General features: G+C 34.5%; 5 protein-coding genes across 7 annotated transcripts in view; 1 reads left to right on the top strand and 4 right to left on the bottom strand.

Annotated features, from left to right (window-relative positions):
* The window catches only part of LOC132030188 (transcription factor bHLH71-like), a 2903-nt gene extending 1870 nt beyond the window's left edge, over positions 1 to 1033 (bottom strand). Inside the window, exon 1 of the mRNA XM_059419713.1 lies at positions 478 to 1033. Within this exon, the coding sequence (XP_059275696.1) occupies positions 478 to 909 (432 nt within the window). The 5' untranslated portion in view covers positions 910 to 1033. The remainder of the gene's footprint in view (positions 1 to 477) is intronic.
* A 7360-nt stretch (positions 1034 to 8393) lies between these two features.
* LOC132031767 (uncharacterized) lies at positions 8394 to 10094 on the top strand. Its single transcript, XM_059421679.1, has 5 exons — positions 8394 to 8648; positions 8741 to 9358; positions 9452 to 9520; positions 9782 to 9849; positions 10064 to 10094. Exons 2-5 carry the CDS (start codon positions 9092 to 9094, stop codon positions 10092 to 10094), a joined length of 435 nt encoding a protein of 144 aa, XP_059277662.1. The 5' UTR covers positions 8394 to 8648; positions 8741 to 9091.
* A 14378-nt stretch (positions 10095 to 24472) lies between these two features.
* On the bottom strand, positions 24473 to 39518 carry LOC132030187 (uncharacterized protein At4g17910). Of its 2 annotated transcripts, XR_009408000.1 has the most exons (17): positions 39430 to 39518; positions 39274 to 39337; positions 39142 to 39184; positions 38220 to 38359; positions 37885 to 37958; positions 37713 to 37788; positions 37528 to 37617; positions 36743 to 36816; positions 35220 to 35307; positions 34168 to 34294; positions 33978 to 34082; positions 32762 to 32891; positions 32600 to 32651; positions 32433 to 32477; positions 25394 to 25487; positions 24872 to 24970; positions 24741 to 24767 (listed from the first exon to the last, which is right to left on the bottom strand). XR_009408000.1 is itself a non-coding variant. In XM_059419712.1 (16 exons), exons 1-16 carry the CDS (start codon positions 39477 to 39479, stop codon positions 24615 to 24617), a joined length of 1410 nt encoding a protein of 469 aa, XP_059275695.1. In that variant the 5' UTR covers positions 39480 to 39518; the 3' UTR covers positions 24473 to 24614. The 2 variants fall into 2 exon arrangements, 1 of the variants encoding a protein (XP_059275695.1); XM_059419712.1 differs by lacking the exon at positions 25394 to 25487 and having other exon boundaries at positions 24473 to 24767.
* A 7435-nt stretch (positions 39519 to 46953) lies between these two features.
* LOC132069370 (RING-H2 finger protein ATL29-like) lies at positions 46954 to 48248 on the bottom strand. The gene has a single exon (XM_059462734.1). The coding sequence runs from the start codon at positions 48168 to 48170 to the stop codon at positions 47205 to 47207; it is 966 nt and encodes a 321-aa protein (XP_059318717.1). The 5' UTR covers positions 48171 to 48248; the 3' UTR covers positions 46954 to 47204.
* A 2156-nt stretch (positions 48249 to 50404) lies between these two features.
* On the bottom strand, positions 50405 to 53784 carry LOC132030184 (cinnamoyl-CoA reductase-like SNL6). 2 transcript variants are annotated; one of them, XM_059419710.1, is made up of 5 exons: positions 53567 to 53784; positions 53292 to 53458; positions 52764 to 52961; positions 51805 to 52136; positions 50405 to 50763 (listed from the first exon to the last, which is right to left on the bottom strand). In XM_059419710.1, the coding sequence occupies exons 1-5, from the start codon at positions 53670 to 53672 to the stop codon at positions 50643 to 50645; spliced, it is 924 nt and encodes a 307-aa protein (XP_059275693.1). In that variant the 5' UTR covers positions 53673 to 53784; the 3' UTR covers positions 50405 to 50642. The 2 variants fall into 2 exon arrangements, with proteins under 2 accessions (XP_059275693.1, XP_059275694.1); XM_059419711.1 differs by having other exon boundaries at positions 53292 to 53474; positions 53567 to 53748.
* Positions 53785 to 57588: the final 3804 nt, after the last annotated feature.

Raw genomic sequence — 57588 nt, 5'->3', positions numbered from 1 at the left:
TTTTCCTGTTTGTACCTAAAAGGAAAAAAGGAAAAATAATACTCTCCTACTTCAAAGAAAAAACATCAAACCCCACACCAACCCACAAATAAAATAGAAAAAACAAAAGAACTTTTGATGAACTGATTAGTAATAGAGGGACCAAGGCTGAAAGTTTCATATATGCATAGGGTTCATAATTCGAGAATGAATGAAGAATAGAGCTATGTTAGTGCAGTCACTTCAAACGAAGCAAAAAAAAAAAACTCTATACTGTTAATTTGCAGAATAGAAAACAGTGTTCGTTCAAACATATTCAAAAACCTTTTAACGTCATGCATAATAATAAAAATAAACTACAATTCCTTTGCTCCAATTTATTAGGCATTTTTCATTTTTCAAAAGTCAATTTTGACTGAAAAGTGCCAAGTCAATTTGACTAATAAAATTAGCATAATTCTTACGTATATTAATATTAAAAAAAATGTACATACGTACCCTTTGAACATAGGATTCAGGCATGAGTGAGCGTAAAACAGAAAGATGTTCATTCATTTGTTTCCTTCTATTTCTCTCAACAGCAATGTGTGTCATTCTTTGATTTTCAGCTTCTTCTTTATTCTTGCAAATTTTAGGTCTTCTCCTCCTCTTTTTTCGACCACAGCCGCCTTGTGCCGCCGCAGCCAAATTATTCTTCTCCTTACGTGTGGAAGTTTGTGGCGGCACGGTGGCGGTGGTGGTGGAATATTGTTGCTCATGAGTACCAAAATCTTGAGGTTTTAATAAATAGCCAATATTTTCATGTTGATGGTTTAAAAGTAAGGCATCATCAAGATTGTTGTTGTTGTTGTTGTTAAGAGGGGTGGAAGAGATTGTATCATAGATGATGAAGTTGAGGAGTTCATTGGTAGAAAGTGCTTCTAAAGCCATTTGGATTTTTCTATTTTGTTGTGATTTTCGCTATAGCCTAGCTGCAACTCTGAACTTTGCTTTTATAAGAGGGTGGTTTTTTTTTTCGGTTGAGAAGTCCAATGAACATTTGACTTGCTTCTTTGCCTGCTTACTCTCTATTTATATGGAGCATATAAGAACAATTATTTTTTATAGTGCTAGCCCAAGCTTTAACTTAAATAATCTACTATTATTTAAAAGAATTAACAAAATTAATATGATATTCTTAATATTTTCAGAAGCAGATTATAGCAGTAATGTTTTACATTAAAGCATTTTAACGGACAAACGTTGATAGCTGACGGAGGGGAGGATTTTCTCTTTTTAAAAATGGTGAAAAGATCACATTCTGAATTTTTTTGAAAGCAATGGGTGAATTATTTTGCTGAGCTATAGTTTTGTGTTTTAATTGTTGATTGCCAATTTTAAGGATTGAACCAATTGAGTGATTAATAGAGAAATTTAATTAACCAAAAAAAAAGTTTAAGAAGGACCGAAGTAAAAATCACATGTTTTTTTCTTTCTCTGTGAAATTGTTTTTTATTACAAATTCTATAGCATTTTTCCTTGGCAAAGTGTAATGGAAGGGGGTTATTCTCTCAAGTACCTTTTTTTTTCTTTCTTTTTTTTTTTTTTTTTTTTTTTTCTCTCCTACATTGACAAAACAGTTTTCATCTGGTTCTTTTCAATAATTCCACCACAGCCAGACAAGATGGGCAACTAAAATAAAGAGTACCAACAACTAGGGAAAGAGCATACAGAACAATTGAGTACCTTGCATACACTTAGGCCACAAAGAATCAAAAGCCACAACAAAAAAGTATCAACTAATTCACAACAGTTCATTTGGACCAGAGTGTCGTTAGCCAGAATAATGAAATACCGGTAAAACGTTACTCACAGTTATGTTTTATATCTGTTTACTTCATTTTCTATACGTTAAACTTTTGAATAAAGTATTACCGAAAACGTTATTCACACCTACGTTTATTCTATTTTTGAAACTTTTTAAAATTTTGTATTATTTTTGTTAACTGCTTTAATAATGCATTGTGTTTAGGTAAAAAATTCCCTGAGTTCCTTGAACTTGCATGTGTAACGGTGTAAGACAAAGGCAGATTATGGCTATTAAATGATGTGGTGGCCATGTTTGTAATTTCATTCCTTTTAGTTAGAAGTCTTGAGTTCAAGTTTGACAGTGAAAATTTTCGTAGTAAGAAGATTTTATTTTATGGTGGACCTAAGCCTAGCAACCGGTTCAACCGCAACCGGACCGGTAACCGGTTATTGACCGAAAACCGGCCACCGGTTCCGGTTTACCTGTTCCAAATATGGAAATCGGAACCGGCCGGTTTCCGGTCTAAGAAATGGAACCAGCCACCGGTTCGGTTTACCTGTTCCAAATATGGAAACCGGAACCGGCCGGTCCAAAACATTAAAAAATCCTTTTTTTTGTTTTTTGTATAGTGTATATATATATATATTTATATATATTATAGTATTTATTAGTATATTATAGGTATATTTATATATGTTATATAAGTTTATAAGTAAAGTTTATATATTTACTAACTAACAAAGATATATGTGTGTGTATGTATATATATATATATATATATATATATGTATATATGCTTAAGTTATACTACATATACCTAAAATATACTAAGAATATACTTAGGTTATATAACTTAAACATATATATTTAAGTTATATGTATACTATATATAGTTATAAGCTATATATATAGGTTTAAGTTTTTCTTTTGTTTTTTGTCTAGTATATGTATATATTATAGTATTTATTAGTATATTGTAGGTATATTTTATATATGTTATATAAGTTTATAAGTAAAGTTTATATATTTACTAACTAACAAAGACATATATATATATATATATATATATATATATATATATATATATATATATATATATATAACTTAAGCATATATATTAAGTTATATATATATATTAAGTTATATGCTTAAGTTATACTACATATACCTAAAATATACTAAGAATATACTTATAATATCAATATACTTAGGTTATATAACTTAAACATATATATTTAAGTTATATGTATACTATATATAGTTATAAGTTATATATATATATATATATATGTTTAAGTTATATGTATACTATATATACTTTTATATGTTTACCTTATATCATATATGTATTATAACTTAAGTATATTTATATTATAAGTATATTCTTAGTATATTTTAGTTATTTTTCAAGTATATAACTTTCTAGTTTTTAATTTAAGTAGATGTATATTATAAGTATGCTCTTAGTATATTTTAGGTATATTCCTAACTTAATATAAGTAAAAATATGAACACAAGTAAATACAAGAAAGCTCAATGAGCTATATATTTTATTCATTCATGGACAACATTTATTTGCAAGTTGTAGTTTTTTTAACTTGCAAATAATACATGAGTTGCAAAGAAATAGTAGAATAATAAAATCAAAAAGTGTCAATCATTTGGCTAATATCCGCCATATCATATTCGGTCATGGAGATATCTTCAAAGTCTTCCATTTGGTCCACTCTACTTGCTATCAAATCTTCAATCTCTTCCTCTTCGCCTTCCACCTCTTCTAAGTTTTAGTTGCGTCGCTCCGATCTAATCCAATCGCCAATGCACACTAGTACTTGCAAGCTAAATCCGGATAATGAGTGTCTATGGTCTCCAATTTGTTGTCTTCCTTGGCTAAATGCACTCTCCGCAGCCACGTTTGATATTTGAACCGTAAGGATATCTCGAGCTATTCTTGAAAGTACCGGATGGCTTGCCTTGTATCTCTTCCACCATGCTAAGACGTCCAAATCATCTAGTTCCTTGATATCCATATTTGGCTGCATCAAATAAAGGTGATATTCATCAATGTTTGCATTATGAGAAGGAGTTGGATGTGAATATAAAACTTTTAAATTCGACAAACCCGACAAGCCCTTTTTGCTACTTTGAGGAGTTGGATTTGAACCCGTTTGTTCTCCCCAAACATCCTTATGTTTACCTTTCATACGATTCGTTAGTATACCCGTTCCACCATCCTTACTAATTTGTTGCTTAAAAACAAATTCTTGTCTACATATATTGCATGTAGCTGTTTGTCTTTCCTTATTCTTAGTCATAAGTTTCCAAATTTTAGCGGTTGGCTTATGAGTTCTTGGCGGTTTGTCTTGTATATGTGATTGTGCAGACCTCGTATCTCCTATGGGATTTTCTTTGTGTTTCATCATCATCATCAATTTCATTAAAAGTGTCGGTATAATGTTGTTGCATTACCTCATGATCTAAAAGTGGATTATTTCCACCAACATCAATACCTAAATTAGGTGTTTCGTTCACAAATGTTTCCTCATTAAACCCACCCCTAACAATACCACTACTACCAAAGACCACGTAATCTCTTCGCCATTATTAAATAGAATTAATTTAAATCACAAGAAAATAAATTGCAACAAATTAAATTGCTAGAATTAAATTGCGTAAATTAAATAGCAGAAAATAAAGATAGAGTTGGAACGAAGGTACCAAATTGCCGGACTAATTTCCAACAAAGTGAAGGTGGCTAGAATTGCAAATCCACCAAAGCTTTGGAGTTACTTCGGATTGTTGCAAAATCACCAATTCCACCAACAATTTTTTTTTATAATTGCAAAATTAATAATTGAAACTAGAATAAAACTTTATAATATTTAATTGAGAGAAATTTAAAGTAGCTAATTGTTGCAAAGTAACTATAATTGAGAGAAATTGAGAGAAAGAGAAGAGTGAATTGGTGTGGATAAAAATGGAAATGGAGAGGGATTAATATAGGGGTGGGGGATAGGTTAAAGTGTTAAAAAAAAAAGTTTGGGGGGTTTGGGGGGCCAAAAGGGGAGTATGGAGCCGTTGCCAACGGCCATTTTTGCAAATGGACCGTTCGCCAATGGTCCAACCCATTTTTGCAACGGCTACTTTTCAAAAAAAAAAAATCATTTTTGACAGGTTTAATCGGTCCGGTTCCGGTTTGACCGGTTTAACCGGTTATCCGGTTCCTAAAATACAAACGCGGACTGGTAAAAAATAAACGGTTGATCAGAATTAGTAAATCGGTTCCACCAGTTCCGATTCCGGTTCCGGTTCCAGTTTAACCGGTCCGGTTACCGGTTTGAACCGGTAAAACCGGACCGATTGCCAGGCTTAGGTGGACCTATTCAAGGCGAATACCAGGTAAATTTTATAAATAGCCACTATGTAGGCCCCTATAATTAAATAATAGCTATTGCCAGTTTTAAGATTTCACAGGTAAAATCTCAAGTTATCATGGAGTTTTACCACTAAAATTTAAAAATTGGTGACTATTTTCCAAAAACAAGGCCGAAAAATGGTCAATTAACACTATAAATTTATGATCTCTTCATAGGCCTACTCAACGTGAATTTAAGGAGCCGTTTGGACATGGTTTGAAACCATGTTTGGACATGCAATTTAGATTTCTTAAGTTGTATTTTTTCTTATAGACATAAAAAACCCCCCACAAGTTGTGAAAACTATCAAAATATTCTCAATTTTTATACAATCTTACCAAATGAGCAAGTCATAGTTCGTACCACAATTAATACGCTATTAGAAGGCCTTTCTAAAAAATACAACATCAATTGATCAAACTTTAGTTCAATATAAAAGAAAATTTAACATGAATAGTAATTTAACTACTCTTTAATATAATCCTCCCACGTGGTAGACATAAATAAAGGTTGGTAAATGGTTGGTGAGAGTAATTATTAAAAATATCTACCAACTTATGAATTTTTTTTTTACAAAATATAAACTTATGGGTCAAGTTTTATATTTACAAATTTTGAAACCATGGTTTGAAACCCAAATCATACCTTGTTGGATGATTTGGGATTTCAAATCATGTTTTCAAACCATGAGATGAAATGCATGTCCAAACGTTGATTTCATCTCATGATTTCAAATCGCATGTCAAAACGCCTACTAAATTAATTGGTAAGTGAATTTTGGATACAAAATTATCAACCAAAAAAAAAAAAAAAAAAAAGATAGATTATTAACTGGCATCTATCTTTTCTTTCCTTTTCTTCATTTTCCCACGTACACATTTTCAAGTATAAAAGCTCATTTGGTATACTACCCTCACGTGCATTATATCCTTCATTTCGAGTCCGGAACCTAAAGGGCATAAAAATACACTGTAGAAACTAAAAGGAGACTGCCTTTCATTTATATACCCAAATGGGTATAACGTGGACTCCTCCATGCTATATCCCAATTTTTTTTTTTTTTTTTTTTTGCATTGTCAGAATCACAACAAAAAAAAAAAAAAAAAAAAAAAAAAAAAAAATTAACTGTATAACGTGGACTGATCCATGTTTTACACATATATGTTGTAAAACGTGGGACTGTCCACGACTCATAAAATTGTTGCCCTAATTTTTCTTCTTTCTCCTCCGCCTCTTCCTCCATCATTTTGAAGTTATAGAATTTCTTCTTCGTCTCCGTCGCCTTCTCCTTCTCCTTCTCCTCCATTTATTTTCTTTTTAAACCCTGCGTTACAGTCTAATTTTTGGAGCAACTTCTTCATCAAAAATCTTTTGTTGCTATCTAAATTAAGGTATTTTTTCTAACTCATATAATATTGTATATTTATAGTAGATGTAGGATATCTGTTTGTCTTATATATCTTGATTGTTATTTTTTATTTGTGTTATTTTAATACCTATAAGATATCTGTTTGTCTTATTTGTGTTATTTTAATTTGAACTTAAGATATGATTCTTAGAAGCATTATAATATAAAAGGTCCGATTTGTTTTGTAGCACTTTTGAAGAAATTTGTTGTTATGTTACTGTTATTTTTGTTCATTGTTATATAAAAGATCTGAATAACTAATTGTTTTTCACACCTTTAATGTGATATTTATATAGCCAGATAAGTGAAACTTAACTGATGCCTCACTAGCCCAAAAAAAAAGATACTTAAAATGTCATCATAATGCTTTATTATATGGGACCTAAGTCTTAAGTGGGTGGACAATTATTTTGTCTATACCTTATAGGTATTAATGTAGTCCACTATCAGGGGTTTCTAAATAAGGCGTATGAAAGTTGGCTTTATCTAGCCAAAGGCATATTTGTTCTGCTAAAATTGGAATAATATTTTTTTTTTTAATAGTTAGTTACTCCAAATAGCTTGATCTGGACTTCAATATTTTTTTTTCCTAAGGTATGGAGCTTCCACGGGTATGCCTACATCCGGGGCCAGAAGAGTACGATGCGTTAACACTCCAGGAGAAGCATCGATCACAGGCTGTGTGGGATGGTGCCTTCAGAGGACCGACCCGATGCCTGTTTCTACGCCGCGCGGATACCGAATTTTGGAAGCACGTAAAGCGTCATCCTTTTCATCCTCGCATCCTTGACTACTTTGGCCTATGTGGATTTAGGGGAGTAGTAGAGGTAGGGATGTGTATCATATGATTGGGCGATCACTGCACTTATAGAGAGATGGCGTCCTGAGATGCACACCTTTCATCTACGTACAGGTGAGGCGACCATCACATTACAAGATATTGAGCTCATGGTTGGCATGGTTGTTGATGGTAATCCCTTGAATGATGTTAATGCTAGAAATATAAGTATTGTTGGGTGGCAACAATTAATCCATGAGCTTACTGGTTGGGCACCAGGTCTGTATTGTTTTAATGGTGTTAGTAGGTTAGAAGTAAATAAATTAATTGAATATTTTAGAGGCTTAGATGACATTAAGATCAAACCCCAGAAATTGTTGTGCAACAGCGGGTTAGGTTATACTTGCTATGGCTTTGTGGCAGCACGATATTTCCGGATAAGTCCACTGACTTACTTAATTTAGACTATTTGCTTGACATGCGTGACCTTAGAGCAATGAGTAGACAAGCTTGGGGAGCGGCTGCATTGTCATACTTGTATACTTGTTTATGCCGCGCTTCGTTGAAGAAAGCCAAGGATATGTGTGGATTCATTTCCTTATTGCAGGTACGTGACCTTTAAAATTATATAATTTTATTTGGTTGTCCTATTTGATAGTTATAAGCTTTTTATGTATTTATTTTAAATTTTTAATATAGGTTTGGGCTTGAGGGCGAATTATACCGATGCAGCCACCACCTAGGGCCCTTCATCCATACACGGCTCTTGCACGAAAGTGGACTCATCGTAAAGCTCGCGAAAATGAAGCACGTGTTGTGCTACCCATATGTAGAGATATATTGGACAACCTAATAGATGGTCAGATATTTTATCATAATTATGGTTGTTAATGGCGTTTTGATATAATAGTTATGCTTATGTGTAATTTATTTATTTTATTATCATATAATTTTATGTTCTTTCTATCGTCGTTTGTGTGGCAGCCTTATTCGGAGGCCATCATTAATGGACCATGTGCTGAGATTGATCCTTTTCATTACAAACGTGACAAGCGGTATGCTATAATAGTGGAGAATCAACAAAATTTTATACAAACGGACTTTTTGTGGGAAAATCGTCGACAAAGGGTAATTCTGGCCGAGTATGAAACTCAAGACCCAGAGTCATTATCAGAGTATTTTTGTTGGTATCGACGTTACTCGCGCACTTTCATAGGAAATCCTACGCATAATGTGAATAAAGGATACCAACACATGACAGGCAGGCATGAGGCACTGGTACGTACATTACATTCTATTAGATGTTTGATGTCTTTATATGTGTCTTAGACCACTATCAAATTTTATAATTTAAATTTTTTTTTTTTTAGGCTTTAGGACATCAAGAATCCAACAGGTTGGCTCAGGGGACTATCCAAGATCCAACCAAGTGTAATGAAGTGAAGGAATTAGCAGAAATGTTTAGCCACATTAATACAGAGTCCATGGCTGCTGCCTCTCTGGGGACAATGTTGAGTTTCGCTCCCAATTATACACCACCGGCAGAGTATGTTGAGCCGCCTACTGTGGAAGTTCCTCGTCGTCAACGTCCTAATGTACCAAGACCTGCGGCGCGTGGTAGAGGATGCCAAGCAGGTAACAGACGGGGTCGAGGTCCCGTGGATCACTAGTTGGTTAATGAGGAAGAGGTTCATTTTGATAAAGATACGCCCAGCTCAACGATGCCTGCAACTGACGATGCATATTACTCAATAATAGATTTTGGTATGTCCAGCTCATCGACGTCTGCTCCCGAGTTCCAATCACCGGCTGTAATCAGACGTGAGGGGCCTTTTCAGGCATTCGCATCGTCTGAGCATATTAGCCTCGCAGTTATGGCCCAACAGTTTGGTGTTCAGACAGGCAACTCTTATGGGATGACTGAAGGTCCTTTACCTGCATTCATTGGACAGAGCTCTTCAATTGGGAGGAGACTGAGCTTTACTGACGTGAGTATTCTAACCACTCAAATAGCTTGTATCTTGTTTAATTTCATTAATGTAATGGCAATCTTATGTGTCTATATTATTTATTTTGCATAGTCTCCCATGGCATTTGATGTTGGATCCTCACACATTCCTGTGCCTGATGTACAAACTTTAGAGCCACAGGTTAGCTTTTTATTCAAAGTGTTTATCTATTAAATTAGATTAAGAAGTCTTTAAGGAGTGATATGGTGACTTGTGGTTGTTATGTGGTGTTTTGTCTTGGTTACTTTGGTTGTTTGTGTTGGTATATGGTATTGGAGGAAGTCCTTGTTACAGGGGAGATGCTGTCCAATTTTACGTAGACAATTAAATCAATTGCTAAGAAAATTTATCTAAGGAATCCAATCATACAAAAATAACTTCTATTTTTTATGGAATTTACAGGATGAGGGTGTGATACAGGCGGAGGTTCACCAACGTAGATCAAAACGAGAGCGCCAAAGAAACTACATGTGGCACGGAAGGAGGGCGGGGGGGGGGGTGCGGGGGACCAAGGGACACTATAAAAATTGAATTTTTATTAATTATTGAATTTATCTCAAATCTCAATTGTTATGTAACCTTTCAAGTATACATATTATGTTTTGAATAAAGGTCACATTTGAATGCTTGCCAACGTTTTACAACAAAAACAATTGCATCCTTGATTTTACGATTGCATGACAGATTTAACGACTGCATGGATTCTCAGCTATAATGTGTATAAAAAAAGTTTCATGCATCAATTACTGCAAAACTGCCAACGTTTTGCAACAATTCATTTTCTCAATTGGTAAACGTTGGCCGGCTAATGTAGCAATAATTGATTCTTGAAATTTTTTTTACGCCAGAGAATCCATGCAGTCGTCAAATCACGCATGCAGCTGTAAAAGCAAAATAGTAAAATAATTTGTAAATTTTTTTTTTGTTAAAGCTGAGAATGCATGCAGTCGTCAAATCTGCCATGCAATCGTCAAATCAAGCTTGCAGTCGTAAAATCAAACATTAAATAAATTTTTTCAACATCAGCATTATGATATTCAAAGGTCCGTGAAACATTTTTTTTTATATACCAGTTAAGATTTGTATTCTGCATATCTGTCTGAATTCTCCACTTCTCTCTTGTATTCTATATATCTCTCTTGTAGACTTCATTTTTCAAGAATTCTCCACTTCTCTCTTGCATTCTCCATTCATTTTTACATTTGTATTCTCTTGAAAATAATATGGCGGAAAATTATGTAAGAGTTAATTTATATTGGGGTGGTGAAGTTATGTGCGAAGAAGGTTCAGTGAGATATAACCGTGGTCCGGGAGCCATACAAAGGTTTCCAATTTCCCTCAAATACGATCGTCTACAACGTGTTTTCATAAGCAAAATGGCCATAACTGATCCTAGCCTTTCAGTGGTTATCACTGGACGATATCCAACATCAATTACGGCTAGGGGATTTCCCATTTACGAGGAAACTTTTATTTCGGATGATGACTCCTTATCGTTATTTCTTCGAAGTCCTGATATATTTAGCAATCATATCAGCATAGCGACACTTGACATGTATGCAACTGTTGAACGCTCCACTAATGTTGAAGCACCCACTGACGATGAGTTTGATATTCGGGGTACTACGTATCTTCTTGCTATGAATATTGAGAGAAGCACCCTTGCTGATTTGTTGATTGCGGATAAAAAGTTTTGGCCGCGCGTGTATTTGTTGAAAAGAAGTTTGATGAATACTAGAGAGGTCCCTAAAGATACATCTTGACATGCAAAAGAATACAATGCAAACAAAGGGTCTTTGAGATTCTGACATTTGCACACGAATGTAAAGGCGGAAATATCCATAAAGTCTCTGCCGAAGGGAAAAAGTGTTCGTGTGGGAAGTGGAGAAACTACCATATGCCATGTTCACATGCCATTAAATTTTGTGATATCCGCGGAATTCAACCAAAGACCTATGTTAGCAAGTACTACAGTTGCAGGTTTTACAACCAAACGTACAGTGGAAATTTTTCACCGTTGGGTGATGAGGCATATTGGCCACCTTCTCCCTTCAGTTTAATTGCAAACACTGAATACGTGCGAACTTCAGGAGCGCGGACTACAACTAGAAGGAGGAATGAAATGGATATAGCTCCTGCTCGCATGGCTAGAAAGTGTAGTACGTGCAAGCAAACAGGTCATAACAAGAATCGCTGCCCCAACAGGAATCAGTAGTTGTTATTGCTTGTTGGTTTTTGTGTTTTTTCTTAAGTTGTACAATCGTTGTTTCCTTATGTAATCTTCCAAGAATATATAATATGTCTTGTGCCGTTTAATAGTTAGTATGTAATTTAACATTTACTACTCACTTAATGTGTGACGTTTATTTAACTTATATTTTATTTTTTATTTATGTTAGCATATATAACACATATTTAATTATTGCATATGTTAAAATATTTGTTTAAGTTAATCACTGAAATTAACTGTATGCTTTAAAAATTAAAAAAAATCAATAAATTTTTTTAATTAAAAACACAGCCGAATATGATTTAAATAGAGCCATCGTCTTACAAACTATTTTTGTAAAACGTTGGGGAGGAAAAAATATATGTTGTAAAACGTGGACTGATCCACGTTATACCATTAAATTTTTTTTTTTTTTTTTTTTTTTTTGTGATTCTGACAATGCAAAAAAAAAATTGGGGTATAACGTGGAGGAGTCCACGTTATACCCGTTTTGGTATATAAATAAAAGGCAGCCCCCTTTTAGTTTATACCGTGTATTTTTATACTCTTTAGACTCCGAACGCCCTTCATTTCCTTCTAATGTTTGTTTAAGTACTCTTGAAAGGGAATGGGTGATGAGGGGCAATTGGACCATCTTTGAAAGTACGGAAAAGGCTCAAAAATGCCATTGAACTATCGGAAATGACTTATTTATGCCACTCGTCAATAGTTTGGCTCATTTATGCCATCGAACTATAGGAATGACTCATTTATGCCATTGAACTATAGGAATGACTCATTTATGCCATTGAACTATAGGAAATGACTCATTTATGCCACTTATCAATAGTTTGACTCATTTATGTCACTGTCTGTTACCAAAATGACTTATCCATGCCATATTTCATTAAACCTGATTTTACAATACCATATATGACACGTGGCCTCCAACTAGGTTATGGTTGTGGGTGGGCAGGGTGTATGGGTTGAATCTTTTGTTAATTTGGTATTTAAAATTGGGCTAGTTTAATTAAATGACGTAGATCTCTAATTGGAGGGCACGTGTCATATCTTGTATTATAAAATCGGCGTTAATGAAAAATAGCATGAATGAGTCATTTTGGTAACGAGCGATGACATACATAAGTCAAACTATTGATGAGTGGCATAAATGAGCCATTTCCTATAGTTCGATGGCATAAATGAGCCATTTCGTGTAGTTCGATGGCATAAATGAGCCAAACTATTGACGAGTGGCATAAATGAGTCATTTCCAATAGTTCGATGGCATATTTAAGCCTTTTCCGTTGAAAGTATAATTAATTGGAGATTTTATATAAATTCAAGATACAAGGCATACTACATGATTAAGCGAAGCACAAAGCAAACCTGCATTTTCAATTTAGATTAAAGTTATACAGAAGTTTCATTTTATAATATTGTTCCTTGTTAAAAGATTTTAAGGACCCGTTTGGCCAGGAGTATTATTCACTTTTTTACGGAATTTTTTTTCACTTTTTTTCCGAATCAGCGTTTGGCCATGAAAATTTGAAAAACACCAAAAAACTTGTTTTCACTTTTAATACATTCAAACAACCAAATATTTTTTGTAAAAACTATAACCAAACACAATTCCAATTCCAAAATGCCAAATAAAGTGAAAAATATTTGGTTTTCATGGCCAAACGCATACTAGGATTTTCATTTTCTCCTGAATCTCAGTGGTGTTTTTGTACTGTGGAGCACTGTTCAATTTATGACGAGCCTTTTTTTAGAAACGCATTACATAACGTTTTCAAAGGCACTTTCTAACTTTTTATTGAACTCGTACGTTTATGACAAATTAATAATTATGATATTTATGTCCAGCGAAATACATTAATAATAGGGAAAAGGGTCGAAAATATCCCTCTACTTTGGGAAAAGGGCTAAAAATATCCTCCAAACTTATTTTGGGTCAAAAATACCCTCCGTCATCCCAGTTTTCAAATATACCCACCTCGGCACGGAATTACCAAAATAACCCAAATTCATTATTTAAACCCGCTCCATCATTTAAACCCGACCCAACCAAATAATAACCCATAAGATCCCCTTATTCCCCCAATTCTCTCAAGCTTCATACCTACGTATTGGGGGAATAAGGGGATCTTATGGGTTATTATTTAGTTCGGTCGGGTTTAAATGATGGAGCGGGTTTAAAGAATGATTTCGGGTTATTTTGGCGGATAATTTCCGTCAAGACAGGGGTATATTTGAAAACTTTAAGGATGGGAGGGGTATTTTTGACCCAAAATAAGTTCGGAGGATATTTTTAGCCCTTTTTTCAAAATAGAGGGGTATTTTTGACCCTTAGCCGTTACCACGATATTGGAATTGGATACAAGATAAAAACAACATATTTAAATTGAAATTAGAAAAGAAAATTAAAGTTCATTAGAACAAGAAATTGCTAGTCGTGAAAACTATTTTTTCACTTAAATCCTCCTTAATTTTTTAAGATTTCAAACACTGGATCTCAACATTTACAAATGCTCCATGTGAAATTTTTGTCCAACATAGTTTCAGCTTTAAGCACATTTTTTCCACTTCAACTGCAAAGATTTTTTTTTCACAACAACCAGGTTTTGTCAAATGCCCCACCCCACGGCGTGTCGGGAATAAACAAGCAATAACCAAATTGCACGATGAGGTAACAGCGGAAGAAATACCCAAGTTGAAACTTCCCACACTATTTGAACCAAGAGAAGACAATAAACACTAGCACAAATGAAAATCTGGGCAGCAGCTATACCAACAATAAAATAGCAAAGCAAGCAAAAATAAATCGAATAGAAGTGACACCAAATTTACGTGGTAAAACCGTAAAACCCCTTCAAGGTGAAGAGGAAACATCCACGGGACCTCCAGCCCACAAAAGCTCCACTATAAACAAAAAGAGTTACAAAAATGTTCTCCAAATGGCTACAACAACAAAGCCAAGCACGGAAAGAACAATACATAAAAGATAGCACCAAAACTAGCCAAGAAAAGAGAGAAATCACCCCCAAAAATGAGCTACTGTTCGTACTCGAAAAATGGAGCTACAGACCACAAAATCCGATCTCCACCGTTGAAGTCGAAGAACCAGATGTTGAGAACCCCCAGTTCAAATTTCAGCATGATCCAACGGTTAACGAATCGAAAAATGCAATTTAAAGCAGACTGCTGTAGCAAAAAATTTCTGGACGAAAATCTGCTTTGTCTCTCACGTTTTTCTCTCTATATGGCTGCTATGAATTCACTCTTGTGTTCTCAAAATAAGATCTAAATTGATCCTATATATAGAGGAAATTTTGGGCAAAATTGGCCTGGTCCAAATTGGATTGGATTTTATTAATCCAATTCCACACAGGAAGGGAAAACCCAAAAAACTAATTGGATTGGGTTTTATTAATCCAATTCCACATAGGAAGGGAAAACCCAAAAACCTAACAATTCTCCCCCTCCCGACTATGTGGAGGAAACCGCCATCCCGGCGATCAAGCAACACTCTAAATCTAGACTCGCAGGCAAGACTAGGACAACCTAAATTAATGACATCTTCACAACTGGAGAAAAGATTTCATCAAAATCAACTCCCTTTTTCTGATTGAAGCTCTTGACAACCAATCTAGCCTTATACCGTGGAACTGGGTTACCATCTTCATGTTTCACCCTAAAACCCACCTGTTTTTCAAAGCTTTTCTGTCTCTGGAAAGCTTAACCAGATCAAATGTATGATTATCATGCAAGGATTTAATCTCATCTTGCATAGCATCAAACCACCTTTCCTTTTCTTCACTATCCATGGCCTCATCAAAACTTTCATTTCTTCCCCATCGACCAAGAGTACAAACTCATTGGGAGAATAACGAGATAAATGCACTTTCTCTCTAATAGATCTTCTGAGAGAACTCTCTGGAACATCAATAGCAGCTGCTTGCTGACCAACCACATCATCTTCCCCTGGAGCATCAACAACATCTTGCTGGGCATTTTGAACATGATCACTATCTTCATTATCAACTTGATCTTCATTATTTTGAAGATTTTCTTCGGTGTGCAATAGTCACAGAACTGGGTCAACATCAACTATGCTCTTATTGCTCTGAGAATCAATCTTCTCAGCTTTGTCAAAATCTTCAATTGTCTGGTCTTCAAAGAACACAACATCACGGCTTCTAACAAGTTTCTTCTCAATTGAATCATAGAAACGATAGCCAAATTCATCTTGACCATAACCAATGATTGACCATAACCAATGAAGATACACTGCCTAATTTTAACTTCCAGCTTTGACCTCTCATCCTTAGGAACATGCACAAAGGCCTTACACCCAAAGACTCTTAGATGAGCATAAGAGACATCCTTACCAAACCAAACCTGTCAGGGACATCACCATCCAAAGCAACAGTAGGAGATAAATTGATAACATAAGCGACGATATTAAATAGTCCGCCCAAAATGAATCGGTAACTTAGCATCCGAAAGCAAACATCTAACCCTTTCAACTAAAGTTCCGTTCATCCCTCTCGCTAAACCATTTAACCGAGGAGTCTTTGGAGGAGTTTTTGATGCGAATACCCCGCTGTCTACAATAATTATCAAAGGGACCAATGTATTCACTACCATTGTCTGAGCGGATGCATTTTAGTTTCTTCCCTGTCTGTCTCTCAACCAAGGCCTGAAAAGTCTTGAATACATTAAGTACTTGATCCTTGGACTTCAAAGGAAATATCCAAAGTTTGCAAGAGTGATCATCAATAAAAGTCACCAAGTAAAGTGCACCACCACGAGATCTTACTTTAAAAGGACCACACAAATCAGAATGTACCAACTCCAGCAAATCATGCTTTCTTGAAGGTGAATGACTTTGAAAAGAAACTCTTTTCTGTTTCCCGGCTAAGCAATGAACATATCTCTTTAACTTTGCTTGTTTCACTCCAGAAAGCAAATTTTTCTTAGCCAAATTATCAATTCCCTTCTCGCTCATATGACTCAACCTTCTATGCCATAACTCTGATGAAGTATCATTCTCCACCAAATTTATTGAGTCACTACAAATGGAGCCCTGAAATAAGTACAAGTCAGACATCTTGTAACCTCGAGCAACAACCATTGAACCTCTAATTAGCTTTCACTGGCCACCACCAACGGTTTGATCATAACCCTCGTCATCAAGTTTTTCTACAGAAATTAAATTCAGCCGAACATCTGGAGCATACTTGACATTGTTAAGAACCAATCTCGAACCATTATTACTTTTCAAGCAACCGTAATACCAAGTACCTCAACCTCACTATCATTGCCCATTCGTAAATTTTCAAAATTACCCGGAGTATAAGAAGAAAATAATTCCTTCTTTGGCGTGACATGAGAAGTGGCACCTGAATCCACAAACCAGGTAGACCCATCACAAATAAGATTGATATCATTTTTACCACAAGCAACAAGAAGATCATTTTCAGCAACAACAGCAACACAATTTTCATTATCGTCTTCTTTCTTTTGCCTTTTCTGGTTTCCATTAAACATGTAGCAATGTTTCTTGATGTGCCCTTTCAAGTGACAATAGTCACATGTAAGATTCTTCTACCTGGAGGATCTTGACTTGCTTCTACTTTTGCCTCTGTCATTCCGACCTCAAGTTACTTTTCCCCCGTCTTCAAGAACCAAAACATTGGAGTGTGAAGTTGAAGACACGAAGCTTGAGATCTTCTTCTCATCTCTTCATTCAAAACACCACTCTTAGCATATTCCATAGTTACACCATCACCTGGAAGTTAATTAGTCAAAGAAACTCGAAGAGTTTCCCAAGAGTCCGCAGTATTAAGAAGCCAAAGTCCCCGTATTTCTTCATCAAACTTGACACCCATTCAGACATACGATCAAGAACACCCGAAAATCATTGATATGATTAGAAATAGAAATTTCTCTTTGTATCTTATATTCATCAATTGTTTCGGAGAACAACTTATTATCGCTCTTTGAAGATAAAGCGTCTCGAGCTTTTCCCACAAGCTTTTAGCATTTGTCTCATTCACAATATGATTTCCAACATTATCTTCAACCCATTGCCTAATATAGCCACAAACCGATAAGTGCTCAAATTCTCAATCCTCATCTTTAATAGATTCGGGCTTCTTAGAAGCAAACACAGGTAAATGCAATTTCTTGACAAATAGAAGATCTTTCATCTTGCTTTTCCAAATATGGTAATTACTGCCATTTAAACAAACCATCTTGCTCATATTTGCCTCCATCATTTAAATAGACGATCAACACAACCAAATACAATCACAAGCTCTGATACTACTTTGTCGAGAAGAAACAAGCAATAACCAAATTGCACGACGAGATAACAGCGGAAGAAATACCCAAGTCGAAACTTCCCACACTATTTGAACCAAGAGAAGACAATAAATACTAAAGACAAATGGAAATCGGCAACTATACCAACAATAAAATAAAGAAAGCAAGCAAAAATAAATCGAACAAGAGACACCAAATTTACGTGGTAAAACCCTTCAAGGTGAAGAGAAATATCCACGGGACCTCCGGCCCACAAAAGCTCCACTATAAACAACAAGAGTTACAAAAATGTTCTCCAAATGGCTACAACAACAAAGCCAAGCACGGAGCAACATTACATAAAAGATAGCACCAAAACTAGTGAAGAAAAGAGAGAAATCACTCCAAAAAATGAGCTACTATTCGTACTCGAAAACTAGAGCTACAGACCACAAAATCCGATCTCCATCGTTGAAATCGAAGAACCAGATGTTAAGAACCCCCAGTTCAAATTTCAACACGATCCATCGGTTAACGAATCGAGAAACGCAATTTAAACCGACTCGCTCAGAAAGAAAATTTCTCTGACGAAAATCTGCTTTGTCTCTCACTTTTTTCTCTCTATATGGCTGCTATGAATTCACTCTTGTGTTCTCAAAGTAAGACCTAAATTGATCCTTTATATAGAGGAAATTTTGGGCAAAATTAGCCTGGTCCAAATTGGATTGGGTTTTATTAATCCAATTCCACACAAGAAGGGAAAACCCAAAAACCTTATTGGATTGGGTTTTATTAATCCAATTCCACATAGGAGGGAAAAACCCAAAAACCTAACACGGCGAGCCACCTCTGTGCAAGGAAAGCTAGTTGACATTTTTTTACCGGAAAATTACACTGTGTAATGATAGGTAAATTTTTTTTACATATAAAACTATTTTTAAATTCCCATAATCATTTTCTCATGTGTACTTATTTATATTTTAATTCATTTTAGTAAAATCCTAACTCCGCCTCTTATGCCTACTAAAATCATACCGACTTCCATTTACTAATAGCATCTCTTGCTACCCAAGCAGACCAGATCTTTCGTTTTCCCTATCTTTTCTTGTTAATTATTGCTCCTCTCTCTCTCTCTCTCTCACGTACAAAATATACATACATAGACACATAACACTAGTCACATGAATTATGATGGTGGTGATGTTTTGGTTCCCAATTTTTTCATGGAAGATGTCAAAACATACTGCCAGAGTGTCTGCAAACGAAAGGGGTCCAAGGGGGGTACTGGGGGGGACCCAAGATCTAGATTGAGATATGCATGAAAACAACACAAGAAGCTGTGCAAAAGCTACCCTTCACATCTTCATTTTATTTGTTTAATCTTATTTTTCCCGTTTCATTTCCTTTCGAGACTTGTGAATTTGCAAGAAATGACTGCCTCTCTCTGCTTTTCTCACCACTAACCCAATTCCCTAGATGATACACGTACATCTCCCTTTCTGAGCTTTTTCTTGTGGCTTTCATGTCTTTAAAATACATTATTATTATACCTGCTAATACAATGAGAGGAAGTGTACGTAAAAAAAAAAAAAAAAATATATATATATATATTGATTCTCCCTAAACATCTTTTCTCATGCTTTCAGTGGGAAATGTCATTCACATCTTCCAATTTAACCTAGGTGAAAAGTTAGGGTCAGTACGATCACTTTGGGGGTGGGGGTAAATAAAGGAGTCTCTAGTGTCAGTTTAGGGTCTGAAAAGAACTTCATAGAAATAGTAGGATTAAGCTAAAAAAAAATATTAGCAGAAGACGAACATACTTCTCGTTACGTTCACAACAAGAACTTGTAAGAAGGTGATGAGCTCTCAACTGGAGGGTTTTTACTATGGGTACCTATACCCTTGCTAAAAAAAAAAAAAAAGGGATGCCATTTTTCTTTCCTTTCATTATCAGCTGGGAAAAGGGCCAATTTTGCCGGTGAAATATTCAAAATTGGATAAATTTATCATATGTTTCGATTTTGGTTCAACAATGTCGTCGTCGTTAATCAAGTAGCTCCAAAATGCATTGTCCACTAACATTGAGGGGCATTTTGGGCCAAAAATAAAATGCAAGACAAGGTTATCCCGTTTGGAATAGTTCAATGATATTTTTAATCATTGACGGCATTTTTACGCATATTTTTGGTCTTTGCAGGGATCAATTTGTATGGTGCGTGAGATGAAGAACAATTTTCAACTAGAAAAGTAGGTGCGTGCAAGGATTTTACGAAATTTAGGTGCATAACGCAATTTCATAAACTATAAGGGGGTCGCATGAATGTCTAATTCAGAGGAAATAGTCAACACAACAGGATAGAGATTGTATGAATCAGCTCTCTGGGAACCATAATATTGTTTAATATAACGGCGTACATTATATCTGAAGAAGAGAACACTAGTTCCAATCTCAGGCACAGACATGAAGGCTCTATTGGATATTGACACATATATCGTCTTAATTTAAATATTTAAAAATCCCTCAAACACTTTTTTCGTGAAAAACAGAGAATCCCCCTAAATCTCCACAAAAAAGGCGAAGTGCAAGCACGATTTTTCATATCGAACTTGCATTCTCACGGTGTCAATAGGAGTTCTCGACAAGTAAAAATCAGGGCGTGTCACGCTTCGTATTACTCATGTAATTTCTTATTTTTGATTCATATAATTATCTATGGCGTCTTGTACTTCGATTGTCATATGATTTTGTGATAATTACATTATTATTTCCTTTTCCAGACAGTTTTGTCATGCTTTATTTAGCATTTTACCATTCGTTACTTCGGTTAATTCTTTTTCCGAACTGCTGTGATTTACTTTTCTTTGAGCCGAGAGTCTGTCGAAAATAACCTCTCTACCTACGTGGTGGGGGTAAGGTCTGCGTACACTCTACCCTCTCCAAGCCCCACTTTGTGGCGTTACAATGGGTATGTTGTTGTTGTACCCTATATATTATCTACTATATACTAAAAAGTTACTAAATATTACTCCCTCCGGACCAAAAAGAGTGTCCACTTAGCCATTTGCACACTCCTTAAGAAAATACTAACTTCTACACAAAAATAGGTAATTTGACTAAACTGTCCCTAATTAAATAGGCATTGAGATTTGATCACATAATACTTAATTGGAGCAAATCTGAAAAAATAAGGTTAATTATTTCTTGATTTGATTAGTGGACACTTTTTTTACCCAAGAAAAAAAGACCGGAATTTTTACTTGCCATAATTACTCCTGAGACTTAATTATGGATAGTAACTACCTTTTTTTTAATATTTAAGTTTAGTAGCTATATTATTCAAAATTACATTTCATAGCTACCCCACCCTTTTTAATTAAATGTGCTACCCCATAATCCCCAAGTTTTTGTCGTTTTAGCTTCATGCCCACCAAGTGTATTTTCAGTGTATACAGCCGTTTTCACACCAATTTTCAGTGTATACAGCCGTTTGTTACTCAACAGCGATTTTGTATTTCGTTTTATTTTGAAAACGCAAACGTGACAAGACTCAACAAAGAATTTTGTATTTCGCTGTATTTCGAAAACGCGAACATGACCAGACTCAACAGCGATTGTTGTATTTCGTTGTATTTCGCTGTATTTCGAAAACGTGAAAATGACCAGAAATACAACAAAAGCAGTTACGAATTGTAATTTTGCAACTTGTAGCTATAAATTGTTAGAACCTATTAAAAGGTAGCTATTTGTGTAAGGTTTACAAAAAGACCCAGTGAACAAAGGTAACTATTTGTGTAAGGTTTACAAAAAGACCCAGTGAACAAAGGTAGCTATTTGTGTAAGTTTTACAAAAAGACCAAGTGAACACTCTTTTTGATCCGGAAGGAGTAATAAATATTTGGCTTAATTTAGTTAATATTGTATATTAGCCTGAGATTGTTGGAGGATCCATAAACTTTATATTCTAGATCTTCCTCTACTAATCTACCCACGTAATGGGTATCTTTTTTTCGAAAAGAATACGATTTCAATTCACTATTTAACTCGTCTTTTGCCTTTGCATCTCTATTTCCTTGTAGCGCTAACAAGTTCTACACTTATAGTGTACTACTAATTGAGCGTATTTTTCCATGTGGGTTAAATTGAACCAATGAATAATGGGAACACGAAAGTGGAAAAGATTCGTCTTTGATAAGAATAAAGTCAATACAATCAATTAGTCTAAAACGGAGTTAGTCAACGATAAGTCAAAATTTAATAGACGCTTTTGTTCCATAACCATTCTGATGTATCATACCCATTTTACAATAGGTCGTGAACTTTATATTATAATATGTAGATTATACAGGAAAAAAAAAAAAGACGAAATTTGCCAACTCTGGCAAAATGTTGAGGGAAAAGCTGCCATACGAAAAGCCTTACAACGTAAATAGAATGCATGATGCATGCATTTGTTGTTCAATGCTTCTATCCTTTGACTCTTATTCTATCTACCTAACACGTTAATCAACTCATTAAATATGGAGTTCATTTTTTGACAATGGATTTTGAAATATGGAGTTCATTTTTTGAATATGGATTTTGAAATGATATCCACCAAAATATTTGGAACTTTGCATAAAACGTAATGAAATGATATCCACCAAAATATTTGGAACTTTGCATAAAACGTAAGTGCTCACTCGGGTCCTCCATGATACTTGAATCATACTTTTGACATCAAGTTTGTCATTTCCCCTTGTCCTACTCTACCTCTTACTGCCCCTTGGGTATCCAACGAGTTTCCACTTTCTTTTTGTTGCAAAACTTATACTCTCTTTGTCACAAATAATGTGATATATTTTTCTTTTTAGTCTTAAAAAAAAAAAAAAAAAAAAAAAAAAGAGAGAGAGAAAGAACAATACACTTTTATATATAGAAACAGTTCAACTTTAAATTTTTCTTTTTACCCTTGAAGAGATGCTTTATAGATAACCACACATGCCTATATATTGTTTTAGATCATAAGTTTCCAAAAAAACAAAAAACATAAAAAAAAAAAACCTTATTTCCTAAACATCATGTCTGGTCAAACAATTAGCATAAATTAGGCGGAGGGAGTAATTTCTAGGTGTGACATTTTACCCGCTAAACAATCCCTTTGAGAAATGCTACTACTTATTAGTACCTTGCTCCCCAAATTTTCCCTCCGAAAAGGAGGGGGGGGGGGGTAGGAAATTCCTCAAATAAGCACTGCTTATTAGTCCTTTGAAGCCTACAGTCAGGCCACCCACATCATCAACCATGAAATTCGGTATTGGATTGACAATTTTGTGATAAAAAGAAAGTTACTCTTAACTACCTCTAGCAAATGTTTGATAACCTAAGGAACTAGGAGTTTTGTGAGACAATTAACTACTCCATTTTTTTTTTTTTTGGGTAAAGGACAATTAACTACTCCAATTAATTCAACTAGAGATCTAGTTTTAATATATTTATTACGTGAAAAGATAATCTTCAATCCAAAATATGAAATAGCTCCAGTTGTTCAAGCACCTGCTACGCTTGTGGACTATACAAAGTACTCAGGTGCATTAGTTACCCAAAAAAAAAAAAAGTACTCAGTGCATTAGTCAACATGCACGCATATTGGTCCGAACACCAGCATCACTAAAAAAAAAAAAAAAAATAGAATGATGTTTTATAATGCAAAAATATGTTGTACATCGTCTCATGACTGTACCTTGATCTTGTCGATCCAGATAAAAACCTTATATGATAAAAATATCCAACCTTATATTGTTCATAATCACCAAAGTAATAAAAGGTAAAGGCCAAACAATAACTCAACAAAAAAGAAAGACAGAGAGAGAGAGAGAGAGGGGGTGGGGGGAAGAAGAATAGGAAGGTAAACTGTAGATAAGGACCATGTGAAAGACAAAGAAAGTAGAAACACAGGAAATGTCACCTTATCTGGAGAAGAGGACTGATGAATGGACGTTGGACCATGGTCCAACCTGTCAGACCCTCTCTGTATAGGGTATCCATAATCCATGTGACCAACCAAACCTCTCTCTTGTAAAAAGTACATTTCAGCAATCATCTGCATTCAAAACTGAAACTCTCCTTCTATTATTATTTTAAAAAACAAATAGTATTATCACTTTCTTTTTCTGGGACCCTTATGTTCCTGGGGGGACCCGTTAATACCATTTCCCAAATGGGCTTTGAGTTTAGCTTTCTTTTTTTGCCCCAGTATTTGGTATTTATGTACGGCCATGGGCAATCCAACCCGGTGCATGCACAAAGAATGCAGAAAAGGGATTGAGGTCTTACTCTCTCTCTGCTGCTTCCTGTCACACATACTCCTTTGGGCTGTTGCAACACAGCAAGGGCATATGATTTAGGCCGCGATAACATGCTCATGTGAGCATGCTTTGCTCATTTCTCTCACAATCCTCACTGCACATTTCTAATTACTATCAGAAATAAAGTGTTCCGTAGCGCAGTTTAAATCAACAGGTTCTTTTTCCCCCCCTCTTCTTTGAAGGGAAAGGGGCAGCGGGCAAGGGAAAAATATTGTTCAGCCATATTGAACTAAAACTGAATCCAATACCTCGATTTCAGAATCTACTGTAGACACACAGGATCTCTTACAGGAATAACATTAAGAATAGTCATATAATGGAGGATGGGTTAAAGAATGAACGAATGAAACACTAGAACAAGCTCCACTACCAAAACTTCAATCGAATACCATAAAAATGTGCAACTGCTGCGGCAATAGATAAAATGTATGCATATCCAACCAAGATAGCAAGTGCAGCGAATGGTGAGACAGAGAGGGTATCCATGGACAGGTTAACCATTCCAGTTAGCACGTTAGCCTGCATGATTGCACAACGATTTTTATGACTAAACATCCAGAGATCTAAGGTTGAACATAAAGTATTATAGAATGTGATGTCAGTCAGCAATAAATTTTCCTCACCAGAAGAAAAGAGCCCAGTAGATTTCGGTCAAAAACTTCTATCAGTGAAGCAACTTTATATCCAGGTACATAATCAGCTAGAGTTAAAACTGCAAAAACCTGAAAAGGGGAAACGTTGAGTCATGCCTAAATCAAAAAAAGAAATGCAACATTATATGGATCACGCCAGCAGATTTGGGTATGAAATTATGCAGCATTGCATTCAAGAGAAATTCGCAAGTAATCCCAAAGTTCTTCCCAAGAAAACACAAAAAATTGCTAATTAGTAAACTCTTCCTCTATCTAGCAGTCCGGTGATGTTCCCTTACGAGAGTGAAATGAATCTATCTTTGATCAAACCTTTTGGAATGTGTTAGCAACATTTTGAAAAAGCAATACGCAGCTTGTGTAGATGTATATTAAGTTGAATCTTCAGAAGAAAAATTAAGAGCAAGCATCGTACTTCACCCAGAAATTTGGTCAAACAACCCAAAAAGCAAAATAGGATTAGCTTTTTCAAAAGACAAGAAGTTATCAGCCAACCTTTAGTTCTTAGCTCAATGACATCCATTCTCTGTGGTATTACTCACAAGACACTCTTTCACTAAGAAGCGTGAATGATCCCTAACTAATTAACTTGTTAAAAAGAAGTTTAAAGTTAAAACATTTCCTTACAAGTCACAACTTGACCCATGCTATTTAGTAAATAATAATGGGAAGAGATACAAAGAGATTTTCATTGAATCCAGTGCCTAACAAAACGAAAGAAAAATTTTCGGAACAGTGGTGGGAGATACAATGTTATACTGGAGTAAATGTAGTGTCCCAATAATGCAATATATCCAGAAGATGAATGTCATAGAAATGCACAAGTTAACATGGATATGCAGTTGAACAAGATTACAAAATTGGGCAAAGTTCGAAACAATTACATCAGATGGAGGATGCGAGTAGCACATAAAGGATAAAATGAGAAAAAATATTATTGGAGATGGTTTTGACATTATGATGATTGAAGATGCTAGAAGAGGATAACAAATATGGGAATATAGTTATGAAACTGGACATGGCTAAAGCCTATGACAAAGTTTCTTGGCTCTTTCTCAAAGCTGCTATCAGAAAAATGGGTTTCTCTGAAATTTTTATTGATGTCATTCATAGACTCATTTCTGAGGTTTGGTACTCAGTCATGATCAATGGTGTGAGACATGGTTTCTTTCATTCTACCAGAGGTCTTAAGCAAGGTGACCCTTTGTCACCTGGACTTTTTGTTTTGGCAGTAGAGACTTTGCCCAAGGCACTGAATCAACTACACAACAAAGAAAGGTATATTGGTTACACTATGCAACAAAAGGGACCTTTGATCAATCATCTCTGTTATGCAGATAACATAGTCATTTTCTCATCTGGAAACAAGAGAACCATCAAAATGATCACTCCTTCTGGACAAGAGATCAATATAGACAAAAGTGTTTTCTTGACTGCAACTCATTCACCTGAGAATAGAAGAAGGATGATTAGCAGGATTACTGGGTACAAACATCAGTTTTTTCCCATGAAGTATTTGGGATGTCCTATTTTTCCTGGAAGGAAGAGATTATCTTATTTTGCTGACATTGCTAAAAGTGTCATGAACAAGGCTCAAGGATGGCAAGGCAACATTCTGTCATCTGGAGGAAGAGCAATCATTATTAAACATGTACTCCAGTCCCAAATCCTTCATACTCTAGCAGCAATGTCCCCCCCCCCCAAGGGGATAATAAAACAGCTTGAAAAGTATTTTGCAGATTTTTTCTAGGGACAGACTGACAACAAAAAGAGGTATCATTGGAGTTCTTGGACAAATATGTGTTACCCTCAATCTGAGGGAGGTACAGGTTTCAAAAGCATAGAGGACATCTGTAAAGTTTTTGCCTCTAAAAGATGGTGGAGGCTGAGAGCAGAAAATAACCTATGGTCTCAGTTTATGATGGCAAAATACTGTCAAAGAGGTCATGTAGTTGCAAGAAATGTTCAAGGTTATCAATCTTTCATTTGGAAAGAACTTTTGAGAATTAAAGCTGACACTGAACCTCACATCTTATGGAGGATTAATGAAGCAAAAATCTCATTTTGGTGGGACAATTGGACAGGTCTTGGTCCTCTAGCTATCTATCACCATTCTAACAGTAACCCTGGTACTCTTATGGTAACAGACTGCCTAGAAGGAGACAATTGGGACATGGAGTATATTTCAAAGCTGGTTCCACCAGATATATGCTATGTCATTCAGAAGGTGGATATTGGACAGAGAAACAAAATGGACCAGGCCATCTGGATAGATAATCCTTCAGGAAAGTTCACCTGTGCCAGTGCCTTCCAAGCCCTGAGGAAAAGATTGCCTAAATCTCCTCTATGGAAGTGCATATGGAATAAAGGAAATTCTTTTAAAATGGCATTTATCAGCTGGAGAATTATCAAGAATAAGCTGCCTATGTATGATAGAATTAAGAATTTCTCAAATAATTCTAATCCTATGTGCATTTGCTGTAATCATCCTAAGGAGGTGACTATGCTCCATGTCTTCATTGAAGGGGATTTAGCTATGAAGGTCTGGGGATTCTTTGGTCAGTCTTTGGGCATCAATATGCAGAATCAAACTATTCAAGCAAGGTTTTTAACATGGTGGAACTTTTACACAAAGAACTCTATGTTAAGAGTAGCATACCAGTGCATTCCTGTCCTTATCTGTTGGGAGTTGTGGAAAGCTTGGAGCTCTGTAAAATATGGAAACAAGAAGTATTCTGAGGCCAAGATTTGCTATGAAGTGGGTCAGCATGTGAAGTGTATCATGATTAAAAAAGGCTACAAGATTGACTTAAGAGACAATTGGAGCAGGATATGCAGTAGCGTGGAAGCTCATAAAGCTGTGTTAACTAGCCTACCTGTTGTTTGGAGCAAACCTCCAGATAATGTCATCAAGATGAACACTGATGGAAGCAGCATGGTACACAGCAACAAAGCAGGAATTGGAGGAATTGCCAGAAATTCTAGAGGAGACATCATTATGGCATTTGCCAAAGCAGTTAATTTTTGCTCTAATAACAGTGCTGAAATTCAGGCTGCAAGCTTTGGTATCAACTGGTTTGATCATAATGATATCAACAATGGTATTATGGAAGTCGACTCAATTCTGGTGGTTAAGTGGCTTGATGGTACATATGGCATCCCTTGGGAATTCTTGAAGGAAATTGAAGCAATGAAAAGGATCATTGACAAAAGAAACATCAAAGTGCAGAGCAATGAAAAGGATCATTGACAAAAGAAACATCAAAGTGCAGCATTGTTTCAGGGAAGCAAACACAGCAGCAGACTCTTTAGCTAAATTTGGTAGTAATGCACAGTGTAGTTTGATAGCTAACTTGCATAATTTTGTAACATCTCAGATCTTTGAGCTAAGATTTAACGCGTAAGATGGGGGGTATAATGGAACCAATATGGGAGATACAGGAAGTGTTTTGAAAACTAATCAAGTCATAAGAAGAGTCTTTGGCACAACAACGTTGGAAGCCACTCTACGGGGCATGTTTTCAAGTGAGTTTGTAGAAGGTCTTACTTCCAGCGACCATAACCCCTTTATTATTTGGGAATTTGGGAAAACTTCCTGATGAAAGTTGTAGAGCTTTGAAATACCTTTCCAACGGTATATTATGGAGGTCAACCGGACATCTGTACAAAAAGTTATGGCCATTTTACTGAAGAGTCGCAGAGCAGTCCAAAAATACGACCCGAAATACGACCCATATTATGAAATACGGACCGTATTTAGTGGCCATATAATTTACGACCCAGAACAGTATATATTCGTCCAAAGCAGTCCAAAATCATTATTTTTCATTCCTTCAAGCCTAGAACGACCTCCTACCCTCTCTCATCACCAAGAACACCAAGGTAAGCCAATTCTAATCATTCCAAGTCAATTCTAATATATATCCTTGTAATCTAAACAAGAAATCATTGTTCCTAACCTAGGGTTTTCAAGAAAACCCATTCCAAGTTTCAAGAATCAAGATTTTGGAATTTCTTATTCAAAGATTCCGATTTTTCTCAAGTTTTTGAAGCGATTTAAGGTATGTAGAACTTCTATCCATGTGTGGGAATCTCTACGTTCTTCCCCACGCTCCGTTTCTTGATATCCATGAAGTTCAAATCCTTGGGCATTAAACCCAACATATTGGTAGCCCGTATTTATGTATTTATGAACATGAATTTTGTATCTATATTCGTTATTGTATTCCTAGTCTTCCATTATGGTTATTAGGAACCCTAGCTTAATCCATGAATCATGAATTCTTCCTCATGTGTTCTCATTATGTTTATATGAAGCCTTATGATTTTATCTAGTAAGTTACAAGCATGTTTTCAAGTTAATTATATATATAATTATGAACTATTATTATTACTCATGAATCAAGAACATGTTTGCAAGATTATGACAAGTATCTCATGAAACCAAGGACTCACAAGCTATTATGATATTTTCAAGAAAAGCTATATATGTTTTATAAGTTCATGCAAGAATAATACGAACGATATCCATGTACATGCAAGTTCATGAAAAGTCATGGGCGGCAAGTGCCACTTATTTTCCATGTTCATATTTTTGGGAGTTGCATTAATTACCAAGAAGGCTTCAAGCAGCCTAAAACTACGTAGCCACCGTAGGATGAGGATCGCTCCACCCATGCTTAGGACGATCTCTCATAATGACTGGATCCTTTCATGCCATGTTTAAATCTCATTACCCTGGCAAGGTGTGAGTGTTCTGCTGGTAGGACGCAAGTACCAGCACGTTGTCGGTTATATATTTATTGCTCTCCCAACTTAAAATGTTTTACCCATGTTATATATATGTAATTATGTCCATGTCAGATATTCATGTTCATGATCATGTTTCAGTTCAGTCCCTATTATGTTATTTCCATGTCCCATGCTATTTCATTCAGTTGCTTTACATACCAGTACATTCAATGTGCTGACGTCCCCTTTTATTTGCCCGGGGGCCTGCATTTCACGATGCAGATTCAGATTTACAGGACGACGCACCTGCTCAGTAGGACTTCAGACTTATCAGCTTATTGGTGAGCCCCATCTCATTCGGGGTTTAGTTAACTCTTTATTTATGATTAGCTATGCATTTCAGGTATGCTGGGGGCCTTGTCCCAAAAAGTATGTTTTCCGGTCAGACTCATGATAGAGTTTTTATAGACTAGACAAGTCAGTTATGTTATGTCAGACTTTCAGAGTCGGTTAGCCACCCTAGTTCATTTATGATATTATCCGCATTCATGATTTAAACAAGTATTTCTATTTAATATTATGACTTACTATGTTTTACAAAGGCTCACTATGCATTCATGTCTTATTCCGCTTATGATACGTCTCATAATGATTCAGCAAGCCATGTGGTTCGCTCGGTCACATGTAGTAAGGCACCGAGTGTCGTGTTTCGCCCAGGCCATGGTTCGGGGCGTGACAAATTCAATGCAGGCTAGAGGAGCAGTAAGGATGGATAAGGCTCAACTAGCAAACTTCAGAATCTGAATTACAATCGGAAGAGTAAGAAGAGAAGCAGCAAGCAGAAGAAGAAGAAGGAGGAAGATCTCAAGCAAATGCAAGGAAAGGAACATGATTTTTTGGACTGAATGTTAGTCATTTTTTGCTGGACTATTGGCAGCACCTTCATTAGGAATGTGTTGCAAGTCCTATGTAAAATGAGTAGGTTGTTTTTGTATTATAGTTATGATGTCCCATGAGGTGCTGTTGTAATGAGAACATAACTAATTGGAGGTAATCTAATTAGTAGTGTTCTCCTAGCTCATAGGGGCAAGTAGTAAGAGAGGTTATTCCTCACATATGTAAAAGAGGGAGTCATGGCCTAGCCCTCCTCCCATGTATATCTGTGAATGTGTTATTAACAAGGTAGGGGTCAATGCCAAACCCCCCAATGGCCATAGACAAAGGTAGTCTGTGGAATTGATTTAATATAAAAAATAAAAATAAAAAGAGGATAAGGTAGACATAGAATAACACAGAAGGGTCATCTAAAACAACCTATGATTTATTGGAGATGCATATTTAGCTAAAAAACAGAAGATAATGGTAGTAATGAATCCATATAGACAATGCCAGCTAGTTCAAATTAAGGATTAGTTGTTGCTTTTACTGTTACATTAAAAATGGTGTTTGTCAGGAATATTTTTAGTTCAGCAGAAACTTGTATGTCTCTGTGGGAATAAGTGTAGGACTTAGAGAACCTCTAGTTTTAGAGAATTGCCAGTATTGAAATGAAATTGATACAAATAGAGAGGAAAGGATGTAGATTATATATTTGACCCCAACTAGTTTGGAAGTGAAAGGTAGTTGATTGATTAATCATTTGTCACTTAATTCAGAACTTGATAAGTCCAATCTGTCAGTGGAGATATAAGAAATAATAGGAGATAGAGAAACAAAAGTAGCTTTCAGTTCTGAGAAATTAATGACATTGAGAACAAGGAGTTCTACTGTTCTCACACTTGTAACTGCTCCTTTGTACATATCCTTTATCGCATTTATATTTGGTATGGATTCTTTATTTTCAAACTACCAACAAAGGACTTTACTGGCACTACCATATGCTTTCTCTAGTTAACTGGATATCATGTAGATATCTTTCTCTCTCTAAAAATTTCTACAAATCTTAACAAAAATACTCCGCTAACTACAAGGGATGAACCCACTCAGTCACACTTAATGTCCCTATGTCTATGCTCCATCACTATTTTCGCAATGTTATATTATATGAGTTTAATTTATCTCCTTTGTTTTTATATATTGGAACCAATCTTCCACTCATTAGGTATCTTTCACTCCTTAACATCGAATAGCTTGGTTAGTCATCACTTTAACCTCAACAACGCACTTCAAAACTAGTCTATCCTCATCATATCCTTTACTTCAACATAGGTTATCTATGAATTCAGCTAAGGTTTCTATCTGTCCCGCGTGTATGAATATTACTAAGTCATTCTTGTAATTTTGTATCGAGCAATTGACTGAAATAACCACTCATCTACCTTTAGTCTCACTATCTCAAAACTTTTCGAAAATCGTTCTTAATACAGTTGGTCTAAGTTATTCCGTTTTTGCATTCAGTCTTGAAATAGCTTATGAGAGATGACGTCAGAAACTATGAACTTAAAGAGACAAAAGTACATCCGTCCAATAAGACTAACATGTGTGTCTGCAAGCACAAACTCCATTTACAATGTAGAACTGTTTGATAGAGTAATCATTGCAGAGATGGAATGAGTAGCTGCCACAGTAAAGCAAACAAAAGGAGCCACAGGGAAGAGACAATTCCACATTCTAACTATGAAAAAAGAACTTTAATCAGCATCTAGGTAGATACAATAAAAGAGTGGATTATGGTCTTTAGCAGTATCAAAGAAACAGACTTGAATGAAGAGATCAACAAACGGCTCAGAACATTCTTGAAACACACAGCAGAAGAGAAAGTCCAGAGCCATTTGGAAACAGAGCCAATTTATATGAATCTTACCTGAAGGTTCATAGCCAGTGTTACAGTAACATAAGCCAGGTTGCACTGTTAAAAGAGATTATTAGTCATTTGACTTAAACTTACTGAAAACTAAGATATTTGCTACTGAAAACTAAGATATTTGCTACTGAAAATAAGAGGAAAACTCCCAGAGTAATAAACTCTACCATTCTGCGAGAAACCCTCTCAACATGCCTGTCTAGGAAAACAGTCAACAACCTGCAACATGAAGAGGCAGCAACAAGCTAAGAAATATCGGCAATTAAATAGCAAGGCAGCAAACATGCAGAAAGTGGACCAAAAAAAAACTCCAAAGCCAAAAATCAGACCAGAACAGAAGACAGATAATCCAGACTCTAATCCTTGCCCAATCATTTGTTCTCAACACAGCATCTCCAGGCTTTCCAAAGAAAAGATAGTTGCCTAGTTGGACACAAACAAGGTACAAACCCCAATAACCTGATAAAAAGAAACAATTTGCTAAACCAAAAGTACCAACCATAAATTAAAATATCAAGGAGATTGTGACAAGAAATACTGAAAATATTATGAGCAGCTTCAACCTAGCTAAAGTCAATAATGCTCATACAATGAAATTAAATATCACATTTGGTTAAAGATGACTCATAAATACCTTCTGAGAAAAAATATGAGCAAGAAAGTAGAAATAGCTAATTACTTCTTCATTTAACATACTTTGTTCTGCCTTGAAAAGAAAAGTCATTGTAAGAGTTTTCAATTCCTCTAGAAAAAGGGTATCCCAAATAAGCAATATTTGCCTCGTTCTGGAAAAAAAAAAAAATTCAAAACTTGCACAACAAAAACTTATTTTTTCCATCTGGAAAAGACCTATTTTTCTTCAGTGGGTCTGGGGGGTGTGTGTGTTAATCTGGATGTTTATTTGTCCCAATATCTACAAACTTACCTGACCCCTTTGTGTTCCATCATAGGCAACAGTTGATACATGTGCTAGATTCAACAAAGAATGAACCCCGAAAAAGAAAATGAATCCCTAGTTCTTACAACAATGAAGTTATGTTACATGGATCAACATTCACCTAATTCCACGCATTATTCACATAATTCTTCCACTTAAACAAATTAGCAAACCTCTGTATCCCCTGCTAGGGAGCAGTTTACACGTGTACTCTAGACAGACAAAATAAATACCCCACAAAAAAACTAAATAAAACCCCCAGATCTTGCTAAAATAAAGTTACAATTCATGAACTGCCCTTATTCTGAGTACTACTAAATTAAGAACTAATTATGATAGTTATATCTTAAAGTTTATTTTGATTTACAAGCACAGCCACCCAGAGCTTAAAAAAGTTCCATATATTGGTACGTTGAGCTAGTGTCAAGACCAGAAAAAAGAGGAATGTTTCAATTCCAAGTTAAAATTAAACGGGCAACCAGCCAGTCTCTTCTTCAAAGAATTCCCAAAAAGACACAAAAAACATAAAACTGAACAAGGAAATAAGCAAACGCATGGTGTAAAGAGAGAGAAAGACTGCTCTAATTTCAATTCACAATTATACTTACCAAAAATGCTATAAATTCCTTCTTTGTTTTGACTGATGATGTCATGTCCTCTTTCATTTGAAAGAAGATATTCATTTAGCCCAAGCAATAGGAAGACCTCATATACTGAAAGGACAAACAGCATTATAGGCTTACCAAGCACATGAGAAGGTACCAAAAATTCTGAGATGGGCCAAGATTACAACAATACCTACTAGAATAAACCACCCCAGAATTCCACAATAACTCGGTGGAAGATTAATCATCGACGTCAAAATTGCCACAGCAGCAAGAGTAAAAAAGAAATTCCAGTGCACACCATATTCACCTACGTGAACCTGAGGAAGCGAATGACTTCTATCAGCTATAAGAATGAGATAGTTTGAAGAAATGGCTACCAATGCAGATGAAGAAAGGATCATAGTAGCTTTGCAGGAAAACCTCATGAGAAACATCTGCAAGCATTAGTATAGATATATGATGCATTTAATTGTACATACAAACAGAAATACATATAGGTAAGCAGTACTTCAGAAAGGAAGTTTAAAGCTAGAAGACTATAAAGCTTATGGACCCTTCTAAAATTACCATTTTGACAAAACAATATGCTGAGAAAAGTTAACGATGATAGCTGCAGTCAAACACAGGAAAATAAGAACATTTTGAGAATGGGAACTGAAAAACATCACAAATCGCCTATATAGAGCTTTTTCTTTCATTGTCCCTTATCCTTCGCTAAGTTCACTTGAATTTCAAGAGACTATAGGTCTCTCGAAACAACTTCCTTCCATGTAACTTTAGGTCTACCTCGTCCCATGTTAACACATTCACTACCATGGCTTCACAACTATGGACAGGTGTATTTGGAGGTCGATGCAGGACATATCAAACCATCTCAAGCGACCATCTCTTATTTTATCCTAAATGTGCTACTTGCACCTTCTGGCGAATGTGGTCATTTTTAATCTTGTCTAATCTTGTTTGACCTCACATCCAGCTTAGCATCCGCATTTCTGCGACACTCATCTTGTGGATTGTGTTGGACATAATCAGAAATACATACAGAACAATAAGACAAAAAATTCATGATTAAGAAGGCTCACAAGACATTCTCAAAGACGGCTATCACAAGACATTCTCAAAAGCTTCTCCGTAATCCACTGGCTGAAATACACCGTCCCCCCCACCCCCACCCACCACCACACGTACACAGAAAAACAAGGATAAACATTGGTAATGTAGAAGAATTAGGATTCTGTTTACCTGATAATCAACACTTGATGTGAAAAAGACTCGAGCAAACCCCAGGACTATGAGTGGACAAGTTGAGGATATTGCATTTCTCAAATTCCTGGAAATATAAGTGCCACATAAGAAACTGCGAGATTTTCTTTATTAAATGAATAAAAAAAGAGAATCAATTAGATAACTACGAAGCAACGTGATCTGACTATACTTTTGTTGACCTAGTGCAGAGGAATATCTTCCGTTATCAAATGAATCAAAAAGAGAATCAATTATAAAAGTAATGGAACCGAATTCTGACTTTCATAATGAAGAAACATTATTGACTGTATGTTTTGGTTGAAAGCCCTAGTATAGGGGAATCAGTTATATACAGCTATATGGTTTCCATGAAATAATATTCTTTCTTGATCAATTTTTATATTTTTCGAAAAAAAGAAAAAAAAAAAAAACTTACTAGTGCTCGCCAAGGAGGTTTTAAGTTTACAAAGGTGACTAGTTGAGAGATACGTGAAGCATCCCAAAGAATCAAATAGGATAACTAATTAGAAATCCATGGAACGAGAAAGATCACCTAAGAAGAAGCATGACAGTATGTACCTAATACAGGGGAATCTGTAGCATATGTTACCCAGAGATGGACAAAAAGGGAAAATATTTTGGATATTTGTAGAGCTTCCATGTGCCCTTTCCTCGGCATTGCTAAATGAAACCTAGTGAAAAACTCCAAGGCAGTGATAACAGAAGATGCAACAAATTAAAAGGAATGAGTAGTAGTGAGGAGTTAAATGTTGTTGAATTTTATACTTGCAACATCCCTTAGAAATAAAAGCCCTTCATAGAAGATTGGGCATAGTAGCCATATGCAATCTTACACCTGTATGGTAAAAAACATATCCTATGATGCTTAAGCACATATCTATGTCACTGTCCAATTCTGAAAAAAATGCAGCGCCAATCTACAATGAAACTAAAAAGTGTTCCACCCAGCAATACCATTCTTTTCAATGCCTTCTGATCAATTAAAAGTACGAAAATATGCCTTTTATTCTCCCAATAAAGCTCCTTCTGAATCTGATGAAATGTAAGCAGTCAATGATTTGGGGACATCAAACATCACTCCTTTAGGCATCCACGTTATTTCATAAGGGCACCATGACCTTGTCATTGAAGCTTAATTCAGTGCGAACATAACTAGAAATTCTACCTGCTTTTACGAATGAGTGTGTTACTTTCAACTCTTATTGGTCAGCGTAAAATAAGAGTGCAACAAACTAGGGAAAAACATTGAAGCACAGCAAAGGACAAGTCAGTTCAAGTAACAAATTCGCTCTGCGATGTGCTTATTATGCTTTTCACCCTGCCATCTTCACATGGTTTACTCACAGGCAGAATTAGCTAGCTTGGTTGCTACGGAAGTATATATATGTGGTAGACAAAATATTTTTAAGAGAAACATGTCAAACTATATAGCACCATCCACGAGAGGTAACATCTCATCAATGATCGTGATAAAATTCAAATCGAGAATCATCACTTACGTTTTTGCAATTCCACGTGCCTGTCGTGAAACCAACGCATTTGCCACAATAAATGAACCTACTCCAATGTCCATCTGATATAACAACAAGGTAAACATAAGGTACCTAATTCTAACTCCAGTTTACACTTCATAAAAGTTTCATGAGAAGTAGTAAGTTGACAGAACCAGAATGAAGAACCTAAACAAAAAGAATGAATCAATGAAGTTGATCTCAATACAATGAAAATGACTAATGTAGGACAACATAAAAAATTAAAGAAAAATAGAGAGAACTTTCATAATGACAACTTGCAATAAGCATATTATAGCGAAAAGCTACTCGGATATATTTAACATGTCAATGCCTAAAATGAGAGAAAGAATGCAATTTCAAGAACTATACAAGGAATCTTGATGTGTTTGAAACAACAAGAGAGTTTACATAGTAATACTAATCAATAACATAGAACAACCCTCATCTACTCTAGAAAACAATACCATCAAATCATCTCGTCTATTCCATTCTTTTCCTTTCCAGAAATAACCCTTAATCTTACAATTGTTTCCTGTCAGCTTAATCCTTAATCTCCATTTCTCAAAGAAAACTTCACGTCAAGAGAATTTTAAACTGACGCATTCTAAATCCTTTGCCACCAGTGTTGTTAAAGGCTCATTAGAACTTCCCTTTCGCCTTATAACTGAGCAACTGCAGATTGGGTTGTTCCCAATCGCTCAGGCGGCACTACAGTTCACGCATCAAGGTTTTAGCACACATATTACAATAGAATACAGATAGTAGTTTACCAAGCCAGTACCGTAGGTCTCTGTTTTAGCATATCTTCTTGGAAATATCTTGAAGTCAACAGCCAGAATACATACGCATGTCAGAAAATTCTGCAGTAATCATCCCTAAAGTCATAAATAGTAACGAAATAAAAGGTGACTAAAGTAGATGAAAGCATTACGTAAATGAGGGTTATTCTGCATACCATAGCAACCCTGTATGCAGATATATTTGTCCTAAGTGATCGGACCCCCTCTTCCTGAGAAACAGAAAATCCAGATCTGCATTGAACATGAAGTACCTTTACATACAACAAGCTACATGAAATACATGTAAACAGCTTCACGGAATGGCTATAGAATTCTATGATCGATTACCTTCTAGCTAGAATAAAGAATGCCACCAAGGAGGTCATCACAACTGCATTAGTATAAGTCCAATCCGCCAGAATCTGAGATTGAATGATTACTCATTTGATTATGAATATCAGGTATTAAATCAAGTGTCAAAACTTGAGATCATCTAGCATGCAGGAAACACTACTACGTTAACAAATGACTAGAAATAATAACCAGTCAAAAACTAAATCTTCTTTCTCTTTCCTGTTCATTAAGATGTCAATATAAATAGAGATCTTTTCGTCCATTTATTAGACTTGCTAACATGAACCACAAGTGTTGTTAGTATGATAGAACAGACAGAGAAAACTCACAGTTAAACATAAAATGACTGGAAAAACAATGTATAGGACATCAAGAGTCACTGCAGCAAGATATGATCCCATGTTCTTCTTAGAAATGACTGCATTAATGTTATCATCTTTCTTCGACAAGGCCTCTGCAGAATTAGGACCTGTATTGAGAAACAAAGACAACGGGACCATTATGTCAGCTTGCTATAACTAAAACTGCCTAACCAATGCAAACTCTGAATAGAGGATCAGATGTCTCACGAAGGGGCGAAGTGATACAGTACTTTGCCACATAAATAAATGGTGAAAAAAGAAAAGGAAATGGAAAAAAAGAGCAACTACGTCACAAACACAGTGTTAGGATTTCTTTAGTCAAACAATACAACTAATCCAGCACTTATGAGTTTCGGCAACAATGATCAGCTTAAAAGGGGAGAAAACACGGGACATTACTTATCGCTAAGTAGGATTTTTTTTTTTTCTTCTGTATCATTCCATTTTTGTAGGATGCCCTGACGACACACTATTTAGCGCTCAAATGTAAGCTATATAGTACTCCCTCCGTCCCAATTTAAGGGTCTTAGTTTGACTGGACGCGGAATTTAAGAAATATAGGGAGACATTTCAATCTTGTGGTTCTAAATTAAAGATGTGTGTCATGTCCTTTGAATTTTGCGGTTTCAAAATTGCCATGTATGGTGTTTCAATTGTCAACTCACTAAATATAAAAAAAGACGCTCTTTTTGGGAATGACCAAAAAGGGAAGTAAGACACTTCAAATTGAAACTGAGGGAGTAGCACCCCCTAAAATAGAAAAACCAGCAAAAATTTAAAAAGAAAACAAATTAACTAAAACTTAATAAGAAGCAAAGATAATCCCAATCCCATATGTTGGTAAAACAAGAATGAATAAAATGATACACAATGTAGTGTTATTTCACACCTTTTTTGGTACTGGAATATACTGAACGTAGAAAGAGAATCATCTGAATCACAACACACAAAAATTAAAATAAAACACATAATACTAACAACAAAAATAAATAAATAAACATTTATAGGAAGGGCTTGGTACAGAGAGAGTAGTAATAAGAAGGAACAATTCCATCATTGAAGTTCCAGTCAAATTGCTCACAAACCTGAAAATTCAATTGTCAAAAAATCAAATCATAACAAAGTGGAATTTATAGATTTGTTGTTAAAAGAAAAATAATGAGAAGAAGATCGTAACTGTTCCTTGAGATGCTTGTTTGGATTGAATGTACTCGCCGGAGAATCCATCGTCGGTAACGGAGATGGCAAAGTTCGTTAAGTGTGTGAACTTAAAACAGTTTTGAATCGGAATGAGGTGACTCTACAATTAACTGATTAAGAAATCAGAAAGAGAAAAAAAATACTCCATTTTTATACTTTTCTTTTTTTAGCATGTTTTAAAAATCGGAAAAGGGCTAAAATTACCCCAAGACTTTGAAAAATAGTTCATCATACCCTTCGTTATATTATAGGATCAATTATACTCTTACCATTATATTTTGGGATCAATTATATATTTATGTGTAACGGTTGCCACATGACATCATCCCAGCCCTTAAAAAAAAAATTCCCTCAAAATTTTTTTTACCCAGTAAAATAAATTACCCTTTGGGAGACTCGGTGAAGCCGTACTATAGTCTGGTTCTTGCTTGTGCTCAGACTAAGGGGAAAATATTTTTTGAAGACATCTCCTACAGATAAGGGGAAATTTTTTTGAAGGGGGTAGGATGATGTCGCGTGGCCAATAATTACACATAAGGGTACAATTGATCCCATAGTATAACGGTAAGGGTATAATTGGCCCTATAGTATAACGAAGGGTATGAATGAACTATTTTTCAAAGTTCAGGGGTAATTTTGACCCTTTTCTGTTTAAAAATACATAGTATATCACTTCCGGAAATACTCCGTCTCAAATTATTTATGTTTCTTTACGTGCCCCTTAACAGTTTTTAAGTTGTAAATAATTTTTAAAAATTTATCATTGTCATGACAAAGAAAGTTGTTCATCAATGTGAAAAAGAAAATTAGTAAGAAGGTGAGGGAAAATTAATATTTTGATCCTAGATTTTTTTCTTTTAAATTCTTTAATATCTCATATGTATACCGATAAGTTAATAACCATCTCAATTAATTAACTCGTTCGATCCAAACATAAGAACCAAAGGTGTTGTATATATTGGATTTTTCAAAAGCAAAACTAATAACATATTTTTATTAAATTAATTAAAAAATATGTTAATAAGGGGTAAATTAGTTACATTATAATTTTTTATATTAACAATTATAGATAAAAAGAATTGTTACAGAGAAATCAAAATTAGAAAGATATCTGCTATATCGTAAATCACCAAATTAATTCTTAAATAACGTGAAAAGTCAAAAGTAATTGTCCACGTTAACATATCAAAGAAAGAAATTTTTCTTCTTCTTATTTTACCCTTCACATTAATTACTGATTTTCAAATCATTTTCTAAGGCTACTGAGACTATACTACACTAATAAATATGGCTATATTGATAAAATATATACTTCATTTATTAATTGTTAAAGAACGTGAACAAGTAAAAGTGGACGGGGGAAATAAATATGTCAGAGAATTGTTCGTCCTCTCTTCACGTTTAAAGTATTGAAAAAGAAGGAAAACGGGGATAAAAGTCACTCCCTTTATTAGAGAGACATAGGAGTATGATAATAAAATACATCTTTTATTTATGATTTCTTAAGGGCTATGTAAAACGAAAAGTGGGCAAGTAATATGGGACGGAGGGGGTATATATTTTACCATAATATTCATATTTATTGGTGTATAATGTCAATATCCTTGGAAAATGATTTGAACATGAGTAATTAATGTGAAGGGTAAAATCAATAATAAGAAGAAAAATCAACGTGGACAGTAAAAGTGCACGGACGGTGCATACATGTATATATGAGAAGACAATAAATATTCAGTACTATCACATATGTCCACACGGAATTAAAAAGTAGTTGGTTAAAGTGTACAATTTATTGTCCACATGGAATTGAAAGTAGTTGGTTGAAATGTACAATTTATATAGCTCTTGGTACAAGTATTCATTGTGTGTGCAATTTGTAAAGCTTGTGGTACAAGCATTTTATGTTATGTTCGTCCGCTCACCACACTTTTATATAATAGAAATAAAGAAAAATGGACATATATTTTTAGTAATGTAGCCAAGTAATATGAGACGAAGGGAGTACTTCATTTATTAATTCTTAAAGAATGTGAAAAGTCGAGTATAGTAATGTGGCCAAGTAATATGGGACAAAGGGAGTACTTCATTTATTAATTCTTAAAAAACGTGAAAAGTCAAGTACTTTGCCCAAGTAAAGAAGAGAATAAATATTCAATACTATAACATATGTCTACGTGAGATTTATTACTTCTTAAAGAACGTGAAAAGTTAAAAGTGAACAAGTAAAAGTGCACGGAGGAAATAAATAAGTGCATACGTGTATATATGATAAGAGAATAAATATTAACTACTATGACATATGTCTACGTGAGATAAAAAAATAGTTGGTTAAAGAGTACAAGTTATATAGCTTTTAGTATAAGCATTCATTGAGTGTACAATTTCTAAAGCTGTTGGTACAAGCATGGGAAGCTGTGTTAGTCCTCCTTCCATGCTTATATATAATAGAAATTTATTAGGTGAAAAAATTATTTTCATCCCCTAAGTTTAGCTTAAAAATCACATCCCTCAGGTTTGAGAAATTGACATTTTCATCCCCCATCTCAACTTTCGGCCATTGACGGTAAGTTGACATTTTCATCCCCCATCTCAAGTGGGTTGGAACAATTTTTTCAAATTTAGAATCCAACTTCAAATTGGATTTGGCGAAAATGGATTATTTTTATAATCAAACACTAGTTTTGAAAAAAAAATTAAAAAATTATTCTGAAAAATATAAATACTTTATGGCCAAATCCTACAAATGACAATAGTCAACATGAGTTCTTTTTTTCTTTAAACATGAATAGTCAACCTGAGCTCATGAACTAGAAATTATAATTATGAAAAAAGTGTATATGATTAATTAAGGAAATTTATTAAATTGAAATATTAATAAATTACATTTTAGCCCTTTGATGACCGGTTAATTATCGGACAACTTCCTCGTCAATGGTCAAGTTGAGATGGGGAATCAAAATGTCAATTGGTCAAATATGGGGATCAAAATGTCAATTGAAAAGTTGTGTAGGAAAATATGGGATCAAAAGTAAGCCTTTGCCTTTGATTTTTCTTTCTTCTCGAGGTACAATTTTATGGAATCGTATGTGCAGGTTTTGGCCTTTGTCTGTCATAATCTTTGTTGGTCAACTGCTAATGGTAATAATTGTTCCTTTTGGTATGACATTTGGTTGATGGATAAACCTTTAATTAAGGTTGTTGACAATTTTATTCCTGATCATATTTTGCATTGGAGGTTAGTGGATGTTGTTAGACATAATGGAGACTGGAATTTGCAACTCATTTTTGGCTAGGTTCCACAACAAGTAGTGGAATTACTTGACAATTTTCTGCCTCCTATTGAATAACTCAGAGATGATGAGTTTTTCTGGAGAAATAGTGCTAGTAGTTCCTTCATAGTTACTTCGATGTATGAGGTTCTTAGCAATTCTGAGCATCTTCTTTCTGATAGAGTTTGGAAATTAATCAGGGGGTTGGTCAGGGTCTAAAAAAATTTGAGTGTTCCTTTGATTGTGTGCAAAGATAGAATCCTTACAAATTTGGGGAGATATCACAGACATCTTGCTTCAGCGGGTACTTGCACTGCTTGTGGAGCAGAGAAGGAGTCTGTGTTGCATGTTTTGCGGGGATTTTATTCATGCTTGGCCTATCTGGGTTCGCATACTTGATCCAAATGACACGTCTCAGTTCTTCGCTATTGATATCCATGATTGGCTTACTGACAATTTAATGTCTAAATTCAAGGGAATTGCAGATGATGATTGGAGAATCTTCTTCGGATACACCTGCTGGAAATTTTGAATATGGCATAATAATGCTCTTTTTCCAAATGAGTATCTTTTGGTGGACAAAAAGATAACAACCCTTGTTAGCATGGTTACAGCTTGTGCTACTTTTAGGCTTTCGTTGAAGAATATTGGGGAAGTGTCTAACATCAAGCATATGTTTCCTTTAGCCAGTCACCTTCTAGTGTTGGGTGGGCAGCTTTGAACACAGAGGGGATCTTCGAACGAGTATTTTGATGAGGACTGCAGGCGCTGTAATTCATGATTCTTATAGCAGGTGGCTTGAAGATTTTTCAGTCAAAATTGGAGTTTGTACATCATTTAGAGCAGAGCTATGGGGAGTCCTCATTGTCCTTCAGGAGGATGGGATCGGGGGTGGTGCCGAGTTGCCTTGCAAATCGATAATGCTAGTGTAGTTCAGGTGCTGTAGGCTGGAAGAATTGTGCCTCATCGGAATGGTGATATTGTCAACCATATTTGTCACCTCTTGGTTAGGAATTAGATGGTCTCTGTTGCCCATATTTATAGGGATGCTAATTCGGCTGCTGATGGTTTAGCCGATTTGGCGTTTAGTCAAGGGTCTCGCATTAAGTGGCATCCGCACATGCCTTCTAGCATTTCTTCTACTCAGAGTAAAATGGGAAAAGACAATTAATTGTGTCTTGAACTCCTAACACGACAAGTAATTTGAGATAACTATTTTTAGTGACCACAACAAATAATTTGAGACGAAGGGAGTATTAATTAAGTCTTTCTCTTTCCATTTATGTGGTATATTTTTTTCTAATTGGTCCAAAAAGATGATATTTAAAATAATTAAAAAAAAGTCTAAAAATACTCCTTAATTATGAGAAATAAAACTAATTTGCCCTTTCTTTGAATTTGGTCCCAAATATATCTTTGTTATTGGTTGATTTAGATTTGTCCCTTAACTGAAACTAGAATAAATTTGCCTTCCGTTTGAATTTGCTCTCAAATATATCCATATGTTTAGTAGACGAGCTCGAATTTGCTGCTCAAAATTAACAGCATACACTTTTCCAATCCACCCTTTAATCTAGGGTCAAAGGTTTTCATACTGTACATATTGTTCGTCTTTTAGTCATTTTGACTAGGGGTGTTTGCGAGAAACCAAAAAATTGAACCAGATCAAAAATCAAATAAAATTCAACGAAAAAATGATATTTTTCTTAGTTTGATTTGATTTTGGTTTTAAATTTAAAACAAAATAAAAATTGGTTCGATTTTAAGCTAAAAATAGTCCCAACATAAGAACCAAATTAAACTGACCACGTAAATACCTTTTTAAGAATTATAATTACACATTATATGTATTTTTTTATTAAAAAAAAAAAAAAAAAAAAAACTAAAAACTAAAATTTTATGGTAGACTTAAATCTTTTCAGTCCTATTCTCTCAGTTAATTTTTTGTTGTTATAGTAATTGTTGAGATTGTATTTTGATGATTAACAAACACGATGTAATTTATCACAGAATTGTGCTAAGAACCAGGTTCTTACTGCTTGTGTCTTACGAGCTCTGAGATCTTGTGTCGAGATATTTTTTTTTTTTCAAAATATATAGGAATATACGTGTATGTCTCATGTATTATTCGTACAAAATATTATACTGTGAAATATTTACAAGATATTTTCATAGAATCTGAGTAGGAAAAGGATTTTGTGTGATTGAATATATTTTTGGAAAGAGTCAAAAATGTCCTTAACATATCGGAAATGGCTTAAATTTGTCCAGCTTCGAACTACTAGGCCTCAATTGTACTAACGTTAATTTTTCAGTTGAAAATGTTCCTCCTTCCACTTCGCATTAATTTTTGAACTAAAATAACCTTTCCTTTTAACGAAACTATGAGATGGAACACATAAGACTTTAATTAAATAGGTTGCACTGGTTTGTTGGTCAATGCGACCCCGACCATAACTAACTCGATCCATCCGAGTTAACTCAAAGCAATTAGAATCTATTTGAGTTCAGCAATGATGAAATCCACTTCAACATGCTAGAAATGATCAAGTTCAGCAACCAACAGACCTCAATTGAAAACAACTCCAGAGTTACAAGTATAGCTAGTCTATATAACTCAATCATTTGGGTCACTTTACCATTTTGGTTTTACATTTTCTTTTTTCCAGACTTATTTGGTCTTGTTGTGTTTGGACTATTTGGTTTCTAATAAATGAATAAAATAGTCTATGGGACCCCAGTGACCTTGTCTTTTAAAAAAAATTCTATAATTCTAATTCCCAGTAAAAACGAAACTTTGAAATTAGAAATACCTCAAATTCTTAGATTTGAGAACACACAATTGATCCAGCAATAAATTTTCAGGTTTAAAATTCAACCCAAGCTCCAATGATTGTTGAACTATGGTTACAAATTCAATTCCAACAACAAGTGTTGACATAAATCAGTTTAATAATGTTTTCTCAACCTAAAGAAATGAACAAACTTTCCACAAACTTCGAATTTATTCGTATCCTTCGATGCTTCACATATGCTTCACGTTTTGCAACTGAATGAATTCAAAAGATAACAATGTCTTCTTCATTTGGAGCTGCAATTTTTGGTTCAAAATCACTGCAAACAAGTTCCAATTAATCCCCGATTTAGGTTCAACTTAGTTGTTGATCCTTTAACAATGATGGGTTCTTAGAAATCCAACCTAGCTCAACAATTACCGACAGTTAAATTCAAATCAATTGGATCAAATATCCACGTGGAAGGGGTTTAAGATGGGCATACATTTTCTCTCCCGCATATGTTTGCACTTTGATCGATCATTAAAGCATGGGATAGTATGGATTAGGAGTTAAAATAATTTTAGCGAAAATAACTAACCTTATTTCATGAAAAGACATAAACCTGTTTTATTGGAAGAACAATTATAACAGGTCGATCGACAATATAAATTTCTACAATAGCCTGTTTGGAGGGGAAGAATTGGACCCTCTATATGTATTTAAGTTGAAAAGTTTAGACTCTTTTTTTTTTTTTTTTTTGGAAATATTTAGGGAAAATTTGGATTGAAAGATAAAATCTAAACCACGGTTCAGAGCTCTTCCAAATTTAGAAAATTGGAGGTGAAAAAGTGACCCCCGTCTTGACCTTTCAAGAGTCTATTTTTGCCTAACTCACATTGTTATAATCGTGTGTGTCAAATTTATTTAAATTAGCACTTGAATACATGTTACTATTTGAAACTTATCCATTCAAAGTCCTTTCTGAAATCCAATTATTTGCAGCCAAACGGACCCTTAAAGAACTTTATCAAGAAAATCACAAAAGGAGAGTTAGTTAACAAGGATATAAAACTGAGGACACCGTTAAGAGTTCGGTGCCATGCTAACGTACTTTATTATATATGTATGTTATGTATGAAAGAAAGACGGCCGGTGATTAGTTAAGCTTATAAGCTGGTCAAGCTGTCTTACAATCACTTTTTAGTTTATCAATGTGTTCTGTAAACACTAAAGTAACCAGCTAATTAATCTCTTTATAATTAAGCTGGTCATCCCAGAACTTTTTAATTAGCTTATAAACCCTTTTGGTTTGACTATCCTTAATAGTTGTTCTAGTTTTCAAAGCATCTTTTCAAAGCAAAATTCCTGACTTCCTGATCTCTACTATGTATCCGCTGTTCATCCTTTTTTTTTTTTTTTAACAAGTACTTTTAAATATATATATATATATATATATTGTAATAAGTTAAGGATATTTTAATCATTCTAGCAAACGAGCAACTTATCAACATTTTTTATCAAACACATCAACTGCTTTATTAGCAGTTTCAACACCTAAAAGTGTTTTTCAACACTTAAAGCTTATGAACTACTCCTATTTACAACCAAATATTGTGCTATCTAACAAATCATCTTTCTAAGAAGCCAAATAAAAGAAAAGAAAAAAGAAAGAAACTAAAACTTGGAAAAATAGAAGAAGAAAAAAATTATACTTTGTTGATATCTACGATGGATGACTCTGAAACTTCACCAAAACCACCATTCCCAGTAGTTGTTTTGCTTTTATATTCTCCAAAAGTGGTGCAACTTTTTGTTGAATTATGTCCCTTTATAATCTTTGCCCTCACATGTTCTGGTAATTTCAAAGTAAACCTATCTTCAGCTCCTCTACCCCTATCTATTGAGTGCCCCGTTGAATGTGATCTTGAAAACTTTCTTACTATATTTCGTAATTCAACACGTTCTAATGTTGCACTAGCCCTTTTCGAATTCTCACATGGACTTTCTTTTCCTTCTTTATTATCATCACCGTCATCGACTTGGATTATAATGCTCAAAGAATCTTCTGACTCGTCCTCATTAATGCCACGCATGACATTACTATTAGTCATCGTCGTACATGACCTTTTCTGTAGCACGTCGGCCGAGTCCAGGCTGGCGCGACATACGGGGCATGTCTTGTGTGATTCGAGCCAGATATCGATGCATTCTTGATGGTACACATGGTTACACAATGTTACTAGACGAAGCAAGCTATCGTCCTCGAACTCCACCAAGCAAATAGCACATTCAAGACCATAAGTTTCTTTTCGATAATCTTTTACACTAGAATAGGTAAATGTTGGAAATGATTTAATAATCTTGGGATCAAGACCTTGTTCATTTGCTGAAACCCTTGGGTCAATTGGAATTCCATTACGACTACTTCGTAAATGCCATGTGTATAGTAGATATTGAATGAAACACCTACAAAAGAAAATGGAGAAAAAACTTATGAAGAAAATTACAAGGAGGATGATTGTGAAGATTATTGCTATTGGGGGGGAGGCATAATTTGTTGGGGGTGGTGAATTTTGGACAGAATCTGAAGACATTTGAAGAAAAAAGAGAGCATTAAGAATATGAGTTTGGCCGGAAAATATATTAATCCGGCCTTGGTTTGTGTTTTGCATGCATAAGAGGACGAAAAGTGAAGAAAGAATTAAGTGAAAAAGAAGAAGGAATAATTGTAAAAATATTGGATGTTTTAGATTTTCTATTTAGTTTAGTGTGTTGTTATTGGGATCAAGGATGAATGAGAAAATTAAGGATTAATAATATATAGAATAATTATGTGTTAAAATATGGTACAGTAACGTGGACAAAGTTGGTTTCTTATCTATGGTTAGGAAGCAAGTTCTCGAGCGCGTCCTTATCACGAGGAAAGGTGAGACATTTTGGATTAATTGGTCACATACTCATTGCGTTTGCAAACAGTGGCAAAACTCAAAATATTGTTAAGAGTATTTAAAATTTAGTATACTCCTTTTGCCCATATTATATGAGACGACTTGGAGTACAAATTAAAGGTCAAATTATTTAATTTTCAATATGAATCGGACACAGAATATTAATTTTTTTTTGGAAATAAAATTTAAATAATAGAACTATATAAAAGTATTACAAGTCATTATAATTAATAATTCAAAATATTGAAACGACATGAAAAATCTTGGCCAAAGAAAAGTCTTTAACTCTACAAATAGTAATTGTATCACGTAAAGTGTGACAAATAAAGTAATATATATATATATATATATATATATATATATATATATATATATATATAACGTAATATTTGACTTATTTATGATAACTCCGAGACCGTACAACCTACATTATCCCATCTCATGAGCAGGAGTCAAGCCAAAACACTTCGTGATTATAGGGAAGTTTATGTAATAATTAGCTTAGGGGTCGTTTGGAACGCGTACTAAATTATTCCAGGATTATAATCCCGAGACTAATTTATTCCATCTGGGAGATGGGATAAAATAATCCCAAGGTTAGTGGGATAAGGTGGAATGTCTCATCCTTAAGATTGTGCTTCATTTTATACTCTGTTTGGTAGAAGGTATAAATTTATCACATGATAAATTTAGATCTTCTACCAAACATGGTACAAAAAATTAGTGTTGGGATATCCCAACTTATACCATGCACCAAAGGACCCCTTATATATACCCTAAGCCCTAGTACATTTCCCTCAGCTAGCAAGCTTATTAATGATTATGTATATTATTGGTGATGAACTTCTTTTGATTGTGAGCATTGGTGAATTCCTTATTGCTTGTTCAATTTGACAAGAAATTTGCTTGAGATTGCTCCCTTGAGAATTCCTTTAAAGATAATTAGGCGCTTGCTTGATAGATTCAGAGGTATTTTGAATCATATATTTCAAGTATAAATGTTTTGTTTATCTCCTATCTCTAAAATTCTTGCATTTCAATTCTTTGTTTTGCTTCCCAATTGTTATCAATTTATAATGCTTCCGATGTGACTATAATTTGGACCATAAATTCTTGGTTATTTTCTGTCTAACCATTCATTGTGTTGGAATCAGATGGAACAGAGAATGCAAACGTAATCTTTTAGAGCCATGTGGAATTTGGGAAATGGGAATTCAAACGTGATTATATAGGTTTATTGAGTGAAATGAATAAATGATACAATATAAAATCATCAAATGTGGCATAATACTATAATAGGAGGATGCTAATATAGGAGTAAGTTTTCTTCCGGCTTTATTATGAATCTTTTTTAGCAGAAATATTTAGTTTTCGTAAGAATTTAACCATTCAAATGGAGATTACGTTTGGAAATTAACCACTCACAAGATGCCTAAATCTTGGACTCAGCTCCCAAAGATAATTCACCTAGCCCAGCCCTTTCCCAACCTATATAAGGAAAGCGGAAGATGACGGAACAAAGACAAGGTCCTAACTAAAGATAACACAAATTACAATTTCATCTATCATATCAGTCGAGTCGGTCAGATTATTTAGCCCTCGTCAAACTGAATGTCCCGCATTTGAAGAAAGTGGAATTTCGCGTGTGAATTTAGAAATTCACACGTTAGAAAAGCCAAGAACTAAGGCAGCTCTCTAGATCTCTACCAACGCCGAGACACACACTTTACCTTTCACCTTAGGCAGAGGTTCAACTGACTGCTTAACAAGAGGAGGGGCATATGTTCCACAAAGACTTCCTCACACTACCAGTGCACTTTATTATTTTACTTTTACCACAGCTGATTTGATAAGCATTGATCCGCAATTCTCTCTTTATATTAATTTCTTTGCTCGAATTGGACTTGAAGTAAATGATACTGCACTTAAAATCAACGACTACAATCTGCAAAATCATATCCACTAAAAGTCACATGGGCTCTTAAATTATTGCTTTACGTACTAATGTTGACTTTTGCACATCAACATGTTTACATGTCCTCATTAAGCCATAGTTGGGCTTAATTCCTTCTTTATTTTCTTTTGTTTGGGTGGAATATTGTTGTCGAATTTAATAACATTGGACAACTATGAATGGAGGTCACGCATCAATTCATAGTGCCAAGGGACAATAAGTTGGATATTATGTTGACACTTTCATAAGCATTCCTCTTGATTTGCCAGAAGGTCATTGATCTGTGGCTGGCATTCAACCATAAGTTTGTGTAACTTCTTGTTGCTTATCCTCTGTTGAATTATCCTTGTATCATTTTCCGAACTATCAAATCAAAAAGGAAAAGTATCAGATTCATTATCCTCACATATTAAATATCTCAAAATATCATAGACAACAACGTTGATATTCAAGCGTTAAAAATATCAGCAGCAAACACAATTGCAAGTAGTAGCAGAGGCCAAATTTAGAACAAGGAGTTTCTTATTTGTAAATGTTTCAAACAGGGTTGGCCCACTGACAACTTTTGTCACTAATCAATAAAAATTCATCACTACTCCTATTTAACGACATTAACGTTGAATTATAGAAAAAAAAACTTATTAGCTACAGACTATTTAGCTATAGATTAACAACAAAATTTGTAGTTAATTTTCTTTGCAGTGGGAGTAGGCTTTTGGTTAACTTCGAACCCTACACTACTCATTTGAGATGTAGAGTGAGTTACAACACTAAACTACAATACCAAACTCGCAAGGGATTACTTAAAAAAACAAGGGAATAATTTGCAATTTTGTAAAAAAAAAAAAAAAAAAAAAAAAAAAAAAAAAAAAAAAAAAAAAACTATGGGACCGGCCAACCTATAACGTTTAAAGAATCTTAAAAAATATCCATAATTATTTTAAAAAATTGAGTTTTAATTATAACTTAGGGGCGCATGCAGCTGAACCACCCACCAAATATTTCCAATAATGTGGAACTCTTTTGTGAAATTACTGTACTGCTCCCTCCGTTTCATAATAACTAGTATTTTTAGCTTATTCACATCACTTAAGAAATTGTTTACTTCTACAAAATTAGGAGTGCTTTTACTAACTAACTCTTAATTAAATTCTACCTCTTTCTAAGTTACCTCCTTCCTAGAAAAGCTACTTAATAATTCTTGATTATGTAAATAAGAGTAATTTTGGAAGAATAAAATCAATTTCTTTTTTAAATCCTAAAGCACCACTTATTTTGCAACAAAATGAAAAGCCTAAAACACCATTTATTAAAAAACGGAGGGAGTAATTACGTACAAAAGAGTAAATTTTAATTTGGGGGAGAAAAAAAATTGGAGGAGAAAAATGAGATAATATATAGTACCTTTGAGGTGATGAAGGCTGAGGGGACAACATATTGGCAAGCTTAACGGCATCTTCAGTCTGGTTAATAATGTGATTAAAGCACAAATAGCGTCCATAAGTAGAAATTTCTTCATAGACACAAATGTGGGCCTCCACCAAGAAATCAAGATCAACGGTCACAAAAACTCCATCTTCGTACATCTCAGCAGCTCCTTTCACATATGGATTTGTGACCGTTAGATCAGGAGTCATCAACAGTCCTGCATTGATGGATACCATGTTGACTCCTCTGTCCATGGCTAATGCCCATGCTGTCTTCTCTGCTAGTGTTTTTGACAATGCATGCCATAGCTGTCCATTTTCATGAATTTTTTTTTTTCACTAACATCGAAGTAATAGTGATAATATATTGTATAATTAGGATAATGTATTATTAGTCTAATTTAGCACTGGGTGCAATGGAGTAACTTTATTCTCATTTTTTTTGCAGCTAAAACGGTTGCAGATACTTTTAACATGGTATGATAATGATATTATCCGTTTTGGACCAAACCCAACACGATTTTCCCCCCCAAAAGTTATCACACCATTAAGAGTATCCAACATCTTCTAAGTAACTTACTATTTTTTCCAGCTACCAACGTGGAAGTTTGTTCACACACCTAACAATTTTCAACCCAGATTGACTATTATAATTAACATATTAAAATATATTTTAATAAACTATTAGAAAAGTCTTCTTATTGAACATCATGCATAAGTAGTTGTATACTCGTATACACGATAACTTTTGGTTCTAATCGATCGGTACACGAACTCTGAATTAATTCCATTATTTACTACTCCTTTATTTTTTCCTTCACCCCACCCTTAGGTATAATTTAATTTTAATTTGAATTGGACTTATCAGAAGAAAAAAAAAAAATAATAGGGTGTTGCATAAAATAATTTACAGATTCACAATGTATGTTGGCATACCTTGAATTTACGACAAAAATTGATGTCACTCCAGCGTCTTTCATCAAGATGAGAGGATTCAGAGTTTTGGTGATGATCATGTCCCCAAATAATTGCAGTTGCTGAAGAAGTGAATACAACCTTTTCAATGGTGTCTGTTTGTGCACATGCTTCCAGTACATTATGTGCTGCCCTCACCTCTACTTCTCCCATATATTCCTGCCATTATATACACACACACACTTGTTAATTAACTTATATATTTCAATTCCCAACACAACACAACTCGGAACTCGCTACCAAATCATATAATATAACACAAGGTAATTGTCATCCCACTTGAACATATTTTAATATGTGGAGTCAACACCTTAGCGCAAACAGAAAAGGAAAAATGTATAAAGTAGAAGAATTTGCCTAATATTCAGGTTACTAATTCTACTTTTCATGGACGGTTAAACTTTAATTACTTTTTAAATGACCTAATAGAAGTTAGACTCGAGCCAGAAATTAAATCACGCAATATGAAAGAGTAAAGAGTGATCATACATCGTAAGTGGAATGATCAGAAGGAGGCTCAAAGGAATAGAACAGAGCAGAACAACCCTTCAACGCATCAACAATACTATGATAATCAAAAAGGTCCAACTGAAAAATCTTCAATTTCTTCTTGTCGTGATCATCACATTCAAGTTTGTTCAAGAACAACGATTCGCCTAATGAAAGTATATCCTACCTCGTTAATTAACAGAGGAAATTAAGAAAGAAAACTATTGACTGGAAAAGGAAAAAAAAATAAAAATAGCAGTGACGATATTTCTAACCATAATTTTGAACAGCTGCATGAACAGTATATCCTCTCTCAAGAAGACATTTAACCAGTCTTGTACCTAAACAACTCGAGGCATCCATTACACATGCCGAAGCCATATCAAATGAATTATACAACAATCCAAATAATAGAGAGTTTGTTCGATTGTTATATAAAGAGAGGTAGGTGATGAATTTTGGGATGTTAAGAGTTTGATCGATGAACTTGTATATATAAAGCTAGAGCACGGATGCCAGCATCCTTATATACAACGAAAGGGTATCAGTAGGGCCCAAATAATAATGAGAGGGAGTTTGAAGGGAAAAGAACAAAGGAAATTTATGGAAGCTAAGCTGGCATATTTTCTCGGTGCGTGATAATTACGTAATGATTTTATTTTTATCTTATCTTAACGCATTTCCTCCTATTCAAAACATCAACGAACTGTCGTTTTAGTTTAACTTAATGTAGAAAACCAAAAAGTTTTTTTTTTTTTTTTTTTTTGATAAATTATTGTAAAAACATTTACTCCTTTTCCATTAATATTAATTAGTTGGTGCTTTTCTTTCACCTGTTATAGCCAGAGAGAACGTGTGCTCAACACTTGTCAAGTTGTAGGAGGAAAACTTGTGCCCGCAAAGGAAGAGAGTGTTTCTAAAATGTTCTTCTGAACAGCTACTAAACCATGCAATTGTAAATTTTGGATGCATTCATTGCCCAAGTAATGCAACTGTTGACCTGAATTTATTGAACTCCCCAACGTCTTTGATGTGCTCTTCAATTTTGTGCAGTCTTCACTTTTACTATTCGTACAGGAGGATAAGAAATGAACCTTGTGTGTCACTTAAACATTAAAAGTTACTTCATAAAGTGATGATTACTTAATATTTATACTAAAGAGCTTAATATTTAATCCACAACTGATATGAGAAACTCAACGCTCCCTGAACATCGAGGACTCAACATCTTTATTAGTGTGAATAAAAATAATTGTGTATTGTATAAACTAAGAATTGACGAATTGAGCATAACTCAATCCCAAAATCATATGAAAAGCTTAATATTAATCTCACCATCGATGTGTCAAAACTCAACAATCATTATGTATACACTACAGAATTAAATTTATGTGTTTTAATTTTTTACTTTTGAATACATCTATTAATTATAATCTCCTAAGTCCTCAATAAATAAAATTATCCTCTCTCAAATTGAAGCAAAGGGAATATATATTATCCTCTCTTTAAATTCCCCCACCTTCCCCGCCAATATCTACAAAAACTTTTGTTCTAATGTTTCTTCCATCTTCTTTAGATTGTCCTCTTTTGCTTAAATGCATCGCCATGTGAGTTCATATATAGTAAGCCATGACAAAATTCCATGCCTAATCACTTAATACACGCATAATAATTAATCTTGGAAACCAAAATTGAAACAGTAAAAACTATACTAATTAATATTATTAATTCATTTTCAAATTAAATATGCACTTCAATTTTCTTGCATCCATGTAGGCGGGAGACCAATTAAGCAGGTCTTCTTGAGCTTTCCAGAGTTACGTTTCTATTTGATAAAACGTTACAAACCCAAAGGCCAAACTGCACGCAGCTATATATGTACACTTAATTTAATTTATACCTAATTTTCATTATACTGCTTACCTAATAAACTAGCTAGAACGTGATATAAATATGTAAACCGACTCTAGCTAGCTATACTAGGTTTGGTGTCCCATTGATAATTTACACATAATTAGATGCTGTAGGCTATTGACTTATTCCAAATTTTGATATGAAAAGTTTCCCTAGAATATTAATAAAAAGCACTTTGGTCCAATATACGACGTCAAACTCATAGTGGAAAAAAAAAAACGAGACTCATTCTTGACAAGTTCGATCGATGGAACTCATTGAATATTTCAATGCTGCCATGGTGAATTTCAACGAGTAAACTTCTGTCAAATGGTTAGGAGAAGTATTTGCTTAAGTACAATGTATTATATCTAGTCTAGGGCAAAAAGTGAAAAGTACAAAGTCGAAATGAATTTCCCTTACAGATCACATGCTTTGTCTTCTCGAGTACTCGAGTAATTTATTGCCTGAGTACTTGACGTATGTTAAATCTTGACATTTTAATTTTCCTTTACCCATTAATTTAAGATAGTGCTTTCCTTTTCCTTACCTTTTTCTCTACCTTTTGCCAACAACTAAAAATTAATACTCCATCAGACTATGGTTTAATTAAGAAAAGAGTTTAATTAAGTTATATACACTTTGTAACGCATTTACTCTATCAAATCACCAAATTAAGGATATCTAACTCCTTAAATTATGAGATCAATTAATAATCTTGAAAATAAAACACATTACCTACTATAACAAATAAAGTCCGATGCTATAAAGATTTCTTATACCAACGATATATACAATGTAAATTCATTAAAAAAAATGATGAAAAGGGTGAACGTACATCGTAAGTGCATGCATGACCGCTCCTTGGGAGGCTCAAAGGAGTAAAACAAGCCAGAACATCCCTTCAGAGCATCAACTATACTATGATAGTCAAACGGGTCCAAATGAAAAATCTCCGATCTCTTCATGTCACATGCATCGACTCCATCACTGACTGCTAGGAACCCATCATAATCACCTAATTAAAGAAACCGAACATCATTAAGAAAATGGAAAAATATGCAAGTGAAATTACAAAAAGGACAGTGTATGACAAAACTAATTGACGAACAATCGTGAATATTTTGAGTAGCAGCATGGACAGTTTAGCCTCTTGCGAGTCCCAGGGGCGGACCCACATAGGGTCAAGAGGGTTCAAATGAACCCGCTTTGTTGAAAAAATTTGATATTTTATATAGGTTAAATTCTGTAAATAGCCAATATATATATATATTTGAATCCACTTAAACACAAGATGATCCTGCAGAGTGATGGTTTTGTGGGTTCAAAGTTTTACGAAGGTCATGAGTTTGAAACTCAGCTGCACCATTCTGCACAAGTTCGCGTACATAGTGTTTATTCTTCTTGTTCCTTTTTTATTAAAACAAATAATGATCTACTTTGTTTTTTGTTTTTTGTTTTTTTTTTTTTTTTTTTTTTTTAATCTTTTTACTCAAATTTCATAGGATTAATCTGCTGTCAATTTTACTTCAAAATATCAAAAATTTCTACAAAGTGAAATCTTATATTATTTTTACCTAAAATATGCAAGTCTAATCATCGAAGAATCTATACTCCCTCTGTACCAATTTATATGACAACTTCTCTTTTAGTGTGTCCCAAAAAGAATGTCAACTTTCTATATTAAAAAACAACTTAACTTTATGAAATAATTTACAACCACATAAATATCTAAGACTTGTTTTGGAACACAAATTTCAAATGTCTTCATTTCTTTCTTAAACTCCTTGTCAAGTCAAATGGTGCCACATAAATTGAGATGGAGGAAGTAACTAATTTGTTAGTTCGTCTTATATTAGTTTATGCTATATTGCATTGAAATTGTTAATTTACTTTATAAACAGTTTTCTCTTATAGTTTGTAATAGTGTAGTTTAAGTAACAATTTATTCTTTATCAATAAGAAAAAGATTTTAGATTTTGTCAATTTTTTTTGTGTTTAATATATTTTGTAATTTGGGTAAATAGATTATTTTGTTAAAGTTTAACAAGTCATTGACATAATGTTAAATTAATAAATTATTAGAAATTTTAGTTAAAGTTATTGGTCGTTGTTAAACGTTTTAAATTTATTCCCCAAGTTTTTTTGAGAAAGAAAAAGGGAAAAAAGAATGCCGATCTCAATTATTTAAAATTGTTCACATTTAATTTTGTGGTAGTATTATGAAACTCACACCCACCCCCCCACCCCCCAACCAAAACCCCCAACAAAAAAAAGAAAAAGAAAAAAAAAAAAAAAAGGCCTTGGACAATCTCACTTGCTGGTAGCATATTTATTGTTGACTAGGTTCGGCGTACGTGCGTTGCACGTGACAATAACTTAAAAGTTTTATATAAATAGAAAA

The sequence above is a fragment of the Lycium ferocissimum genome, chromosome 9 (assembly GCF_029784015.1).
Source record: "Lycium ferocissimum isolate CSIRO_LF1 chromosome 9, AGI_CSIRO_Lferr_CH_V1, whole genome shotgun sequence".
Classification (NCBI taxonomy): domain Eukaryota; kingdom Viridiplantae; phylum Streptophyta; class Magnoliopsida; order Solanales; family Solanaceae; genus Lycium; species Lycium ferocissimum.
This window is presented reverse-complemented; position numbering and strand designations above follow the sequence as displayed.

Bases quoted from the DNA above. Each gene is read 5' to 3' on its own strand.
- LOC132031767 (XM_059421679.1), top strand. From the start codon at position 9,092: ATGCCTGCAACTGACGATGCATATTACTCAATAATAGATTTTGGTATG. The intron at 9,359-9,451 runs GTGAGTATTCTA...TATTTTGCATAG, and splicing joins GGAGACTGAGCTTTACTGAC to TCTCCCATGGCATTTGATGT. The intron at 9,850-10,063 runs GTGGCACGGAAG...ATTGCATGACAG, and splicing joins GAGCGCCAAAGAAACTACAT to ATTTAACGACTGCATGGATT.
- LOC132030187 (XM_059419712.1), bottom strand. From the start codon at position 39,479: ATGGATTCTCCGGCGAGTACATTCAATCCAAACAAGCATCTCAAGGAA. The intron at 37,789-37,884 runs GTAATCGATCAT...TGTTCAATGCAG, and splicing joins TTCTTTATTCTAGCTAGAAG to ATCTGGATTTTCTGTTTCTC. The intron at 34,295-35,219 runs GTAAACAGAATC...TCGCTTCCTCAG, and splicing joins CATCAAGTGTTGATTATCAG to GTTCACGTAGGTGAATATGG.
- LOC132069370 (XM_059462734.1), bottom strand. From the start codon at position 48,170: ATGCAAAACACAAACCAAGGCCGGATTAATATATTTTCCGGCCAAACT.
- LOC132030184 (XM_059419710.1), bottom strand. From the start codon at position 53,672: ATGGCTTCGGCATGTGTAATGGATGCCTCGAGTTGTTTAGGTACAAGA. The intron at 53,459-53,566 runs GTTAGAAATATC...TACTTTCATTAG, and splicing joins TGCAGCTGTTCAAAATTATG to GCGAATCGTTGTTCTTGAAC. The intron at 50,764-51,804 runs GTACTATATATT...TTGATTTGATAG, and splicing joins CAGCCTTCATCACCTCAAAG to TTCGGAAAATGATACAAGGA.